At 33.7% G+C, this 60948-nt stretch overlaps 3 protein-coding genes, 3 long non-coding RNA genes, 1 other non-coding gene and 1 pseudogene across 28 annotated transcripts in view; 2 read left to right on the forward strand and 6 right to left on the reverse strand.

Moving 5' to 3' along the window:
• LOC114183462 (inosine-5'-monophosphate dehydrogenase) overlaps positions 1-3306 on the forward strand; it is a 3864-nt gene extending 558 nt beyond the window's left edge. The window contains exons 1-4 of the mRNA XM_028070490.1: positions 1-604; positions 1416-1595; positions 1949-2206; positions 2845-3306. The exon at positions 1-604 is cut by the window's left edge and continues 558 nt beyond it. Coding sequence (XP_027926291.1) covers positions 1-604; positions 1416-1595; positions 1949-2206; positions 2845-2916 — 1114 coding nt within the window. The 3' untranslated portion in view covers positions 2917-3306. The remainder of the gene's footprint in view (positions 605-1415; positions 1596-1948; positions 2207-2844) is intronic.
• Positions 3307-12762: 9456 nt separating this feature from the next.
• LOC114190617 lies at positions 12763-13827 on the reverse strand. The gene is made up of 3 exons (XR_003605836.1): positions 13809-13827; positions 13204-13256; positions 12763-12782 (listed from the first exon to the last, which is right to left on the reverse strand). It is a non-coding gene; the product is annotated as an uncharacterized LOC114190617 (long non-coding RNA).
• A 3898-nt stretch (positions 13828-17725) lies between these two features.
• On the reverse strand, positions 17726-23133 carry LOC114192044 (annotated as a pseudogene). The gene is made up of 14 exons (XR_003606056.1): positions 23083-23133; positions 22478-22530; positions 21771-22056; positions 21521-21699; positions 21223-21440; positions 21018-21138; positions 20653-20750; positions 20339-20562; positions 20124-20236; positions 19925-20023; positions 19138-19353; positions 18893-19034; positions 18433-18678; positions 17726-18350 (listed from the first exon to the last, which is right to left on the reverse strand). The product of XR_003606056.1 is annotated as an ent-kaur-16-ene synthase, chloroplastic-like (transcript).
• Positions 23134-25711: 2578 nt separating this feature from the next.
• LOC114188106 (ent-kaur-16-ene synthase, chloroplastic-like) lies at positions 25712-27819 on the reverse strand. The gene is made up of 6 exons (XM_028076635.1): positions 27757-27819; positions 27459-27676; positions 27254-27374; positions 26887-26984; positions 26573-26796; positions 25712-25816 (listed from the first exon to the last, which is right to left on the reverse strand). Exons 1-6 carry the CDS (start codon positions 27786-27788, stop codon positions 25712-25714), a joined length of 798 nt encoding a protein of 265 aa, XP_027932436.1. The 5' UTR covers positions 27789-27819.
• Positions 27820-28272: 453 nt separating this feature from the next.
• LOC114192052 lies at positions 28273-29375 on the reverse strand. Its single transcript, XR_003606057.1, has 3 exons — positions 29319-29375; positions 28714-28766; positions 28273-28292 (listed from the first exon to the last, which is right to left on the reverse strand). It is a non-coding gene; the product is annotated as an uncharacterized LOC114192052 (long non-coding RNA).
• Positions 29376-34444: 5069 nt separating this feature from the next.
• LOC114165636 lies at positions 34445-34551 on the reverse strand. The gene has a single exon (XR_003599745.1). It is a non-coding gene; the product is annotated as a small nucleolar RNA R71 (small nucleolar RNA).
• An 8524-nt stretch (positions 34552-43075) lies between these two features.
• LOC114192037 (ent-kaur-16-ene synthase, chloroplastic-like) lies at positions 43076-46747 on the reverse strand. Its single transcript, XM_028081590.1, has 3 exons — positions 46534-46747; positions 46367-46460; positions 43076-43181 (listed from the first exon to the last, which is right to left on the reverse strand). The coding sequence occupies exons 1-3, from the start codon at positions 46730-46732 to the stop codon at positions 43091-43093; spliced, it is 384 nt and encodes a 127-aa protein (XP_027937391.1). The 5' UTR covers positions 46733-46747; the 3' UTR covers positions 43076-43090.
• A 4035-nt stretch (positions 46748-50782) lies between these two features.
• LOC114185903 lies at positions 50783-60662 on the forward strand. 21 transcript variants are annotated; one of them, XR_003604942.1, is made up of 16 exons: positions 50783-51072; positions 51779-51872; positions 52549-52705; positions 52824-52880; positions 53931-53983; positions 54080-54406; positions 54836-55091; positions 55198-55415; positions 55676-56022; positions 56113-56255; positions 56921-57362; positions 57497-57562; positions 58394-59206; positions 59355-59734; positions 59837-60011; positions 60128-60662. It is a non-coding gene; the product is annotated as an uncharacterized LOC114185903 (long non-coding RNA). The 21 variants fall into 21 exon arrangements; XR_003604919.1 differs by having other exon boundaries at positions 50784-51072; positions 56113-56271; positions 56988-57362; positions 59837-60027; positions 60128-60646; XR_003604915.1 differs by having other exon boundaries at positions 50784-51072; positions 59837-60027; positions 60128-60646.
• Positions 60663-60948: the final 286 nt, after the last annotated feature.

Genomic DNA, 60948 nt, shown 5'->3' on the forward strand with positions numbered 1-60948 from the left:
TCTCCTCGTCACAGACATAGGCGCCGCCGGCGGGAAGCTCCTCGGCTATGTCGCGAAGCGGGACTGGACTAATCAAAAAGACAAGAGCTTAAGGGTGGGCGACTACATGGCGCCTCCGCCCCGGCGCGCGCCATGGAACGCAGACCTGAACAAAATTCATGAGATCATGGAGAATGAGAAGAGTGGTGCAGTGGCTTTGGAGAGGGACGGTGAGGTGGTGGATTTGGTGGTCAGAGAGGAGGTGGAGAGGGTGAAGGGGTACCCCAAATTGGCGGCTCCGGCGACGGTGGGGCCAGATGGGGAGTTTATGGTGGGGGCGGCGATGGGGACGAGGGAGGATGATAAGGAGAGGCTGAAGCATTTGGTGAAGGCTGGGGTGAATGTTGTTGTGTTGGATAGTTCTCAAGGGAACTCAATTTATCAGTTGGAGATGGTGAAGTATGTGAAGAGTGTCTACCCTGAGCTTGATGTGATTGGTGGTAATGTTGTGACCATGTACCAGGCTGAGAATTTGATTCAGGCTGGGGTTGATGGGTTGAGGGTTGGAATGGGGTCTGGGTCCATTTGTACCACCCAGGAGGTTTGCGCTGTGGGACGTGGTCAGGTATATTTAATTCCTTAATCGATCACTGATTGATTGATTATTGGTTGATTATTGATTGATTTGTTATTCATTGAATGGTTGTTGATTTCTGATTGATCCTGTTTACCCTTAGCGTCAAATATATTTTTTGGTTCATGGACATGATCCATAAGTATTAAAAGGCTTCTCCTTAAAATCAATTCTGAGGTAAGTGAAGTCTGAACAAATACTGCTTTTTTCCAAGGAACAAATCCGGCAAGTGCTCTAACAGTTTAACTTTGGGTTCAGTATATTAACCACTTGAAACCAACTCATTAGTTCCCTTAACATCAAATTTAAGTGTGTGATTTGCTTTTAGGCTTTAAATTGTTGTGGATGTTGTTTAGCTGCTTAGAGACTCCGAGTCCTTGATTTTGTAGACAGAATTGTGTCATGGATGGGTTTCTAGAACCTTGGTCTGCTATGTTTGGCTTTGAGTTGTGATAAGAATTTGTGTTGGCTGGATTCGAGGATCAATGAATCTTTTTGAGGATTGGGTCAACTTTTGGGATTGATAATGTTTGATAATTGGCGATGGTCTTTTGTCAGGAGTTTAGGGTGTCTACAGACTACAGTTAGCGACTTGACTCTTGAGGGCTTTCTCTGTGCTGCTTTTTAAAATGTGTTTCATGTATTGAATATTTGCGAAACTACTTTTACTGTTTCTTGAAAAGTGTATGAAAACAGGAAATGGGGTAAAAGTAGGTTAGCGCTATGTTTTACTATTTGATAACAAATATTAAAATAAGGTATCAAATTCTTAATATTGACTATTTGAGTATATGCATTTCAGGCAACTGCTGTTTACAAGGTCTCGTCCATTGCATATAAAAGTGGTGTTCCTGTCATTGCCGATGGTGGCATCTCAAACTCTGGTCATATTGTTAAGGCTTTATCATTGGGAGCGTCAACTGCTATGATGGGAAGCTTCTTGGCTGGTAGCCATGAGGCTCCGGGTGCTTATGTATATCAGGTATTTATGAAGGCCTGATGCAATATTGGGAAGTCTTTGATTTCCTTTTTGTCTGTTTATTCCTTAAATATATTCTCAGCACATGTGTAAGTATAGTGTTATAAGGAAAATCTCTTTAGAAATAGAGAACAGGGCAAGACTGTATTTTCTGTTCTTCTGTTAGGGACTGTATGTTAGATTTTTATAGTTCTGAAAATGTGTATATCTTTCTCTCACACTGACTCTCTCTGTGATTCCTTTTCTTTCCCATCTCTTAGTTTCTATAAATTGTCCATTCCTCTTTCTTTTGCTGATGACTTGTTACATGCTAATTTGGTATTTATATCTTTTACTAATTACCATTTCTGCACCAGAATGGTCAACGTGTCAAAAAGTATAGAGGTATGGGTTCCCTAGAAGCTATGACTAAAGGGAGTGATGCAAGGTACTTGGGTGATACAGCAAAGCTAAAAATTGCTCAGGGGGTTGTTGGAGCTGTCAAGGATAAGGGTTCTGTCTTGAATTTCATACCATACACCTTGCAAGCAGTCAGGCAAGGGTTCCAGGATATCGGCGCCTCTTCCCTACAGTCTGCTCATGACCTTCTAAGGTCCAGGGTGTTAAGACTGGAGGTATGTTTAAGCCACTTTTAATTATTTATTTCTTGCTCTGGCTATTAACATTAGATTATCAAAGAAGTTTCTTTATTTGCACTATAAAAAAGGTGATGCTATTTGTTGACTGATTCCCCATTTCCTATTGAACCCATTTATTTGACTTTGTGGAAAGCTAGGATACTGTAGTTCTAAAAGGAAAACCCTTTTGTCCGTTGTATTCTTAAACTAATAACGCAAGATAAGTAGTAATAGAAATTGCGGCAATTTGTTAGGATGGATTAGAAAGGAATAGATTAATCTGATGGAATTCATAGGTCCATTTTCTTGGTTCTAAATACACCTTGAATTTAACAAACAATAATTGTTTTCTTAAAATTTTAGGTTACCTGAATAGATTCCATTGATTTAAAAACAAAATATAAACAAATGTTTTGCTAAGTGTAAGACTGTGTACAATGAGCCTTTCTCAACCGGGGTATGTTAGTTAATTGTTGTTTGTCTAGGGGGAGACTTTTGTATTTGTTTTGAGTCTGTAATTTGCTGTATTTAGAGGCCACAAGTGTTTTGCATCAACAGAACTTTGTTCATTGATCGCCGTAACTATAACCTTGATGTTCATGTTCTGTTCTTAATATCTGGTCTGTTCTTCCCAGGTCCGGACTGGAGCAGCACAGGTTGAAGGTGGAGTTCATGGGCTGGTTTCTTATGAAAAGAAATACTATTGATGTGTGAAACCATCCATCCCAAATCATAAGCGGTGCTATAATCCCTTGTTGCAGTAGACCATAAAAGAAGGGAACACAATGTCATTGGGTTAGCGGCAACATGTTGCTGCTGTGTCAAGCGAATTGAAGTCTATACCTCCAATAGAACATCGTGGAAATTTTTTCCTGAGGTTCTGAAGGAAGAACACTGATTTCGTGGGAGTTTTATGTCCATTAGGTTTTGTTTTTGTCAAATTTGTCATGGACTTACCTAAATATATTTTGCATGTTTTCATGTTAAGTAAACATTATTGTTATCCGTAGTACCGCAAAAACTTTTGGTTTGGAATAATATAATGTGCCTGTGGCCTGTAGTGCCCTAACCAGTGGCAATACAAGTCTATTTAAATACTTGTTTACATTTATTGCTACCAAAATTAAGGTGATACACCCAGACCTTAAAAGCTTAGAAGAAAAAGAAAGGAATGAAATGAACAAAATGTATGTATTATTTTCAACAAAATGAAATAGAAGGATAACAAGTCTCACCCAACCCTCCTCAACTCTTAGCAAAACTGAATACAAATAGAACTTTTCTATTCTCCTCTACAATCTCTCTCTCCCCTAAGTGTTTGTCATCGTAGCCCTTTGGTTTGTCTAGTGTATATTTTGTCTCAATGTGTCCTGGTACTTTTGTGGGTTATTGGTTGAGGAAGCTCATTCATTCTTTGGGCCTCATCAATATCCTCCTCTTGAAGAATTGTCTTGTCCTCAATACTCGGTTAAGGATATTGAATCCTAATTGAAACTTCATCTCCTCATGTAGCCTCCTTTGTTGTCTTCTCTTTCCAATGGATGAGCCAATGATTCATTTGTTCTTCATTTATCATAACACTGTAGGAAGCTAGGATAGGGACAGGTTCAAATAATGGTTCTCTTCGAGTCACTCCTTTAAACATTTTGGTTCCTTGAGATGTTTCTACCTTCATGATTTGTTTTTCTCCTGTCAACAACCATTTCGACTAGAGAAACTAGCGATGACATGTCCAAAATCATATCAATGTGCTCTAAGTCAAACAAATAAGCATCCACCATAAAGTCTCAATCTTCTATTTCAATTTTAATTTTATGACACAATCCAAATGTTTGTCTTTGTCCATCAATATTTGCATACTCTTGGTGTCTCCCACTATTAACCTATTGCTTCAACCAACCCATTGCCTCAACCAAACCAATGTTCTAGAAATAAAGTTATAGAATGATGCACATATGACCATAATAAATAGAGACAATTCACGTATCTTTCTCTTAAATTTAAGAGTTCAAGGTGATTATGTTTTCTCAGGTCCTAAGTTGAGTAAACTCAAGGCGTTTCACTCATCATCAGCATCTCCCTCTTCAATCGCACATACATTTCCTGACACATTTTCTTCATTATCGCATTCCATTTGGATTTCATCACCCACTAATATGACCTGTACTTATTTCACGGGGCATTGGTGCATGAGATTATACGGTCTGTTAGAATTGCACAGCGGAATGTTTGTGTGTAGACAAAATCCAAGCGAGAGGGTGAATTTGGTTCCTAATAAAAATTGTGATTTTGAAATTTTCCCTTTTAATATCAAAGTTTAATTAAAACTCTTTCTTTTATTTTAATAGTCACAATAAAATATAGAAAGTAGGAAAGATAAAATTGTACAAGGTATCTTATACTGGTTCGGATCAAAAGATCCTACGTCCAATTGTTAATCTTTCTAAAGAGGGATTAACTCAAACACTAAAAGTAATAGATTACAAATAGAAATAAGAATAGTTAGAAAAGAAAGCACCTCTTTTGAAGCTACAAGAGATGAAAGACACCTCCCTTGAAATTCACAAGGGATGAACACCTCCTTTGAGTTCGACAAAAAATGAAGACACCTCTCTTGGATCACACAAGAGATGAAGAAACACCTTCCTTGAATTCACAAGGAATGGACACCTCCTTTGGATCACACAAAGGATGAACATCTTCTCCCAACAACAATAACAACACTCAATCACACAAGAACCCACTTGGTGAAAGTTATCGCTCTATCTACACTAGGTTTTTCAATGTCTTTCCATAGAGAGTACTCAAGTACTCAGACTTCGCTAACTTATATATCTTGTAAAGAGGACTCTCACCTTCATTTATAGAAGCCACTTTCGAACTTAGGTTAAGAATATGAAAAGTCAAGTTACAACTCCCATTGATAATCGATTATCACAGTGGCTTTTCTTGAAAAAACATTTATTGAGATAATTGATTATATTATGAGATAATCGATTATTCTAGCCAGTTTTGCAAAAATTAAAACTCTCTTAGTGCTCTACTACTTGGGTTCTACCTTTTGACTCCTAACCTACTAATTTAACTATTTTAAAGAAGATACACAAATTACAAGACTTCAACAACTAAACTACTAAAATCTTAAGTCTTCAATGTATCTCTTGAATCCAAACATTTTTTAAGTCTTCAATTATTTCTCCATGAATCATCATTAAGTTTTCACACTTCTCCATAATAAATTATCATCAAAACTCTTTATTGAAACAAGATGTCTATCTTCTTCTTTTGTAAACAATCTCCCCTTTTTTTATGATCAAAATTTATTAAAGACTTATGATATGTTTTGTTCTTAATCAACAACTTAAGAGAAAAGAATAGTTAATATATAAGATAGATAAATTACTTTTCTCCCCCTTTCTAAAACAAAAGGTATTATAAGACATCAACATAAACACATATCTCCCCCTCAAAGAGATACAAGTTATCACAAGATATCAACACAAATATATTTGTATTAGAGCCTATCAAACATTTAAAACACCATCCTCTCTTTCACCTATCCAAAAATTCTTGATAAGCTAAATGAACTATTCCCTTATCTTTAGGCCCACTTTTATTATTTTTAATGAGTTCTTTTGTTGTGTTTGGTCCAGACCAATTAATCCCTCCACCAGTCCCTTGGTTTTTGGGAATGATGTGCCTTGAAATATTTGAACTAGTCTTGTAACCTGGATAACCTTCCGATTGTGTTTCTTTTTTCCCATGTCATTCTTTGTGCTTATTCGAGAACTTCATATCAATGGCTCTTGCTATGTTCATTCTTCTTCTTCTCGTAAGTGGACTTACAACATGCAAACTTCAGATTCGGGTCCTAATTTCTTCACGCAACCCGTGAATAAAGTAAGCAACGTATTGTTCATCATGTAATTTGGGCACCTCATCCATTAAACAGTCAAATCTTTGTATGTATTCTTCTATACTCCCTATTTACCGCAGTGATGTCAATTGCTCAAATACACATCCCTCCTCCAAACCTCCATATCTTTCAATTAATTCTTTCTTCAAATACTCCCAAGTTATTTATCATAATCATTTAACATTGCATTGAAGAAATGGATTGTGGCCCCCTCTATGCACAATTGAGCAAGATTCATCCTCACTGCCGAGCTAGTTTCTTGGACTCTAAAATAGATTTAAGCTCTAGTGATCAAACCAATAGGATCTTCTCCATCGGACATAGGTAGTTCAATCTTTTTCACTGATATTCTGAATTCATCTAGCATATCTCCTTCTAAGGACTTCAAGCACCACTAGAGGACTCTTATTCTTAGGCCCAATAAAGATCTCTCCCTCCACGTGAGATATTTTCTCCCAGCTACGAGTTATCAATTCCACTAACTTCGATTAGTTTACCACAACTTCCTTAGGCATCGTCTCTATCACTGATTGGTTTTGAACAACTTGGAGTCGTATCTCTTCCATGATAGTTGTCATTCGTTCTAATTCTCCCTCTACAATCTTAATCCTAACATTCATGACTATTGTATTTTCTGGTTCCCATGTTTTCACCTCACTTCCTTTTTTCTTTGGTAGCATTCACTGACACAAAGGGATCCAACAAGTCGGAACAAATAATATAGATCCACACTTTAAAAGCTCAAAAGAAAAAGAATGGAATGAAATGAACACTCATGTGTTTATTATACTCTTAACAAAAACATGAAATAGAAGGATAACAAATCTCACCTAGAGTTACGCTCCTCTCTTGTGCAACACAAACAATTCTTCTCTTCTCTCATCCAAAAATCCATCTCCCACTACTCTTAACAAGATTGAATATAAATAGAATCTCTCTATTCTCCTCCGCAATTTATCTCCCTTGAGTTCTTCTTTCTTATGTATACTTTTTCCCACCATGTCTTGGTACCTTCGTGGACTATTGGTTGCAGAAGCCCACTTCGAGCCTCATCATATGACCTAAAAGTAATTATTTTATGGTTCTTGACAGTAACTTTCGTGGGGGCTTCTCCCTGCACCTCCAAACACTTCTTTTGTACCTCCAAAAATCTTTTAAATTCTCATTTTGCCTTTTAGTTAAAAGTAACAACTTTTTTTCTCTCTCTAACCTCACCCCCAAGTTTTTTTCTCCTCTGAATGTCGACATCTGGTACCTTGGTTTGTTCTATGCATGTCGATATCTAGTACTTTATTATTTTTTAATTTTTTGTCGTTATGGATGTCGACATACGCTATTATATATTTTTTTCATCTATGAATGTGAGCATCCGGTGTTTGATTTTGTTCTACGAATATCGACATCCGATAATTCATCTATTTTTATTTTAATTTTTTAACTGTTACAATTGTGAACATCCAAGATTAATTTTTTTCATTTACGAATAACATATGATGTGATTTTTTTTTTCATGGATGTTGACATCCAGTTTCTAATTTGTAAGGCCCAGTTTTCTGCCCTAATGTTTTAAGGGTTGCCTTTTGTCTAATGGGCCTAAGGGTTGGCCCAAAGAGGAAAATCAGACCTTAATCTGCCCTAACGTTTCCATTTCCCCTCACTTTCAGAAAAAAATAGTCACCTCTTGCCTCTTTGAGCAGTTGCGAAGCTCTGCTAGGGTTCAGCCATTGTTTCTCGTCAAGTGAGCTCAGACCAGTTTTCTACCCTTTGTAAGTCAGCTCCCAACTCATACTCTTGCTCCATTCTATTCATTTTTCATAGTTCCAACTAGGGTTATCTTGATGAACTCATTTTAAGCTCGTTCCGCTATTTTTCAGCTCTCGAAGTTATTGTTTGAGCTACCGTTCATCATAGTTCGGGTGTCAAAGTCCTCTGCTAATCCCTTTCCAGGTAAGGGAAGCTAGGGTTTCAAATTTTAAGTTATGTTTGGCCTGTTCTTGAGTATGCTTAGTGTTTGTGTGGATTGTATGTTGTTATGGATGTGTGGGATACCTATATGATTGTTTGGATGTGAAAATACAACTATTGCAGGTGAGAACAAGGGCGAGAGCTGATAACCTCGCCCAGGCGAGTCAGGCTCGCCTAAGTGAGACTGGCAGAGGCTCGCCTAAGCCTTCTGCGCGAGCTGCCGCTCAGGCGGGTGGTCCTGGTTTTGAGCGAAAGAATGCCTCGCTCAGGCGAGGAGAGCTCGCCTAAGCGAGCTAGTGCGTTTGGTCCTTATTCCAGATTGTCAAGCTCTTAGTGTATTGATTGGAAGGTCATAACATGCTTGGATGATGTGTGTATATTGGACTGTGAAAGTATATCTGATTGCATGATAAAAATCTTTTGGCTCTAGCTTACCCTTTGCTTGTTTGATTGCTTTGTATGTGGTTCTTCTATCTTTGCGATGATCATCAATTTATTGATGGGAGCAGATGCGAGAGGTACACGTGGTCAACAAGAGAGATGATTCCGCTACTTAGCCATCTGAGTTGGATTTTACTACTTTGGGCTTTCTCTTTGGGGCTATGGCCCATGTGCTAGTATATCGTTTAATTTCCTATTTTGATTCTGTAGCACTTCGTATCTCGTTTAGTTTTGGCATCGTGGATAGTTGTAAGGATAGTTGTAAGGATTTAAGTTTAAACTTCAGGATTGCGCTGTTATATTATATTGTGTGACGCTTCATTTAATTATGGTTATTAATTAAATGGGGTGTTACACAATTCACTGAAAAACATTTAAAAAAAACATTAACTGCATTTCCATATACAATTAACATATGTTAAATTATATAAATTTTTTATTTTATAGTAATTTAAATATTTATTATATTTTCTTTAAAGATTCATTAAATTAAAATTTAAACGAATTAAAATATATTTTATTTTATATTAATTTATATAAATTTGTAAAAAAAAATTATATTAATATTTATTATTTTAAAATTATAAAAAAATAATTTTTAAAAAATTTTTAACCGGATTTCCACAATCCGATTAACATGTGAAAATTTTATTAATTTAAATATTTAATAATTTTAATAAATTACAATTTAAACAAATAAAATATCTTTTATTTTATATTTATTTATATAAAATTTATAAAATATTATATTAATATTTATTACTTTTTATCTAAAAAATATTTTTTTTAAAAGTGTTAACCGAATTTCCATTAACATTTGTTAAATTATTTTAATTTAATTTATCTCAAAATATTATTTATTTTTAATATATTAATTTTAAAATATATATTAAACAAATTAAAAAATTAAATTATAATTAAATTTAATAAGAAAATAACAGTAAAAAAGTAAAAACTAAATAAGAAAACAAATATTAAAAATAAAATAAAATAAAAATAATATATATATATATATATATTTTTTTTTTTCTTTTTTTTTATATTAATTATTTGGATGTCGATATTTATAATTAAAAAAATACAATAATAATGTCGACATTTGTAATGATTTTTCTTTTAAAATAAAGTATGAAATGTCGACATTAAAAAAAAGTAAATAAATATTAAATGTTGACATTCATCGATGAAAAAAAAGATATAATATTAGATGTCAAAAGTTCAACCTTGTTGAACAATTTCTTGATTCTGTCTTTTGACTCCCCAAGGCACTGCATGCAATAAAACATACATTTTATTCCCTCAAAGTCTCAAAAATCGTCTACTACTACAAGTGTGGTTACAATGTCAAGATTTTTGCTGTCTTTTCAACTGTATCATGACCACTATTGCAACTGCAATTTTATTTTTTGGCAATATTATTCATCACAATGAAATCTAAAATTGCAGAACAAGTTATTCCAAAAGTAATTCTTCCATAGTCAATCCATGAGTAACTCCTTTACACTACACTTTTCATTTCTTTTAATCTAACAGATAAAGATAAGTTACTCAATAGAACTATTTGATTGAAAGAAATCAAAGGTGAGGATAAGGAGTGATTCTTTTGAAATTACTCTTAGATTAACCTTATGTGTCCTCTCTTTCTCTCTCTATCTGTAAATATATAACATAAGTACATGCATATCATACCCAAGATGTATTCTCCATTTTCTCCTTCACATATGATGAAGTCACCAAAGAATCTGTTGAAAAGGAAATAAAAATTAGAGAGAGGAGATGCGCATAGTTCCGTATGCACATAAGACAGGAGCCATCCAACGTTGAAACAAATAAAAAAAAAGAGAGGAGAAAAACATCAAGTCAAATATTTAATTTGCAACTCGTTATAAGCAGAAAGGAAACATATAAAGTCAAATCCTTTAGGTTTTGTCATATCATTTCCCAATTTCCATTTGAGTATGTATACAGAAAACAAAGAAATTCACTTTTCTATCTATGCCTTTTCTTTAATTCAACAGCTTCATATAACTATTTTCCTCTTCATACTGAAGAAAACAAACAAAGAATCAACCAAGCAAGCAATAAACTTCCCAGTTCCAGCCAGCAATTTACAGACCCAAATCACATTTGAGAAAGTTTGCCACTACAATTCCAAAACTTGAGAAATATTTATTCAATGCAGCAGCTTCAATTCACCGAACTCACGAAATTAAACCACGAAAAAAGAAAACAAAATGGTTCCATCAAAAAAGAGAAAGTTTGCATGGCTCTGTTGGAAGAAAAGAGAGAGGAACCTGAAGTTGAAGAACTGCAGTAGAGAGGATTGATGAGGCGTGAGAGAGACATGGCATATAGTGAGTGAAAGGAATGGTGTGTTGTTGCAAACACCAAAGTGGGGGCATATATATATATATATATATATATATATATATATATATATATATATATATATATATATATATATATATATATATATAACTCTTCGAACAAAGCGAAGTGCATGTGTTGGGTTGTGTTCTGTTGTTTTCTCTTATATAATTAACTACGTAATTAATTATAGAGGATAGAAGGTGTTTAAGATACACTTAGTCAAACATTTTCTAAACTCATTTACTCTTACAGATTTCATTAATAATAGATTTAATTACATCTTTTATCATTCAACTTGTTTTGTTTCTACAACTTCGCACAACACTGATAACTGTGTAAAATAATATTGGGCACATTTTCACAAACAGTGCAGAAAAAGGAAAACATTGGTGAACAAGAGGACAAAGATCATTTACTATTGTTGATAAAGAAAAAGAAAAATCAAATTGATGCCACTGGTTGATGACATGCATTGGTGCAGTAATCAACCACGCTTTTCAAGATAGTTTCTAGGAGCATTGGTATGTTCAATTTATATTCTTCTTTACCCTTCCCCTATACTTAAATAAATTAATATTTTATTATAATATAATATTTTATTAGAAATAATTGATGTAAGATGTATCTTATTTGTAGAAGTGTCAAAAAACACTTTTTCCATTTCTTGAAATGAATCTTTGTTCGAAATATAATAGTTTGGGACACTTAAAACATTTTAGTTCAGTATAACTCAATTAAATCCAAATATAAACTGATACTTTATCTCTAGATGTTAGATGTGCTTAAAAAAGTTACTTCTAAGCCAAACTACTTCAGAAGTAAACAGAATTAGTATATAAAATTAGTTATAATTCAATTAATGATTTTTTTCAAAATCAAAGTTATCACTTAAATGATAATTTTAAAATTTTAGAATGGTCACGTAATTGAAAAATTTGTTTATTTTGATGACTAGCACTTACATGATAATTTTAGTTTTATTTTGTTTTTTATAATATGAATAAATGTAACATTCCATTTTAGTAGTACAAAACTAATAACATCAAACATTTTATACTACAATATAAAGTAGAGCACGCGACTGATGTATATGACAATCAACCTTCTATAGTTATCCAAAATATACTAAACTAGTAGTACTATAGACATAGAACAATGTCATAAGCAGAACTTAAATATGACATAGTTTGTCAAAATAATTGCTTAACAGAGAAAAGAATTATAATTAAAATTGTTCTTCAAAAGGGTGCTCTAAAGAGCAAAAACTACCACTAGTATAAACAACGGCATCTCCTCCCTTGGAAAGATCTCACACCAAAATTTAGTGATCATTGCAAAAAAGAAAAACCATACAGGAAACAGACACAAAGAGAAAAGGGTAAGCTAATTGCAAAAAAAAAAATGAAATACACAAATATACAATACATACATACAGACATACATACATACATACATACATACATACATACATATGTATGTATGTATGTATGTATGTATGTATGTATGTATGTATGTATGTATGTATGTATGTATGTATGTATGCTTATCAATATACTAGATTGTGGCATATTCCATCTGCAGTTCTGAAATTCTCACAAGATTAATTTGATCTTCTCCGACACCCCATTGCTTTAGAGCAAGGATGGATGCTAAGGTAGATAAGAGAGCATCATTCATCAATAATGGATGGCGATCAGGAAGACCCCAAGAACCATCTAAGTGTTGATTATCCAACAACCAATTTAAGCACTGAGGGAAAAGTGGGGTCTGATGAGAAGCTGGAGAGGTTATCATTGCCACCCAAGTTGTATCATATGAAGAAATCGAAAGTTCAACCTTGTTGAACAATTTCCTGATTCTGTCTTTTGACTCCCCAAGGCACTGCATGCAATAAAACATACATTTTATTCCCTCAAAGTCTCAAAAATCGTCTACTACTACAAGTGTGGTTACAATGTCAAGATTTTTGCTGTCTTTTCAACTGTATCATGACCACTATTGCAACTGCAATTTTATTTTTTGGCAATATTATTCATCACAATGAAATCTACAATTGCAGAACAAGTTATTCCAAAAGTAATTCTTCCATAGTCAATCCATGAGTAACTCCTTTACATTACACTTTTCATTTCTTTTAATCTAACAGATAAAGATAAGTTACTCAATAGAACTATTTGATTGAAAGAAATCAAAGGTGAGGATAAGGAGTGATTCTTTTGAAATTACTCTTAGATTAACCTTATGTGTCCTCTCTTTCTCTCTCTATCTGTAAATATATAACATAAGTACATGCATGTCATACCCAGGATGTATTCTCCATTTTCTCCTTCACATATGATGAAGTCACCAAAGAATCTGTTGAAAAGGAAATAAAAATTAGAGAGAGGAGATGCGCATAGTTCCGTATGCACATAAGACAGGAGCCATCCAACGTTGAAACAAATAAAAAAAAAGAGAGGAGAAAAACATCAAGTCAAATATTTAATTTGCAACTCGTTATAAGTAGAAAGGAAACATATAAAGTCAAATCCTTTAGGTTTTGTCATATCATTTCCCAATTTCCATTTGAGTATGTATACAGAAAACAAAGAAATTCACTTTTCTATCTATGCCTTTTCTTTAATTCAACAGCTTCATATAACTATTTTCCTCTTCATACTGAAGAAAACAAACAAAGAATCAACCAAGCAAGCAATAAACTTCCCATTTCCAGCCAGCAATTTATAGACCCAAATCACATTTGAGAAAGTTTGCCACTACAATTCCAAAACTTGAGAAATATTTATTCAATGCAGCAGCATCAATTCACCGAACTCACGAAATTAAACCACGAAAAAAGAAAACAAAATGGTTCCATCAAAAAAGAGAAAGTTTGCATGGCTTTATTTGAAGAAAAGAGAGAGGAACCTGAAGTTGAAGAACTGCAACTGATGAGGCATGAGAGAGACATGGCATATAGTGAGTGAAAGGAATGGTGTGCTGTTGCAAACACCAAAGTGGGGGCATATATATATATATATATATATATATATATATATATATATATATATATATTATTTTAATTTAATTTATCTCAAAATATTATTTATTTTTAATATATTAATTTTAAAATATATATTAAACAAATTAAAAAATTAAATTATAATTAAATTTAATAAGAAAATAACAGTAAAAAAGTAAAAACTAAATAAGAAAACAAATATTAAAAATAAAATAAAATAAAAATAGTATATGTATATATATATATATATATATATATTTTTTTTTTCTTTTTTTTATATTAATTATTTGGATGTCGATATTTATAATTAAAAAAATACAATAATGGATGTCGACATTTGTAATGATTTTTCTTTTAAAATAAAGTATGAAATGTCAACATTAAAAAAAAGTAAATAAATATTAAATGTTGACATTCATCGATGAAAAAAAAGATATAATATTAGATGTCAAACATTCATAACGTATAAAAAAAAAATAATCAGATATCAATATTTGTAGAACAAGATACGGCACGTAATGTCCACATTCGTCGAAACAAAAGCTTGCGGGTGAGTTAGTTACATAGAGTACAGATTTTGGAGTAAAGAAGAAGTGTTTAGAGGTTCCTGGAGACCCCACATTCTTTTTTTAATCTCTTATGTTGATATGTTAATAGTAAATTTGGGTAAAATTTAACAATGAACTAATTTAAAAATCTTTAAAAATTGAATTGTTTCGTGTACCTGTTTGAAGAAGTTAAACGTTGAGCTTGGTTCGATATGTTCATTTGTAGAATATTGATGATTTAAATGTTTTAATCTTTGAAGTTGTTTTCTTTATATTAGTTTTAAATTATAAAAACATTACGTGTTAATAAGAAGGGTTTGATATTTGATAGATTCAATTTGATTTATAAAAAAATAGATTTATTGGCTGTAATCTACTATGGGCTTGGATCAATTATACAATTGTATACTTTGGTTTACAGACATCCATTCGGGTGAATTAAAATTTTCTGTTCAGAAGCTATTTTGATTTTTCTTTGCTAAGAGATTCTATTGTAATAGATGAGACCAGAACATTACAAACAAAAATAAAGGGTAGGGAAAAGCCAAAATAGCCATAGATATATATTGAAGTGGAAGGAACAAAAATGGGAGATCTTTAGTATTTTTGAAGATGCCATTGGAGAGAATCCTTAAACCTTGAAAGCATCTCTTCTGTTATATCTGGTTGTTTAGAGAAGCAGACAGATTTATTTATTTTTATATAACTAGGTGTCAAATTTCGGGTTTCATTTATTTTTATATGAAACTAATAATACAATGTTTAAGATGCAATTATGTATACAGATGATCAGTGAGGTAACATCTTTTTGATAATTTTTTTCTGTTTTGTTGACGCTAGTTTTGGAGATAAAACATTTAGAAAAATAGCTGAATTAATTCGATTAAATTTTTTTGGTATACATACGAGATATTGACCGTCCAAAGAGAGACTACCACGTGGCAACTTCCTCTTTCTCCAAAACTAGGGTTCCACGAGGGTTGTGTGCGCGTCTTCCGACGTTATTTCAATAAACTGCGATAGTGGTTGGTGCACGGACGCCAAAGGTAGCGATGGTCTTCAAAATGATGGCGAGGTGTAGAGAGCATGATGATGTGCAAACCTAGTTCGTTCTGGTGAAGTTCTGATGTTGAGGTGCTCCACTCACGTGGAGGATGTTGCTTCTGGAGAGGTCCGACAACTTTGCATGGTTCAAATGAGTGTGTTAGGATCACCACGTGGCATCATCTGAATGGATAGATTTTAAAGTAGTGGATCAGGACACGTGGCAACATTTGAAATGGGCTGATTTTGAGTGGTAGGAAGGTGAAAATAGATAGATGGGTGACACATATAAAAAAGGGAAGTGTAGAAGTAATGTAAGGGTTACACAACAGAATTTCATCAAACTTGTTGATTTAGCCTTATATGAATGTATTTTGTAACTTTAATCAATTTTTTTCACATCTTAAATGAGTTTAATCTTAACATAAATTACATCAATAAATGTTAAAATATCTAAAAATATTTTATGCAATTAAAAAGAACTTTTTAAGACATTTTTATCTCATAAGCTAACAACTTTTTACAAGACTATAAACTAAGGCTAACTCCACTAATAATGTATTTAACACTTAGCTCCAAAGTTAATTCCTTAAAATTTAAAAACAGTTCATCATTACATTCAATAATAAGAAAGTGAAACGGTGTTAATTGGATAAGCTCTTTTATCTAAAGCTTTGTGTGTAATTAATTTGTTTACGGAAGTATATAAAACTTATGAAGTAGCTCCTTTATTTGTTTATAAGAATTTTTTAGGTTAAAATACCTTTTTGGTTCCAATTATTATCAAATTTTTTCAAATAAGTCCTAATTTTGGTATTGTGTTCAAATAGGTCCTAATTTTCGTCAATTTTGTTCAATTGGGTCCTTTTTTGCTAACACCGTTTAAATCATTAACAACCATGAACAGTGACTGCCACGTGTCACTTCGTGGTTTTTTTGAATTTTTTTTGAATTTTTTTTGAATTTTTTTTTAAATTTTTTTTAAATGTCCACGTGTCAACCCAATAGTGTGTCACGTGTCAAAGTCAATGTTCTATATTCAATTTGGTCCCTATATTTGTTATTTTTGTTCAATTTAGTCCCAATTTTTGTTAACATTAACCAATTTGGTCCCTATAAAAAATGTGATCAAATTTAATTTTTATATCAAAGTTATAATGATGTGAATTTTAATATATTATATAAAAATATTTAATAAAAAATGTGAATTTTAATATAAAAATTGAATTTGGTTTCAATTTGGAGAGGGACCAAATTGGTTAATTTTAACAAAAACTGGGACTCAATTGAACAAAAATAACAAATATAGGGACCAAATTGAATATATAACATTGACTTTGACACGTGACACGCTATTGGGTTGACACGTGGACATTTAAAAAAATTTTAAAAAAAATTCAAAAAAAATCACGAAGTGACACGTGGCACGCTATTGAGTTGACACGTGTACATTTAAAAAAAATTAAAAAAAATTTAAAAAAATTTAAAAAAATTCAAAAAAACTACAAAATGACACGTGACAGTCACTGTTCATGGCCTTTAATGATTTAAACGGTGTTAACAAAAAAGACCCAATTGAACAAAATTGACGAAAATTGGAACCTATTTGAACACGAAACTAAAATTAGGACTTATTTGAAAAAACTTGACGAAAATTGTGATCAAAAAGGTATTTCAACCTATTTTTTAAATGTGGGACATGTTGGACAAATTTTTAAATGTGGGACATGTTGGACAAATAAGTTTGTCGATTCTCACAAATCCATCTTCCATGACTCACAACTCAAGTCAAATTCTGGTCTATCCACATAAATTTTTTTTTTAATCTTGTATTCTTATACAAAACTCTGTCCAAATAATTTTTTTAATCTTGTATTATTGTACAGAACTGTTCATGTATTAAATATAACTATTTTTATTTAATCCTTCATTAATATAATATATTTATAGATATAAACCTAGTTTTTATTTCAAGATTTATTTTAATATTATTTTATAATATGTTTTGATGTCTACTTGTAGTATATAATACATTATGAATATAAATTTAAATTTCATTTTATGGTTTACTTTAATATTTTTCTATAATATGCTTCATTGTCTACATGTAACTAACTAATAAATAATTAATATTATGTTTTACTTATACTAAATCCTTATTTTTATAAGTTACTCAAATTAGGAATTAGAAATTGAAGAATTATAAAAACACATACAATAATTTTTCTTAATTTTTTTTTTCAAATTTATACTTTTCCGAACCACCCCAACTTTAATCACTATGCAGCTTCAAATCAAGGAGGTCAATACAAAGCAATCATAACATGATATTAAAGGGATTAAACCTAAAGACAAAAAGAATTGACCATCATAAACAAGATTAGAAGAAAGGAAAAACAAGGAAAACGAATCAGCAACAGTTGGGAAAGACTGGGGCTCTTTTTACTCAGCAGTTCTTGGTTGCATGTGTAGGTACTAAGTGGAATGGGGCATCACATTAGTAGAGCTTCAATGCTTTGACAGAACTAAGGTTCTACCGAAAATGTTCTAATAATTCATCAAAGAGATGACAGGATCATTAATCACTGCCTTTACACTAGAGTACATCTCATGTGAAGTAAATCCATCATCCTTCATGTAAAATAGATGTAAAACTTTTGTCATTTTCCAAAACAAATCCTTGCAATCTCTGGGAACTAAGCTTCCTTTTTCATGCAAAATTAACCTCAGCAGTTCTATTCTCTTTTCCTCAGCATCACCCTTCAGTTTTTCGATAGCATCTTCGGCAGTAGAAGCTCCATTGCCTTGAGTAATATGCAAAGACAGTACATTCAATTTCCCTTCCTCAGATTCTCTCTACAACAGAGATGAAAACATTAGTTGCCATAACTCATTAGTAAAAACATTAGTAAACAAGGAGCACATATGTATTATGTACCTTAAAACTGTGAATGTCATTAAAAAGACGACCACATGTACTCATGAGCTTATACAGATGATTCAATTCGTGAGTCTCAGCATCTTCATTTGAAAGCTTAGGTCCTACAAGATAGAGGGCAGGAAGTACAATTGGACCTAAGGCAAATGATATGTATGCATTTTCCATATAATCATCAATTGTTGGCACCGTCTTCGTTCGCTGCCACTCAGCTTCTTTATACATTGATTGAATCAGATCCAACCACTGTAAAAAGTAAACAAATTCAACCTATTGGTTAAGAAGTCATCTTTACTTGCAGAACTCCATGTAAATTTCATGTCATTTAAGTAACTTTTTCTTAGACAAGAGCCAAACTAATATTATTAACATAAAGAACAAGTCACTGTTAAGGTTTTTCAAGGACCATATTTCAAATGACTGCATAAAATGAAGGCACAAACAAGAAGAAATGTCTCACAATCTTGATAACATTGTTTTTCACATTACGTCCTTGTCGCTTGACTGATTTCTCTCCAATCTCACAAACTGTGCTGTGAATTGCGGAAAATATAATCTTAACTGTCTCAGAACAACAAGCAGTGTTGATATCTACATCCCACCTGCAGTTTAATTGTAATAATATCACTGTGTGTGCAGGAAATTTGTGATAGAAGTCATTTAGAAATCAAGTGATGGCCGTTTCAAATAATAATAGGAATATACTTCTCAACTAGTTGAATAAGGTCCACTAGTTCTTCTTCAGAACCTCCAACATCAAAGAAATCATCAACAACTGTTGTGAGCACCCCATTTTTTGCCCAGGATATGCGAGCATCAGAAAGTTCAGGTGTGAAAAGTGTAGCAGCACCAGAGAAGTAACAGTAGGCCAGTTTCTGCCTCGCAAATTATAGTTGGTCTAGTCTGTACTCAACAACCCATCTGCATATGGTATTGTAGCACATTTAAATCAAACTTGAAAAAATGTGATATGACAGTTAAGGGATGTGATGTGTAGTATGGAAGTAAGGTGTGTGTTTCTTAAGTAGGTATGACAGTTTTCTGATTCACAAGGTTAATGTACTGAAGTTTTTCTGAAGGAGGAGACTCCTTGTTTGGGATCAGACGTGACTCAGTATTCGTTCTACAAATTCTGATTCAAATCATGAATTATTTCAATAAAATATTACAGTTTGTGTTCAAACATTTGAATTTAACAAAATGAATGTTCCTAAGTCGAAATGTGAGTGGATACTATCTTTATGATGCATATTTGAATAAAATTTCTTCACAATTAAGCATGAGTAGTAGCATCGACAAAAGAACCCAGATTCCTCAATGACAACAAGCCAGAAGAGAAACACTAATGAGGGAGGAAGATATACTTAAAACTCTCTGTGGTTAGCACTACCAAACCTTAAGCTATAGTGAATTGATTATGGTATTTATCTATGGATCTATGGCTAAATGCATATCTTTGAAAAATTGAGAGAAAAAGAAAAGAAAGACATGCCTGGAAAGCTGTTTCAACTCTTCAATGTGTATTGATTGACAGATATTGAAGTCTTCTACTGCTAGCTTTAGAATTTCTTGGCTTGCAAGATTGCATGATCTGGATCATACTAACAATCAATAATTTGATCTCTAAAAATAGAAAGGAACAAAACAGAGATTGAGACAATTGAAACAAACTAGCAGAGAACCATCTATACCTATAGGATGATTTTGAAATTCTTGTTTCTTCTACATTGTAATACTCCATTGATCTCCTGTTTAACAATCGCTCCAAATTTGCATACAAAGGAAAATTAAGAACATCCTTGACCTAAAATACGAAAAAAACAAAAAAACTCACCATTAGAAAACATTATAAGATTGTATAAAACGAAGGAAGTAAAGTTTCTGAAAGACTAAAACAAGAAACTACCTCTTGGTCGACATAACGACGAAGCTTATCAGCATATAATCTGTAAGGGCAGGATTCCTGCTTCAGAAGCTATTTCGTCCACAAACTCTGTCTCACCAAAATTGATTCATCAGGATGTATAATGGCTTGTGAAGCCCTATAAAGCTCTATCACAGCACCAACATCCTTCAAGTACCCTTTCAAGGACTCAGCAAATTTATCTTCAGAATATTGATAAAATGGATCTGCGACGACACAACATACAGATTAGTTTACTTGGTATTGATCCAAAAGGTAAAAACTTTGAACAGCGTGAATGTTACAAATGATCAAACCTGAAGATACATCATAGCCATTGAGACGCAAGATTCGAAATGCCATTGCACAGGTGGTGGGATCTAAGAATATATCTTCCACTCCTTGCACCCAAAATCTGTTTATTTTTTCACAAATTATATATATATACAGAGGGATTCAAGGGATTTAAATGAGAAGTTATATGCTGAATATTTTGAATAGAATGGTATCTGAACGAATGCTTTGAGTGTTTTCAAACTTACTATCAAAGGATGTTGAATATCTTGAATAGAATGTTATCTCTATATTTTCATCACATCACATGCTTATAATTTTTTTCCCACCTCTCAAGTAACTGACATGATGTTAATAACGGATGCATGCGCACTAAATGGAGTATTACCTGTATGTATCATCCAATACACTACGAATTTCCTCTATGAAATGATGATTAATACCCAACCTTTCAAGACTATCAATCATACAGAGTCGAGCATATATATCCAGAGGGTGAATTGTCGGAACTGATTTGACAAAAAAAAAAGAAATTACCCTATGAAAAATAGTAAATAGACTTAAATTAAGAGAAATACAATTTGGAAACACACCTGCATTTCCAAATTTTTCTAGTACAGATTGGAGGTAACCAAGACATTCAGCATTCTTAAGGCGCTGAAAAACACCTGCTGTTGTAGCAGGTGAATTGAACAAAGATCCATTCTTTCTTTGATATTTCATGATTGTTTTCCAATCTTGTGAATCTTGCATTCCTTCTGAAACATATGCTTGATATTCTCTCCACCCTTCTGAATTTCTTTGTTTACCTCTGGACAATTACGCCAGAAAGAGGTCAGTTTGGGGAAGTTAAGCAAAAGGAAAAAACAAGATGTCTCTACTAAATTCTACCTTTGGAGTTCTATTTCTCTCTTTTGGATCATTGTATTCGATCGTAGCTTCAATTGGAAGATTAATGCCCAAATTTTGTGCATATTCTATCAAAGAAGGAAAATTGATACCAAATCCTATGGGAAGGTGCTGCTTCTCATCCTGGATTGAGGCAATGTTTGATTTAATAAAGTGAAGACCTGGAGGAATATCAGGAAACATGATTTATACAGCAGCAGAGAAAGAAAGGGTTAGGAGAAGAGTAAAGTACCCCTATTAATTTGATCTTCTCCGACACCCCATTGCTTTAGAGCAAGGATGGATGCTAAGGTAGATAAGAGAGCATCATTCATCAGTAATGGATGGCGATCAGGAAGACCCCAAGAACCATCTAAGTGTTGATTAGCCAACAACCAATTTAAGCACTGAGGGAAAAGTGGAGTTTGATGAGAAGCTGGAGAGGTTATCATTGCCACCCAAGCTGTATCATATGAAGAAATCGAAAGTTCAACCTTGTTGAACAATTTCCTGATTCTGTCTTTTGACTCCCCAAGGCACTGCATGCAATAAAACATACATTTCATTCCCTCAAAGTCTCAAAAATCGTCTACTACTACAAGTGTGGTTACAATGTCAAGATTTTCGCTGTCTTTTCAACTGTATCATGACCACTATTGCAACTGCAATTTTATTTTTTGGCAATATTATTCATCACAATGAAATCTACAATTGCAGAACAAGTTATTCCAAAAGTAATTCTTCCATAGTCAATCGATGAGTAACTCCTTTACACTACACTTTTCATTTCTTTTAATCTAACAGATAAAGATAAGTTACTCAATAGAACTATTTGATTGAAAGAAATCAAAGGTGAGGATAAGGAGTGATTCTTTTGAAATTACTCTTAGATTAACCTTATGTGTCCTCTCTTTCTCTCTCTATCTGTAAATATATAACATAAGTACATGCATATCATACCCAGGATGTATTCTCCATTTTCTCCTTCACATATGATGAAGTCACCAAAGAATCTGTTGAAAAGGAAATAAAAATTAGAGAGAGGAGATGCGCATAGTTTCGTATGCACATAAGACAGGAGCCATCCAACGTTGAAACAAATAAAAAAAAAGAGAGGAGAAAAACATCAAGTCAAATATTTAATTTGCAACTCGTTATAAGCAGAAAGGAAACATATAAAGTCAAATCCTTTAGGTTTTTTCATATCATTTCCCAATTTCCATTTGAGTATGTATACAGAAAACAAAGAAATTCACTTTTCTATCTATGCCTTTTCTTTAATTCAACAGCTTCATATAACTATTTTCCTCTTCATACTGAAGAAAACAAACAAAGAATCAACCAAGCAAGCAATAAACTTCCCAGTTCCAGCCAGCAATTTACAGACCCAAATCACATTTGAGAAAGTTTGCCACTACAATTCCAAAACTTGAGAAATATTTATTCAATGCAGCAGCTTCAATTCACCGAACTCACGAAATTAAACCACGAAAAAAGAAAACAAAATGGTTCCATAAAAAAAGAGAAAGTTTGCATGGCTCTATTGGAAGAAAAGAGAGAGGAACCTGAAGTTGAAGAACTGCAGCAGAGAGGATTGATGAGGCGTGAGAGAGACATGGCATTGGCATATAGTGAGTGAAAGGAATGGTGTCGCTGTTGCAAACACCAAAGTGGGGGCATATATATATATATATATATATATATATATATATATATATAACTCTTGGAACAAAGCGAAGTGCATGTGTTGGGTTGTGTTATGTTGTTTTCTCTTATATAATTAACTACGTAATTAATTATAGAGGATAGAAGGTGTTTAAGATACACTTAGTCAAACATTTTGTAAACTCATTTACTCTTACGAATTTCATTAATAATAGATTTAATTACATCTTTTATCATTCAACTTGTTTTGTTTCTACAACTTCCCACAACACTGATAACTGTGTAAAATAATATTGGGCACATTTTCACAAACAGTGCAGAAAAAGGAAAACATTGGTGAACAAGAGGACAAAGATCATTTACTATTGTTGATAAAGAAAAAGAAAAATCAAATTGATGCCACTAGTTGATGACATGCATTGGTGCAGTAATCAACCACGCTTTTCAAGATAGTTTCTAGGAGCATTGGTATGTTCAATTTATATTCTTCTTTACCCTTCCCCTATACTTAAATAAATTAATATTTTATTATAATATAATATTTTATTAGAAATAATTGATGTAAGATGTATCTTATTTGTAGAAGTGTCAAAAAACACTTTTTCCATTTCTTGAAATGAATCTTTGTTCGAAATATAATAGTTTGGGACACTTAAAACATTTTAGTTCAATATAACTCAATTAAATCCAAATATAAACTGATACTTTATCTCTAGATGTTAGATGTGCTTAAAAAAGTTACTTCTAAGCCAAACTACTTCAGAAGTAAACAGAATTAGTATATAAAATTAGTTATAATTCAATTAATGATTTTTTTCAAAATCAAAGTTATCACTTAAATGATAATTTTAAAATTTTAGAATGGTCACGTAATTGAAAAATTTGTTTATTTTGATGACTAGCACTTACGTGATAATTTTAGTTTTATTTTGTTTTTTATAATATGAATAAATGTAACATTCCATTTTAGTAGTACAAAACTAATAACATCAAACATTTTATACTACAATATAAAGTAGAGCACGCGACTGATGTATATGACAATCAACCTTCTATAGTTATCCAAAATATACTAAACTAGTAGTACTATAGACATAGAACAATGTCATAAGCAGAACTTAAATATGACATAGTTTGTCAAAATAATTGCTTAACAGAGAAAAGAATTATAATTAAAATTGTTCTTCAAAAGGGTGCTCTAAAGAGCAAAAACTACCACTAGTATAAATAACGGCATCTCCACCCTTGGAAAGATCTCACACCAAAATTTAGTGATCATTGCAAAAAAGAAAAACCATACAGGAAACAGACACAAAGAGAAAAGGATAAGCTAATTGCAAAAAAGAAAATGAAATACACAAATATACAATACATACATACATACATACATACATACATACATATATAGATATATATATATATATATATATATATATATGTATGTATGTATGTATGTATGTATGTATGTATGCTTATCAATATACTAGATTGTGGCATATTCCATCTGCAGTTCTGAAATTCTCACAAGATTTCCTTGGAAGAATCTACTCTTCAAATCTGCCCATATTTTTTCAGCCTTGTCCATCCATAAGATGCGTTGCCTAATGGAAGGAGATACAAAATGCATTATCCAAGAAACAACCATATTATTGCATCATTTCCAAGCTTGGTACAATGCATCTTCTTTTGATGGTTCAGATTTAGTGCCATCGATGAATTATGACTTGTTCTTGGCACTTAAAATTGTAACAAAGGACCTGCTCCAAGAATGGTAATTGGTGGTATCCAGAAGGGGTGAAACAAGAGGAACAACATGGTTATTTCCAAGGTGAAGATAAAGATGACTTTGCAAAGAAATGGTTTGCACATATTGAGTGGTATTAGACTGCACCAATTCTATACTTATGTTGAACAAAAAGAAACGAAAAGAGGGAAGAAACCAAGAGAGCAATAATAAGAAAGAAACGGGAAATAGCAGCAGATGCGTAGCAGAGCTTTTCAAAAGAAGAGCTTTGATACCATCTTAACATTCTTTGGACCATTTAGCATGACCTTGTTGAATTTTGTATGCATGACGCTACTAATCTCAATGTAATCAATGAGAAACATGAAGAAAAAAGGAGCGACAGAGAAAAAGTGAAATAGGAAGAAAAAGGGTATCTTATTGATATGAATAAGAGTACACATGATCTCCTTTTATAAAATAAGAAGATATATACATAGGGAAAATAACCGGTTAGGAAAAGAAACTACCACTTGTCAGGAAAAGAAACAAACACCTAGGGACCACACTAACACATAAAATGGCTAAGCACCACTAATGAGTCATTATTTTCCTCCATTCTACTAGCCTTTATGTACCCATTTAATTGTTTTTCAGTGCTTAATTGTTTATCTTTAGTGTGTTTTCATCTGTTGGGCTTTATTGGGCCATTATTCCGAATTTGGGTTAATTTCACATTATTTGGCCTAATTTTCGTTTTTAATTATTTTTAGGTCCTTGGGTGAAGCAATTTTTTAGCTTAGAAATTAATCTTTAGATGAAGAGAATTGCCACATCATTTCCACGTCATTTCCACGCCATCTAAGTGAATAACCCAACATTTCAGGCCCAATAGTGGCATTTTTGTAATTCTGCACCAAGTACTGGCATTTTTATAAATAGTAGTGGCATAACTGATTTGACCACTAGATTTTCAGGTCTTTTATATGGCTAGCCACACTTATCTTCTCCAACCTCCATTTTCACGTTTTGAAGCTTTGGTGGGTGTCCAGAAAGGTGCTCCTTTTGTTTTTCACGTTTTTGCACTAGTTTTTACCATTTTTATGCACATTTGACAACCCCCACGTTGGGGTTTTCGATTTTTTATATCACAGTAGCGTTTCATTACATTGAAGCTTTAAATTCAATTTTGCTCTTGAATTTGCGTTTAAATACCCAAGTTAGGGTTTGATGTTCTGTTTTTGTGAACCCCGTTTTGAAGTGCTTGTATGCTCCATTTTCATGTCTAGCTAAGCTTTTTACATTGATTCCTTGACGAAATTGAAATGAAACCATGAGATTGTTGGTCGTTTTTAGGTTCTACGTAGAATTGCATGTTTCAGGTTGCGTTTTCATGATAAAATGCGTTTTCATGCTTAATGGCTCGTTTTCATGCTTAATCTCAAATTCGAGCTTTGTGCACATTAATGGCTCGTATTCATGCTTAATGTTTATAGGTTGTGTCACAACTTGCTTCAATCTGTGGGTGTTAACTGCTTGAAACTTGTTATGCTTAATGACATAATGAATCCATGGTAATTTTTGCTTAGTTGATTACTTAGGGTTCATGAGAGCAAAATCGAATATAACAAGTAATTTGGTAATCTGTGTTTGGTGCAAGAAACTACCTCTTGGTCGACATAACAACGAAGCTTATCAGCGTATAATCTGTAAGGGGAGGATTCCTGCTTCAGAAGCTGTTTCGTCCACAAACTCTGTCTCACCAAAATTGATTCATCAGGATGTATAATGGCTTGTGAACCCTTATAAAGCTCTATCACAGCACCAACATCCTTCAAGTACCCTTTCAAGGACTCAGCAAATTTATCTTCAGAATATTGATAAAATGGATCTGCGACGACACAACATACATATTAGTTTACTTGGTATTGATCCAAAAGGTAAAAACTTTGAACAGCGTGAATGTTACAAATGATCAAACTTGAAGATACATCATAGCCATTGAGACGCAAGATTCGAAATGCCATTGCACAGGTGGTGGGATCTAAGAATATATCTTCCGCTCCTTGCACCCAAAATCTGTTTATTTTTTCACAAATTATATATATATATACAGAGGGAGTCAAGGGATTTAAATGAGAAGTTATATGCTGAATATTTTGAATAGAATGGTATCTGAACGAATGCTTTGAGTGTTTTCAAACTTACTATCAAAGGATGTTGAATATCTTGAATAGAATGTTATCTCTATATTTTCATCACATCACATGCTTATAATTTTTTTCCCACCTCTCAAGTAACTGACATGATGTTAATAACGGATGCATGCGCACTAAATGGAGTATTACCTGTATGTATCATCCAATACACTACGAATTTCCTCTTTGAAATGATGATTAATACCCAACCTTTCAAGACTATCAATCATACAGAGTCGAGCATATATATCCAGAGGGTGAATTTTCGGAACTGATTTGACAAAAAAAAAAGAAATTACCCTATGAAAAATAGTAAATAGACTTAAATTAAGAGAAATACAATTTGGAAACACACCTGCATTTCCAAATTTTTCTAGTACAGATTGGAGGTAACCAAGACATTCAGCATTCTTAAGGCGCTGAAAAACACCTGCTGTTGTAGCAGGTGAATTGAACAAAGATCCATTCTTTCTTTGATATTTCATGATTGTTTTCCAATCTTGTGAATCTTGCATTCCTTCTGAAACATATGCTTGATATTCTCTCCACCCTTCTGAATTTCTTTGTTTACCTCTGGACAATTACGCCAGAAAGAGGTCAGTTTGGGGAAGTTAAGCAAAAGGAAAAAACAAGATGTCTCTACTAAATTCTACCTTTGGAGTTCTATTTCTCTCTTTTGGATCATTGTATTCGATCGTAGCTTCAATTGGAAGATTAATGCCCAAATTTTGTGCATATTCTATCAAAGAAGGAAAATTGATACCAAATCCTATGGGAAGGTGCTGCTTCTCATCCTGGATTGAGGCAATGTTTGATTTAATAAAGTGAAGACCTGGAGGAATATCAGGAAACATGATTTATACAGTAGCAGAGAAAGAAAGGGTTAGGAGAAGAGTAAAGTACCCCTATTAATTTGATCTTCTCCGACACCCCATTGCTTTAGAGCAAGGATGGATGCTAAGGTAGATAAGAGAGCATCATTCATCAGTAATGGATGGCGATCAGGAAGACCCCAAGAACCATCTAAGTGTTGATTAGCCAACAACCAATTTAAGCACTGAGGGAAAAGTGGAGTCTGATGAGAAGCTGGAGAGGTTATCATTGCCACCCAAGCTGTATCATATGAAGAAATCGAAAGTTCAACCTTGTTGAACAATTTCCTGATTCTGTCTTTTGACTCCCCAAGGCACTGCATGCAATAAAACATACATTTCATTCCCTCAAAGTCTCAAAAATCGTCTACTACTACAAGTGTGGTTACAATGTCAAGATTTTCGCTGTCTTTTCAACTGTATCATGACCACTATTGCAACTGCAATTTTATTTTTTGGCAATATTATTCATCACAATGAAATCTACAATTGCAGAACAAGTTATTCCAAAAGTAATTCTTCCATAGTCAATCGATGAGTAACTCCTTTACACTACACTTTTCATTTCTTTTAATCTAACAGATAAAGATAAGTTACTCAATAGAACTATTTGATTGAAAGAAATCAAAGGTGAGGATAAGGAGTGATTCTTTTGAAATTACTCTTAGATTAACCTTATGTGTCCTCTCTTTCTCTCTCTATCTGTAAATATATAACATAAGTACATGCATATCATACCCAGGATGTATTCTCCATTTTCTCCTTCACATATGATGAAGTCACCAAAGAATCTGTTGAAAAGGAAATAAAAATTAGAGAGAGGAGATGCGCATAGTTCCGTATGCACATAAGACAGGAGCCATCCAACGTTGAAACAAATAAAAAAAAAGAGAGGAGAAAAACATCAAGTCAAATATTTAATTTGCAACTCGTTATAAGCAGAAAGGAAACATATAAAGTCAAATCCTTTAGGTTTTTTCATATCATTTCCCAATTTCCATTTGAGTATGTATACAGAAAACAAAGAAATTCACTTTTCTATCTATGCCTTTTCTTTAATTCAACAGCTTCATATAACTATTTTCCTCTTCATACTGAAGAAAACAAACAAAGAATCAACCAAGCAAGCAATAAACTTCCCAGTTCCAGCCAGCAATTTACAGACCCAAATCACATTTGAGAAAGTTTGCCACTACAATTCCAAAACTTGAGAAATATTTATTCAATGCAGCAGCTTCAATTCACCGAACTCACGAAATTAAACCACGAAAAAAGAAAACAAAATGGTTCCATAAAAAAAGAGAAAGTTTGCATGGCTCTATTGGAAGAAAAGAGAGAGGAACCTGAAGTTGAAGAACTGCAGCAGAGAGGATTGATGAGGCGTGAGAGAGACATGGCATTGGCATATAGTGAGTGAAAGGAATGGTGTCGCTGTTGCAAACACCAAAGTGGGGGCATATATATATATATATATATATATATATATATATATATATATATATATATATATATATATATATATATATATATATATATATATATATATATATATATATAACTCTTGGAACAAAGCGAAGTGCATGTGTTGGGTTGTGTTATGTTGTTTTCTCTTATATAATTAACTACGTAATTAATTATAGAGGATAGAAGGTGTTTAAGATACACTTAGTCAAACATTTTGTAAACTCATTTACTCTTACGAATTTCATTAATAATAGATTTAATTACATCTTTTATCATTCAACTTGTTTTGTTTCTACAACTTCCCACAACACTGATAACTGTGTAAAATAATATTGGGCACATTTTCACAAACAGTGCAGAAAAAGGAAAACATTGGTGAACAAGAGGACAAAGATCATTTACTATTGTTGATAAAGAAAAGGAAAAATCAAATTGATGCCACTAGTTGATGACATGCATTGGTGCAGTAATCAACCACGCTTTTCAAGATAGTTTCTAGGAGCATTGGTATGTTCAATTTATATTCTTCTTTACCCTTCCCCTATACTTAAATAAATTAATATTTTATTATAATATAATATTTTATTAGAAATAATTGATGTAAGATGTATCTTATTTGTAGAAGTGTCAAAAAAAACTTTTTCCATTTCTTGAAATGAATCTTTGTTCGAAATATAATAGTTGGGGACACTTAAAACATTTTAGTTCAGTATAACTCAATTAAATCCAAATATAAACTGATACTTTATCTTTAGATGTTAGATGTGCTTAAAAAAGTTACTTCTAAGCCAAACTACTTCAGAAGTAAACAAAATTAGTATATAAAATTAGTTATAATTCAATTAATGATTTTTTTCAAAATTAAAGTTATCACTTAAATGATAATTTTAAAATTTTAGAATGGTCACGTAATTGAAAAATTTGTTTATTTTGATGACTAGCACTTACGTGATAATTTTAGTTTTATTTTGTTTTTTATAATATGAATAAATGTAACATTCCATTTTAGTAGTACAAAACTAATAACATCAAACATTTTATACTACAATATAAAGTAGAGCACGCGACTGATGTATATGACAATCAACCTTCTATAGTTATCCAAAATATACTAAACTAGTAGTACTATAGACATAGAACAATGTCATAAGCAGAACTTAAATATGACATAGTTTGTCAAAATAATTGCTTAACAGAGAAAAGAATTATAATTAAAATTGTTCTTCAAAAGGGTGCTCTAAAGAGCAAAAACTACCACTAGTATAAATAACGGCATCTCCACCCTTGGAAAGATCTCACACCAAAATTTAGTGATCATTGCAAAAAAGAAAAACCATACAGGAAACAGACACAAAGAGAAAAGGATAAGCTAATTGCAAAAAAGAAAATGAAATACACAAATATACAATACATACATACATACATACATACATACATATATATAAATATATATATATATATATATATATATATATATATGTATGTATGTATGTATGTATGTATGCTTATCAATATACTAGATTGTGGCATATTCCATCTGCAGTTCTGAAATTCTCACAAGATTTCCTTGGAAGAATCTACTCTTCAAATCTGCCCATATTTTTTCAGCCTTGTCCATCCATAAGATGTGTTGCCTAATGGAAGGAGATACAAAATGCATTATCCAAGAAACAACCATATTATTGCATCATTTCCAAGCTTGGTACAATGCATCTTCTTTTGATGGTTCAGATTTAGTGCCATCGATGAATTATGACTTGTTCTTGGCACTTAAAATTGTAACAAAGGACCTGCTCCAAGAATGGTAATTGGTGGTATCCAGAAGGGGTGAAACAAGAGGAACAACATGGTTATTTCCAAGGTGAAGATAAAGATGACTTTGCAAAGAAAATGTTTGCACATATTGAGTGGTATTAGACTGCACCAATTCTATACTTATGTTGAACAAAAAGAAACGAAAAGAGGGAAGAAACCAAGAGAGCAATAATAAGAAAGAAACGGGAAAGAGCAGCAGATGCGTAGCAGAGCTCTTCAAAAGAAGAGCTTTGGTACCATCTTAACATTCTTTGGACCATTTAGCATGACCTTGTTGAATTTTGTATGCATGACGCTACTAATCTCAATGTAATCAATGAGAAACATGAAGAAAAAAGGAGCGACAGAGAAAAAGTGAAATAGGAAGAAAAAGGGTATCTTATTGATATGAATAAGAGTACACATGATATCCTTTTATAAAATAAGAAGATATATACATAGGGAAAATAACCGGTTAGGAAAAGAAACTACCACTTGTCAGAAAAGAAACAAACACCTAGGGACCACACTAACACATAAAATGGCTAAGCACCACTAATGAGTCATTATTTTCCTCCATTCCACTAGCCTTTATGTACCCATTTAATTGTTTTTCAGTGCTTAATTGTTTATCTTTAGTGTGTTTTCATCTGTTGGGCTTTATTGGGCCATTATTCCGAATTTGGGTTAATTTCACATTATTTGGCCTAATTTTCGTTTTTAATTATTTTTAGGTCCTTGGGTGAAGCAATTTTTTAGCTTAGAAATTAATCTTTAGATGAAGAGAATTGCCACATCATTTCCACGTCATTTCCACGCCATCTAAGTGAATAGCCCAACATTTCAGGCCCAATAGTGGCATTTTTGTAATTCTGCACCAAGTACTGGCATTTTTATAAATAGTAGTGGCATAACTGATTTGACCACTAGATTTTCAGGTCTTTTATATGGCTAGCCACACTTATCTTCTCCAACCTCCATTTTCACGTTTTGAAGCTTTGGTGGGTGTCCAGAAAGGTGCTCCTTTTGTTTTTCACGTTTTTGCACTAGTTTTTACCATTTTTGTGCACATTTGACAACCCCCACGTTGGGGTTTTCGATTTTTTATATCACAGCAGCGTTTCATTGCATTGAAGCTTTAAATTCAATTTTGCTCTTGAATTTGCGTTTGAATACCCAAGTTAGGGTTTGATGTTCTGTTTTTGTGAACCCCGTTTTGAAGTGCTTGTATGCTCCATTTTCATGTCTAGCTAAGCTTTTTACATTGATTCCTTGACGAAATTGAAATGAAACCATGAGATTGTTGGTCGTTTTTGGGTTCTACGTAGAATTGCATGTTTCAGGTTGCGTTTTCATGATAAAATACATTTTCATGCTTAATGGCTCGTTTTCATGCTTAATCTCAAATTCGAGCTTTGTGCACATTAATGGCTCGTATTCATGCTTAATGTTTATAGGTTGTGTCACAACTTGCTTCAATCTGTGGGTGTTAACTGCTTGAAACTTGTTATGCTTAATGACATAATGAATCCATGGTAATTTTTGCTTAGTTGATTACTTAGGGTTCATGAGAGCAAAATCGAATATAACAAGTAATTTGGTAATCTGTGTTTGGTGGACTTTCAATATTTTTATACAACTGTTAAATTTCTCTGCATTGCGAATTAAGTTTTATGTTGAAACAGAATCTGCCAATCCCCCCTATGTTATAGTGTTGTGTTCGTTTGGAAAATTGAATCTTTGAACAAGAACATTGGTCGTTGGGAGATGATTCTGGTTGGTTACCATAAATTGCATTTATCTGTTTTAATTTGGTGGGGTACGACCTCTATCAAATTTGGTGTCGTTGTTGGGGACCAATAGTTTTGTTCAAAGTAAAATTTTCAGTGTGTTTGTGGTCAGTGTATTGATGTGTGTGTCGTTCAAGTGTGGTTGAGTTGGTATATATGTTCATTGTGATAGTGTTTTTGTGTAGTGTGCATGTTGTTTGTGTAGTTGAGTGAGTAGTGTCGCGGCGCATGAATAGTGTCATTTAGAGTAGTGAATAGTGCATGAATAGTGTCAGATTCTGGCCCAGTAGTGGAATTTTGTTCTGGTAGCTGAGGTGTTTGTTTTGACTTGAAATTTTTTCTCCCCACTTCTAAGACCTTGAACTTGATGGAAAAAATAGTTGGAGTAGTTGGTATGGTGTGATTTGAGAGATTCAAAAAAATTTTGGACTGATTTTCAGTCAAACGTCAAAGGACCATAACTTTTGCTCTAGTTACCAGAATCAGTATTACTTTTTATGCATTTGGGGTGGATATTAATTTCCTACCTTGGCAAAACCCGCCCTGCTGATTATCAAACTCAGATTCTCCAGAAAATGTCGTTTTCTATCTTTCATCAATGTTTTTTGTGATTTTTCTTCATTTTTTCCACTTTTGAAAGCATTTTAAAAATACTTACACTTTGAGTTTCTAGCTGATATTTTTTTTTTGTGGTACTATTTTATCACTTAAGGGACAATCCTACTAATTTTCAAGTCATTTGGAGTTCGTTTGAGTATACTTGTAGTTTTACCCTTTGTTATGCCAATACCACTAAAATTAATGTATTTTGGTGCATGACTAGGGGAAATCCAAGTGACTTACAACCATTTGACCATGAGATTGATAGGACCTTCCACATAAGAGTTAGGCATAATAGGAATCCATTTGTGCATCCTGCATATTATGTGACTTTTCCTGATTCTTCTGATTCTCCTCATACTCCTGACACACCTCATTCTGTGCATTCTTTGCATTCTGAGCATATTGTGTATTCTGATCATTCTGATTTTCATACTGATAATATGGCTCAACCTCCTCCACCTCATGAGAGGACAATGAGTGAGCTCACTGCACCAGAGTTCACTTATGACAGTTTATGCATTCAATATCCTGAGGAGGAAGTTTCGTATATTTTAAAAATTGGATTAATACACTTGTTGCTAGAGTTTCATGGACTTGCAAGTGAGGACCCGTGCAAACACTTGAAGTAGTTCCATGTTGTGTGTTTCACCATGAAACCTGCAGATGTCCAAGAAGACCATGTCTACTTGAAAGCTTTTCCTCATTCCTTGGAGGGCAATGCAAAAGACTGGCTGTACCTTGCACCCAGGTCCATCACGAGCTGGGATGACTTGAAGAGATTGTTCCTAGCCAAATTCTTCCCTACTTCCAGGACAACAACCATAAGGAAGGAAATTTCTGGCATCAAGCAATAGTCTGGGAAGAGCCTCTACGAATATTGGGAAAGGTTCAAGAATCTTTGTTCAAGTTGCCCCCACCATCAAATCTCTGAACATCTCCTTCTACAATATTTTTATGAAGGCCTGCACCATATGGATAGAAACATGATTGATGTCGCAAGTAGTGGCGCTCTTGGTAACATGACCCTAGTTGCAGCTAGACAACTAATTGAGAACATGGCTTCTAATTCTCAATAATTTGGCACAAGGAATGATGCCATAGTCGTTAGAGGAGTTCATGATGTAGAAGCAACCGAATACACCAAGAAGTTGGAGACTAAGATTGATGCTTTACCACATTGGTCAACCAACTTGCTTCCAATTAGATAACTTCAGCAGCAAGAGTTTGTGACCTTCGTACATCCGTTGATCATTTAACAAACTCTTGCCCAGCATTGCAGCAACAGGCTACTTCTTCTACACTTGTGGATACTCCTTAGGCGTATTCAACTAATATTTTCAACAATAATAGGCCCCAACACCAACAACAAAACCATGATTTGTCAACAAATAGATAAATCCAGGATGGAGGAATCACCTTAATCTGAGATCGAGAAACCAGGGCAACCCACAACAACAAAACAATAGTTTCAAAACGTGCGACCACCTCCTCAACAAAGAGTTATGCTTACACAAGCTGCTCATATTCCACATGTACCTACATTAGCTCCTACTGCACATGCACCTTCATCTTCTACTTCATTAGAGGAGTTGGTCAGAATGATGACACTTTAGAATATGCAATTCCAGCAGGAGATTGGAGCTTCAATCCAGACTTTGACAAATCAAATGGGGCAGATTGTTATGCAACTTAATCAAGCATAGGCTCAAAATTTTGATAAGTTGTCATCACAAATGGTGGAAAATTCGAGAAATAAGAGTGTCATCACATTGAGATCTAGGAAGAACATTGAAGTTTCCATTGCTCAGCCTACACCTGAAAAGGAAGTCGACCCTACCACACTTCAAAGAAAGCGTGATACTCATGCAGTCGGTCCTTCCACATCTAGTGTAACTCCTACGCCTTCCACCTCTACTGTTGCACCTTCCATCCCTCTCCCTTTCCCTCTAAGAGCCATTCCAAGCAAAAAGATGGAAGAGGTTGACATGGAGATCTTAGAAACATTCAGGAAGGTTGAGGTAAACATACCTCTGTTGGATGCCATTAAACATATCCCCAGATATGCAAAGTTCTTGAAGGAGTTATTCACACATAAGAGGAGGCTAAAGGGAAACGAGAAGATCATCATGGGGAGAAATGTGTCAGCATTGATAGGAAAATTTGTTCCATAGATTCTTGAGAAGTGCAAGGACCCAGGTACATTTTGTGTACCTTGCATCATAGGTAACAATAATGTAATGCCTCTGTCTGTTTTTAAATCTCTTTCTCTTGGACCCCTACAACCTACAGGTGTGGTGATTCAATTGGCAAATAGAAGTGTTGCCCACCCTGCAGGTTTAGTTGATGATGTTTTGGTTCGTGTTGGTGAATTGATTTTCCTTGCTGATTTTTACATTCTTGATATGGAAGAGGGATTTTCACATGGTTTTGCGCCAATCATTTTAGGTAGACCATTTTTGAAAATTGCATGAACGAAGATTAATGTTCATGCAGTTACTTTGTCCATGGAGTTTGATGATATTGTGGTGCTTTGATATTATTGATGATGTTGTTGATTGACATATTTCTGATTTTCACCCTTTGCATTGCATGAAATATGCATCTGTGTCTAAATTGTCTGAATTTGCATGCATTGATGTTGACTCTGATTCATGTTATGATTCTGATTCTGATTTCGATGTTGATTTCGAGCTTTACTCTCTGTGTGATGTACCATATGATTTTGATGTTACACGGTCAGTATGCACTAACCATGTTGCAGGAAGTACATATGCATCTGATTGTTATGTTGAGGAACATGTTGTGGAATCCATTTCTCCCTCCCCTTTGGTTCTTGATATTCAGCTAGCATCCAACACTCTAGAGTTGAAACCCCTACTAGACAACCTCAAGTATGTCTACTTGGAGGAGGAGGAGAAACTGCCCGTCATCATTTCCACCTCCCTCACTACTGAACAAGAGCAAAGGTTATTGCATGTTCTTAAAAAGCACAAGAAGACAACTAGATGGACATTGGCTGACATTCTTGGTATTAGCCCATCAACATGAATGCATAAGATATTGTTGGAAGATAGAGCAAAGCTAGTGAGACAGCCACAAGAGCGACTCAACACTGTGATCTCAGATGTTACCAAGAAGGAGGTGACCAAGCTTCTACAAGCTGGGATCATCTACCCCATTTTAAACAGTCAGTGGGTCAGTCTCATCCATGTTGTTCCTAAAAAGACAAGCCTCATTGTAGTCAAGAATGAAAAAAAGGAGTTGATTCCAATCAGGGTGATAGAGGTCGTACCCCACCAAATTAAAACATATTAAATGTAGTATATGAAAGTGAACCAAGTCGTCTCCCAACGACCAATATTTTCATTCAAAGCTTCAATTTCCAAATGAACACAACAATAACACAGGGGGATTTGGCAGAAAAATTTGGAATGCTAATCACAGATTAAATTGAATGCAAAGAGTGATTAAAACCGTATTGACATCCTTGATTCAAACACAATTTCACTTATCATAGGACACCAAATTAACACCTCTGCCTTCTCTCAGTCCACTAGATAATAATCCACTAAGCGAAAATTACAATCTAGCTTCATTATGCAATTAAGCAATGCACATATCCTTAAATTCCTGACAGCCAAGTTACATAAATTAAGCATGAACATAACTTAACCCAAACACATGCAATTACTCTGTAAATTAAGCACAAACAGATTCATCACAATGCATTCCCGAATTAGACTAAAGAGACATGGTAGATTTCACAATCAAACACAACCCCAAAGCTTCATTGCATTTTTCATCAAGGAGTCAATACACGAATTTAGCTAGACATGGAAATGAGCAATTAGACACCACAATTCTGGAATCACAAAAACAGAACCAAAATCCCTAACTTTTGAATTCTGAAAATGCAAATTAAGAGCAAAAAGAGAGATTTCAAAGCTCCAATGGAATGTAGAACGGTGCTATGATATATAAATGCGAAAACCCCATGAATGGGTATTGTTCCAAGTCAATGAAATCACAAAACGAGCTGTCCAAGCAAGAAAATGAATTCAAAACGTAAAACCCTCAATGGGTGCTGTCAAATGTGCATAAAAATGGTAAAAATGAGCCAAAAACGTGAAAAATCGCAAAAGGCACCTCCATGGAAGCTTGGAGAGAGAAAATGGAGTTTTAAAGAGAGGTTGAAGATGAAGTAGCGGCTCCTCCCTCCATGCAGACCTAATTTCGTAGTCATTTCACCCCTGCCACTCATATTTACAAAACTGTCATTATGAGCTATAGAATTACAAAAATGCCACTCTGGGCCTCAAATGTTGGCCCATTCACTCTGCTGACGTGGAAATTACATGGAAATGATGTGGAAATGATGTGGCGACTCTCTTGAACTGAATATTGATGTCCAAGCTCCAAAATTGTTTCACCCAAATACCTAAAAATAATTAAAAACAAAAATTAGGCCAAATAATGTGAAATTAGTCCAAATTCGGAACAGTGGCCCAATAATGCCCAACAGATGAAAAACACTCTAAAGATGAACAATTAAGCACTAATCAACTGTCTAATAGGTACACAAAGGCCAGTGGAATGGAAGAAAATAATGACTCATCACAAGGTGCAAAACAGTTGGAGAGTTTGCATCAACTATAGAAGGCTAAATCAAGAAATTAGGAAAGACCACTTCCCCTGCCTTTTATTGATCAGATGCTTGAGTGCTTGGCAGGTAAGTCCCACTATTGCTTTCTTGATGGTTTTTCTGGTTACTTTCAAATCCATATTGCACCTGAGGACCAAGAGAAAACCACATTCACCTGCTCCTTTGACACTTTTGCCTATAGAAGGATGCCTTTTGGCCTATGCAATGCCCTTGGCAATGGCGGACCTTTATTGGAGCAGGGGTGGGCCATGGCCCCCTCTTAATTTTTTAATTTTGTTTATATTATTATTATATATATATATATATATATATATATATAAATTTTTTTAATTTTTTTAAAATTTTCAAATTATATGTAATATATAATGAAATAGAAGTTTAATTTAGTATTTTTTTATTTATTTTAAATATAAAATTTAATATTAATAAATAATAAAATATAAAATCAAATGTAATAAAGAATAAAAATATTTATTAACATATTTTTTATTTTTTCATTGTATTTTTAAGTTTTTCACAACTTATTATGATCTCACACTCTCACATCTTTTGTTTTTATTTTGAAAAAAAAACAGTTAAATACAAATTTGTTATTTTTGTTCTCATTTCTCATTTGTTTTTTTTTCATTCGTGAAAAAAAAAAGTAAATTTTTGATATCATCACTTGATAATGAAATATTTGTTTAATAGTTAACATTATTTTTTACCATATGAGTCTTATATTCATTTTTTTTATGATTATGAGAGAAAAAAATGATTGTTCTATGTGTTTTTTTATAACTATCTTTTATTTGAAACTTGATTGTCATTGATTTTTCTTTTAGTGACTCTTAATTTTTCATTTTTTAATTAAATTATGATAAATTATTTTTTAATCTTAAACTTAAAAAAGAAATAGATATATTGATGAAGAATAAAAGAATGAATTTATTTGTTAAAAGTGGTAAAAAGAAAGTTATCTGTGGCGAGGAAAATAATTCAAATTCAATATTTTATCTTAACGTATCCTAAATTATGATACAAATGATATTGTTCAATTAGAGGAACATGTTTTATATTAATTATTTGGAACGTGTTTATATTTACATTGAAAAATAAATAGTTGACAATTTTAGTTTTAATTCAATTATTGATGAGTTCAAAAATCTGAAAGAACGAAGGACAATCCATTACATATGTGTGATTTCTTTTGTATGTACAATTATAGTAAATTATTTATTCATTTTTATTTTTATTGTATTAGTGAGACTAATTAAATATATAAATTTTGAATTCTGAATATATTATTTTGGCTCCCCCAAAATTATTGGTCAAGATCCGCCACTGGCCCTTGGCACATCCCAGCGATGCATGCTTAGCATTTTTAGTGAATTTCTTGAAAACTGCATAAAGGTGTTTATGGACGATTTTATTGTGTATGGATCCTCCTTTAATGCATGTTTAGACAGTCTAAACAAAGTTTAGAATAGGTGCATCCAATCTAACCTTGTTCTCAATTTTGAGAAATACCATTTCATGGTAGAACAAGGCATAGTTTTGGGGCACATCATTTCGAGTAAGGGCATTAAAGTTGACCCTACCAAGATTTCAGTTATTTCACAATTGCCTTACCCCTCTTCTGTGTGAGAGGTTCGTTCTTTTCTTGGCCATGCAAGGTTTTACAAGCGTTTTATTCAGGATTTCAGCAAGAAGGCCCTTCCACTATCCAAGTTGTTGCAAAAGGATGTTGACTTCATCTTTGATGGAGGATGCAAAGAGACTTTTGATTGCCTCAAGAAGGCCCTGACCACCACTCTGATCATTCAGGCACCCGATTGGACGGTCCCGTTCGAGCTTATGTGCGATGCATTCAATTATGCATTGGAGGTTGTTCTGGCTCAAAAGATTGAGCAACAGCCGAGGGTAATCTGCTACGCCTCCCAGACATTGGATGTTGCCCAAGCAAACTACACCACAACAGAGAAGGAGCTTCTTGCGGTTGTTTTTGCACTTGAAAAGTTTAGATCTTATATGCTTGGTTCTCTTGTTGTTGTGTTTACTGACCATGCAACTCTTAAGTTGATTAGATGGATGCTCTGGCTCCAAGAATTTGATTTGGAGATCCGTGATAGGAGCGGAGCACAAAACTTGGTTGTAGACCACCTAAGCAGGATTAAGAGGTCTACTGATGATGCTTCATCGATCTGGGATAATTTTCCCGATGAGAGTTTGTTGACACTTTCTTCTTTTCCCTCACCTTGGTTTGGTAATATTGTGAATTATCTTACTGCTTCTCTTTTTCCTCCCCTAGCATCCAAAGCTCAATGTGATAAACTCAAGAGCGATGCTAGGTATTATATTTGGGATGACCCTTATTTGTGGAAGATGTGTAGTGATCAAGTTACCAGGAGATGCATTCTGGACCATGAGATTGACTCGGTCCTCAAATTTTGTCATTCATTTGCACCTGGTGGTCATCTAGGCACACAAAGGACAACTCGCAAGGTGCTAGATTGTGGATTTTATTGGCCCACCATCTTCAAGGATGCATGGAGGATTTATAGCACGTGTGAGCATGCCAACGAGCAGGAGGAGCCATTTCTTGGAGACAACAGATGCCTCAACAACCCATGTTATTTCATGAGGTCTTCGATGTTTGGGGTATAGATTTCATGGGTCAACAACCCCTTGTCTCTTTTGGTTTCACTTATATCTTGCTTCTATCGATTATGTTTCAAAATGGGTGGAAGCTAAAGCCACCAAAACTAATGATGCTCGGGTTGTTATGTAATTTGTTAGGTCTCACATATTTTGCAAGTTTGGAATTCCCAGAGCCATTTTTGCAATATGATGAGTGCATATTTTTGCCCTCATTTAATGTTTAATTCTGGGTATTTAATTGAATTTGTGTGCTTAAAGATTGATTTAATTGGGATTTTCTATAATTGGGTTTATTGAGCATGAGATACAAAAACATGTTAAAAATAGCTTTTTAGTTGCATAAATGTTCTTTGGATATTTTGAGGTGTGTTAGTGCAGCTGCAGCTAAGTTGAGCTCATGGAGGTGTGGAAATAAATTGATTAAAGCTTCATGACACCTTAAAGATAAATCCAAGAATAAGAAATTATCAAAAGCACAAAAATCCAAGCCAAGTATTGCATGAAGACGACAAGAAAAGCTTGAAAAAGTGAAGAAGTTTGGCTAAACCAAGAAGAGAGGAACAAAAAAATTGGACCTTGCAGTTCTCTTTATCTTTATGATAAAAGATAATTTGGGAAAAATATATCTTTAGATATTTTATTTGATATTTTTAAATAATACTTATCTATAACAAATTTGATAACGCTGTCGTCAAGCGATCAAATTAATACTACTTATCTATTTCATCAGTAGACATATTACTATGAGCATCATTATATCTATCAGTAAATATATCAGTGTGATGTGATTCTGGTGTTGGTTGATCTAACATTTGAATCGTGTACTCATTCACATCAGTGCCCAATTGTTCCATCCTTTGATTCATGCTCCTTAACATTATCATTTCATCCCTTTGCTCAACTATCGTCTTCATAAGTTTTTCTAAGGTGGCCTCCATAGCTTTGTCTTTCATTAGCTGACTTAAATCTTCTGACATTTGTTCAGCTCTAATGGCCAACTTTAGAAGCATAACTCTGTCTCACCAAAATTGATTCATCAGGATGTATAATGGCTTGTGAAGCCCTATAAAGCTCTATCACAGCACCAGCATCCTTCAAGTACCATTTCAAGGACTCAGCAAATTTATCTTCAGAATATTGATAAAATGGATCTGCGAAGACTACAGATTAGTTTACTTGGTCTTGATCCAAAAGCTAAAAACTTTGAACAGCGTCAATGTTACAAATGATCAAACCTGAAGATACATCATAGTCATTGAGACGCAAGATACGAAATGCCATTGCACAGGTGGTGGGAAATATATCTTCCGCTCCTTGCACCCAAAATCTGTTTATTTTGTCACAATATATATATATATATATATATATATATATATATATATATATATATATATATATATATATATATATACACACACACACAGAGAGGGATTCAAGGGATTTAAATGAGAAGTTATATGCTTCAACAAATGCTTTTGAGTGTTTTTCAAACTTTCAAAGGATGCTAAATACTTTGAGTAGAATGGTATCTCTCTATTTTCATCACATAACATCACATGCATATAATTGTTTTTCCTATCTCTCTAGTAACTGACATAATGTTAATAACAGATGCATGCACCTCAAATGGAGTATTACCTGTATGTATCATCCAATACACTATGAATTTCCTCTTTGAAATGATGATTAATACCCAACCTTTCAAGGCTATCAACCATACAGAGACGAGCATAAATATCTAGAGGGTGAATTGTCGGAACTGATTTGAAAAAAAATAAATAAAGAAATTACCCTACGAAAAATAGTAAATAGACTTAAATTAAGAGAAATACAATTTGGAAACATACCTGCATTTCCAAATTTTCTAGTACAGATTGGAGGTAACCAAGACATTCAGCATTCTTAAGGCGCTGAAAAACAGCTGCTGTAGTAGCAGGTGAAATGAACAAAGATCCATTCTTTCTTTGATATTTCATGGTTGTTTTCCAATCTTGTGAATCTTGCATTCCTTCTGAAACATATGCTCTCCACCCTTCTAAATTGCTTTGTTTACCTCTGTGGACAATCTAAATTCTTGGCCTCAAAAAGTTGGGTAAAGGATCTCAAAAATGAGAAATAGTTCTTAGACAGGAAAAAAAAATCTTGAAAGACATCCAAAATTCTACCTTTGCAGTTCTATTTCTCTCTTGTGGATCATTGTATTCAAGATCGTAGCTTCAATTGGAAGATTAATGCCCAAATTTTGTGCATATTTGTCAACACCCAATTTCGTCCGACAACAAAAAATTAGTCAATTAACTCCAAAAAAAAATTAAAAAAATATACTATTAATTTGATAGTGAATATATTTATATATTTTATTTTATTTTTGTTTTATTTTATTTTATTTTTTATTTTGTTTTTACTTTCTTTCTTTTTTTGACTTTTATCTTTACTTTGTTTTATTTTATTTTTCTCTTTTTCGTTTTGTTATTTATTTTTATTTTCCTTTATTTTCTTTCTTTTTTACTTTTCCTCTCGTTCTCAAACAGTTTTTTTAAAGGAAAGAAAAAAAAAAGACAAAACAAGAAGGAGAAATAAAGGTCGTAGAGTTTGTAGTGATTGGACTTAAGTAGACTAGCTTTTCCTTATTTAGGTGAGGATCAGGCGTGCAAAGTCTGGATTGCAGTGAGTTTTATACGCAAAAATGGAAATTGCACTGTGTGGAATGGTAGGATGGCTGAGATGCAAGAAGCAACCGCCCTCTAGCACACGGCTCAAGAATGCTAGAACAGGAGAGAGCAGTTGAAAGGAGACAGAATTTTCAAACAGAGGGAGGATTTTTATCACTTCCAAAAAAAAAAATAGGGTGGAGAACAGAGAATGGAGAGAAAAAAACGGGAGAATAACATTTGGAGAGTAGAGGAGATACAAGCGAGCCAAGGAGGGAGAAAAGAAGGTGGGACGTGAAATCACCAACTGATAGAGACCGCAAGCTGCAAGGTAGGTACTTCATCTGAATACTTGAGTGCTTGAATGTTTAAGATGAACCTGGTGCCGTTGTGTGTTTGAGGATGTGGTCGTATATTGATGGTTGCGTGTCTTTTATTTGGCTCATTGAATCTCTTGTGTGCATTTCTACATTACTGTTACTTGAATCCTCCATTATCACCCTCGTCATCCTCACACCCTCATAGTACCTCCGGTCCTTAACGATGTCATTTCCCTTCATTCATTCACCTTCGACGAAACCAGTCACCTCCATATTACTTCATATTACTTCTCCTGCAGCCTGCACTTTGAATAGAACCTTTCACCATCATCCACCCACCCCCTTCACTACTCCATTCTCCTTCACATGTGCTTCACCGTAATCAACCAAAGCCCAACGCAAACCAGTTTCATCCCTCACCTCATTATCCTCTTTGCTTCACCATTGTTCCCAATCAACCGATACTTTCACCGTTGAACTAGTAACACATACCCCGCATACAGAACCAACCTCATCCTCAATTTCACAAACCTGCAACCCACACCCAAACAAGCCGAAACCCATCTCTACTTTGGTCTTCAAGCCCAAGTCTACACTTTTATTCACGTCACATACTTTCATTAGCACCCTCACACAGATTTCCAGCTCTAAAATCACTTTCACCGTCACGCACTCTTCCACCATCGATTCATCTTTTTTCCTCATCTTTATCATTCACCTGCGCAAAATCAAAGAAAAGATCCCCAATTGCAGTGCGAAACAACCACTTCCAATCGAAACAGTAAAATAGAGAAGAGAGGATATCGCCGGCAGCAATGCCGCCGGCAAGTCGGAGCTTCGAACTGTAGAGTATGGTCACGTGACGTTTGCGAATCTAGTCGCGGTGTGGCTGGCGCGGTGTGGCTGGCGCGGTGGTGGCGAATCACAGAGGCTATGACAGTCATCTCGCGCGCGGGAGAAGAAACGAGAAAGGAGACGATTCGCGGAGTTGGGTTCTCGCCGGCGATGCTCCCGTTGGTGGCTGGTGTCGACGGCGGCGTGCCTCGCCGGCCGTGGGACTTGCGGCAGCGGCATCGGCTCCTGGAATCATGGTGGCTCGAGGCAATGGAGAAAGGGTCTCGCGCATAGGAGAAGAAAAAAAAATAGGTGTGTCGCCGGCGTCGATGGGTGTCGCCGGCGAGCTCCGTGCGGTGGTGCGGCGAGGCAGAGACGGAAGTGGTGTGCTGATGGTCGGTGGCCAGTGGCAGCGTCTTGGTGTCGAGAGAGATGGAGAGGAGGCTTTCTTTGAGCAATTAGGTTTAGGTGTCTCATATGCCACATCTCCTTTACTTCGTGCACCCCATTCTTAATTCTACACCCCTTCTTTATATTTTATATTTTAATTGGATCTGTTTCACTTTTCTTCATACACCCCGGTTTTACTTACCCGCACCCCTATATCTCATTTTTGTTGAGTTTGTTTACTTTCTTCGCGCACCTCCATAATTACTGACCCCACTCCCCCTGCATGCTTCATTGTCTTCTTGGGCCTGTTCTATATTTACTTGTTGCATTCTCATTTTTATTGTACACACCTGATTAACTTCATGCACCTCCCGAGTTATTCATGCACCATCCTTTTTAAATAATTTCATCCTTTTATTTATCTATCTCCTTTTTATTTATTTATTTTTTTTTTTTAAAAAAATATTTGAAAATTATAAAAAAATTGCGAAAATAGAAAATCAAAAAAATAAAAACGTTCTCTTTCACTTCATTGTGTCTGTCCGGTCACTCGCACCGTGTGACACTTATTTTCTAAAAAAAACCAAAAATAGTTTTCTTTCTCTTTTAGTGTCTGTCCGGCCACTCGCGTCGTGTGACACATATTTTCAAATAATTCAAAAATACCAAAAAAATATAAATTTTCAAAATATAAAAACATCACCATTTTTAAACAAAGTTTTTTTTAGAACTACGTGATCCTTGATTCTCCACCGTGAGATACGTAGGAACAAGGCCAGTCCTTGTCAGGTTCACTTCCAAAAAATTAAATCATTTTCTCAATTGTTTTTTTTTAAGTATCTTTTAAAGAACTACGTAACCCTGATTTCTCACTTTAAATGAGAATACGTAGGACCAAGGTCAATCCTTGTCGGGCCCAAAAATAAAAAAAAAAATATTTTTGTTTCTTTTTAGTATTATTTGTGTCATTATTTTTGGGAAAATTAATATTTTGAAAATCACATCAACTTTGCATTTTTAATTAAAGGTACCGCCCTCGGGCGGGCGCGATAGGGTGCTAACACATTCCTTACGCGTAACCGATTCCCGGATCCAAAATCTGGTTTTTTCGCAGACTTGTTTTATTTTTATGGTTTTCCATAGTTTTCCAGAATAACTATGGTGGCGACTCCAAATCTCTTTTTTCAAACCCGTTTTCTTTTTTGGTTCGTCGTCCCGTCGCGATCCCGGTTGCGACAATATTCTATCAAAGAAGGAAAATTGATACCAAATCCTATGGGAAGGTGCTGCTTCTCATCCTGGATTGAGGCAATGTTTGACTGAATAAAGTGAAGACCTGGAGGATTATCAGGAAACATGATTTATATAGCAGCACAGAGAAAGAAAGGGTTAGGAGAAGAGTAAAGTACCCCTGTTAATTTGATCTTCTCCGACACCCCATTGCTTTAGAGCAAGGATGCATGCTAAGGTAGATAAGAGAGCATCATTCATCAGTAATGGATGGCGATCAGGAAGACCCCAAGAACCATCTAAGTGTTGATTAGCCAACAACCAATTTAAGCACTGAGGGAAAAGTGGGGTCTGATGAGAAGCTAGAGAGGTTATCATTGCCACCCAAGTTGTATCATATGAAGAAATCGAAAGTTCGACCTTGTTGAACAATTTCCTGATTCTGTCTTTTGACTCCCCAAGGCACTGCATGCAAATAAAACATACATTTTATTCCCTCAAAGTCTCAAAAATCGTCTACTACTACAAGTGTGGTTACAATGTCAAGATTTTTTATTTTCAATATTAAGCATTGCAATGAAACCTATAATTGCAGAAGTTATTCCAAAAGTAATTCTTCCATAGTCAATCCGTGAGTAACTCCTTTACACTACACTTTTCATTTCTTTTAATCTAACAGGGAAAGATAACTTACTCAATAGAATATAACTATTTGATTGAAAAAAAAAATCAAAGGTGAGGGTAAGGAGTGATTCTTTTAAAGTTGCTCTAAGATTAGCCTTATTTCTCCTCTCTTTCTCTCTATCTATAAATATATAATATCAGCGTGTGCATGCCATACCCTGGATTTATTCTCCTTTTCCTCCCTCACATATGATGCAGTCACCAAAGAATCTGTTGAAAAGAAAATAAAAATTAGAGAGAGGAGATGCGCAGAGTTTCGTATCCACATAAGACAGGAGCTATCCAAGGTTGAAAAAAAAAAGAGCTAGAAGAAAAACAAGTCAAATATTTAATTTGGATTTACATTTTCCTAAGAGACTATATGGACACGGCAACTCGTTATAAGCACAAATTGAAATATATAGTATTTTTAGATTTGGGCCAAAGATTTCAATAATTTAAAAAAAAATTGAAATATATAGTATATGGATTATTTATAATTGAATTTCATTTATTCCTTACATAGTTTGTTTGAAGTAATTATAATATTTTAGATTTTGATTTTTTTATTGGGATAAAGGAATTTAATTTTTATTTTAAGTCAAATTCAACTTTATTCTTGAGTCCAAGTTGGGTTAGTTCAACTTTCTCTTCAGGATGACTCATCCCGAATTTTGGTCTAGGTTGACTATTGAAAATTCAACCTCGGTTGACTAGGCTCGACTTTTAGTTTGGATTGACTCGTCTTGACCTTTAACTAGGATCATTAATTTTGACCTTCAGCCTAGGTCAACTCAGCTCAACCTTCAATGGAGGCAACTCTGTTTGAACTTTGACACAAGCCAACTTGGCTCGTCATTCGGTGGGATGACCCAACTCAACCTTCAACGACAACTGACTCGACTTGCCCATTGACCCGAGCCAACTAAGCTCGACCTTTGGCATAGACAAACTCAACACAACCTTCGACCTGCACCGAATGAGTTTGACCTTCAGATCGGGTCAACTCGGCTTGACCTTTGAGCTGGGTTGACTCGGCTCGACCTTCGACACAAGCTGACTCGATTCAAACTTCGATTCGAGCCAACTCACCTAAACCTTCATCCTAGGCTAGCTTAGCTCAACCTTCATCCTGAGTCAACTTGACTTGACCTTTTGTCCAGGTCGACTTTAGTAGATCTTCGGCCTAGACTGACTCAGCTTGACCTTTGTCACGGGCCGACTCAACTGAATCGTCGTCTCGGGCCGACTCGGCTCAACCTGATGTTGGGCTTACTCAACTCGACCTTCGGCTCAACCTGATGTTGTGCTTACTCGACTCGACCTTCAGCCCGTGTCGATTAGACTCGACCTTCGACCCATGCCGACTAGACTCAACCTTCGGCCCGAACCGACTCAAATCAACCATCATCCCAAGTCAGTTGGGCTCAAACTTCGGTTGGACCGACTCAATTGGACCTTTGTCCCAATTTGTCTCTATTCGACCTTCGTCAATATAATGAAATAAAAATGAGTGAAATTTTAAATTTCTTATGCTTTTTGAGAATATTTGCAAATTTTCTATATTATTCATTTAAAATACCTTTTAAAATTCTTTAAATTTAAATTTCGTTCAATTCACTTTATCCATAACAAGTATGTTAGTATAAACAATTTTAAATTCTTCAAATAAATATATTACTTTCTAACTTACCTCACCAAGACACAACTTTGGGATTTGTCATATCATTTCCCAATTTTCATTTGAGTATGTATATAGAAAACAAAGAAAATCATTTTTCTATTTATCCCTTTTGTATAATTCAACAACGTCATGTAACCATTTTCCTCTTCTTGCTGATGAAAACAAACAAAGAATCAACCAAGCAACTAATAAACATCGCAATTCCAGCCAGCAATTCACCCACCCAAAATCACATTTGAGAAAGTTTGCCACTACAATTCCAAAACTTGAGAAATACTTGTTCAATGCAGCAGCTTCAATTCACCGAATACTTGAAATTAAATTAAACCATGAAAACAGAGAAAGTTTGCATGGCTCTATTTGAAGAAAAGAGAGAGGAACCTGAAGTTGAAGAACTGCAGCAGAGAGGATTGATGAGGCATGAGAGAGACATGGCATATAGTGATCGAAAGGAATGGTGTAGCTGTTGCAAACACCAAAGTGGGGGCATATATATAACTCAAGAACAAAGTGAAGTGCATGGGTTGTGTTGTTTTTTGTGATATAATTAACTACGTGATTAATTATGGAGAACGGTGTTTTAGATACAGTATTTTGCTTTTAAGGAAGGATTTAAGGATGCGTCACTTGATGCATGGATCAAAAGGGGTATAAAAGGAAAGAAAAAGTGATGTTTGTTTGAAAGATGGAAGAGATGAAAATGAAAATATTTAAAAGTAAAGTTTCTGAACAATTTAACTATGAATAAAAAAAATATTTTAATAGATAAAATTGTTATATTATACTTTGATAAAAGATATAATTGTTTTTATCATTATAATTATTATTATTAGTAATATTATTATTATAACTATTATCATTATTATTAATATTGTTATAATAATAATAATAACTATTATTATTATTAATGTTATTTATATAATTATTATTATTATTATTATTAATTGTTCACAAGTTATTATTAATTATTCCCAATGTTTAGTAATAATTAATAATTAGTCATTATTATGTTTGAAGTGTGTGATAAATGTGGAAACTTCCAATTGAGTGCAATTTTTTTTATGTATTGAGTACTCAATAAATTAATTTTTTCAAATTAAGTACATGTGTTGTGGTAGCTAAGTAGCAAATGTGTTAAGTAGCTGACATATGATTATTATTTTGTGATGTCACCTTATTTAGTTAATGCTACATGTCATTTTGTTATTTTATAAATTTTTTATTTGCATACTTTTATATTTTATAATTTTAATATTTTAATATTTTAATTTAAAATTGTATAATTATAAAATTATGATTTTATGAAATATAAAATTATGATATATTGTCAATTTTTATTCAAATCATGAAATATTAATTTATAATTTTAAATTAAAATAATAAAATTATGTAATTATAAAATTAAAAATCTATAAAATTATAAATTATAAATTCAAAAATTATAAAATTATAAAACATATGGTGACCATTAAGAAGGTGGCTTAACAAAATACTAACTACGTCACTCTCTTAACCTGCACATCACCCAATTATTAACAGAAAAAATTAAATTTATTCACGGTCAGGAACTCGATTGAAAGTTTTCAAATTTATTAGAAACTTAAAACATAATTAGATCTAATAATTATTACTATACATTCTTTTCAATAGTTTTAATTTCATAATTAGCATTATTAATGTCATTGATGATGTTATTATTATTATTTATATAATAATTTTTATTATTAGGATTACTATCATCATCATTATTAATTATTATTATTATTATTAGTTATTAATATTGGTTCTTATTATGATTGAACAACATGTGATATTTAAATAACAATACTTTTATAATTAAATACATTTTGGTATAAGTACACATGATATTAAAAAATAATTTAAATAACATTAGTTTAAAGTACCTTGATAGAATAGAAAGTAAATTAATTCAAAGTACATCATGTGAAGTGGATTGATTGAAATAACAATAGAAATAACAATAATTGAATATAAGCATGTATTAAATTGTCCCGGTCAAAACTTTCAATCACTCTTACTCATCATGTATATCAAATGAAACACTTGTATTATACATTATATGTTTTTGAGTTAAACTATCATTTTTCAAAGAGAACATTATGTTTTATATTTAAATGGCCTGAATCTTGCATTCGTTTGACTCACATGGTTATGTTTATTTTCAGGTGCGTTTTCCATATTTGTGGTGCGTTTGACAGTAGTTTCTTAGAGGATTTAGTATGCATGGTGTATGTGTTGCGAATTCACGACGACTGCTTCGATGGTTAGAGCTTCCTTCACGTTAGCAACTGCTTCGAAGGTTCATGATTGCTTCAATTTCGCGATTGTGCCTTTCCCTTTCAGAATCATGGTACGTATCTATTTTTTTTCTCTCTAATGTAATTGTAAGTGTTTTGTTTTAGTATAGTAGTAAAATGAGAATTTTCGAATATGACTTAGGAATGAGTTATTTATGTTGTCTTCGTCACTGAAATATTGCAAGTGAAGCTAATCAATTTTGTTGATAGTGTCTTGGTCAAAATCTAAAAACTATTCAAAGCAGAATCTGCACTTAATTGCAATTATACTGTTATTCAGATTCGGTAAGGTGTTCTCTACGAAGCTTTCCACCACAATTTATTATATGATCAAACGAAAAAAAACTCATTCCTGGTAATTTGTTTTAGATATTATTTAAAATGTACTTCGAGTACTTCTTTTGTACTATCGTCCAATTGTAATGGTAAAGTTTAATTGTATAGTAATTGGTTTAAAAATCATGTATGACTCTTTATATTAGATTGTTGTTGTAGCTGTACCTAGTTTTTGGTACATATGTGTTGGAATGGTATGTTTAAAAGCTGACATAGTTTATCGGTTGAAACAAAAGAACAAGGAGAACTTGTCTGGTCAATGTGCTAGACGCTACCTTATTCACTTTTCCCTATAATGTGCCTTGAGTTCATTATAAATATCGGCTTGTTTAGGAGATATGTGCTTATTAGTTTTTTTGGTTTGGTTTCCTCTGAATTTATAGATCTCTTATGGTTGGAAAATGACCCCAATGCAATATTCAGGTAAAAAGACTGCATTGATGGATTCCTTAGGTCAATTGAGAAAGATGGTTCTGATGTTTTCATTGATTGGTTGAAAACTAATGAGATAAAACAAGTAAGCATTTCCTTTGAAATTGATTATTCGTTACTGTATATATTTTAAACAGAAAAGTGCCAAGTTATTAAAGTAACTAATGTTGCACAAGAGGCTTTTCCCTTTTGAAACAGGTGGTCTAAGACTTGTTTCGATCTTAGGGTTGATTATCGTGTTATAAATTTTACTTTCTAATTATGATTTTATTAGTTATATATTTATTTTCTTCACGGGTCAAATCCTTGTACTTTTATATTAGTAACAAATATCTTACTAAGTTAAAATACTTGAACCGATTTTTAATAATACAGAAAGAAAATTATAGGATTAAAAGTCACATTATGAAAATCTACAAATTAATACTTACTGATAGAGGGATCGTAGCTAAATAGATAAAACTATAGGGACAAAACCCCCAAAATTTATCGTTGGGGTCAAAACTCAAATGAAAAATTGAAAGGATTAAACTTTGCTCTAAATCAACATATTAAAATCTCTTACACCATTAGAATAAGGCTTCATCCATGGTTGTGCTTCAGTCAAGGTTAGACCAACTGGAGTTGGCACGCTAGGCATAATTGAATGCACAACATACACAGTCTCTCACTGACATAACGTGACATAGTGGTTTTCATTATGTGTATTTTTCTGGTTTAGAACAAATGACAATGTATTGACTTACTAATTGTTTTCAAAGTTCTATCTTGCAATTAGGACCAATGACATAACTACATTTTCAAGTCTAGTTAAAGAGAATTAAGAAATGCTCCAACAGAGAACAGCAGACGAGTCAATCCCTCTTTCTTAGGTTAAAGTTGGTTAAGAGTACGGTATAGTGGTTATAACTTTTACTGGTAATTATTCATTCACTCATTCTTCTATTCTACAAGACTCTTCCACCTACACACTAATTTCTTTTCGGAATCGTATGCATTGTTTATGCGTCTTCAAGGTGCTTTCGTTTCCTCGCAGGAGCGATTTCGGCGTTGCTTATGACGCATGGAGGTGAAGACGCAGTTGATGACGTAGGTGCGCGACAATTTCTATCTACTTTGCTTTTTATTTCCTTTTGTTAACTCTGATACATCATGGAGTTCCAATTTTTGACAGCGCACTTATGGAAGCTAAAATTCTTTTAGACGTTAGGAAAGAAGTTAATCATAACTTATGACCGCATTGCTACATTGCTAAGAGAGGGAAATACAAGAATATTGCAGGAAGAGAAAAGTGAATTCATAGTTGTATTTTTCTTAAAATTCTCCTCAATCTAATGTGTAATAGTGGATTTTTCTCTGTTTTACTGATTTACATAACTTTTTCAAAGAGCACTTTCTGAATGTGAGAGTGTATGGTCTCTGGATCACAATATGCTCTGTAGTAGAAGCCCCTGGCCATTGTGAGGAATGAATCTGAAGAATTTTGGAGCACCAATTGCACAAGTTCTAGCATGTCTGATTCTATTTGAGGGGTAGTCATGCATGTTATCCTCTTGTCTCTACCACTATCATGTGCCTGACAATGATTACAGAAGTAGGATAATTCAGGGTCTGGAATCTAATCTAAGCATAAAGATTATTCTTAATTTAAAGATACTCAAGCAGATCTTATGTACCAAGGAGGCAAGAATTTTAATTTTTTGGTTTGAATATGTTTTTATTCTTAAAAATATGTTTATGTTAGAATTCATTTATTAAGAATAGCATTTTAATTCATCATGAAAGGAAGTATAATCTTAATCGTTGAAAAATGTTTAGATCTGAATTTTATGTAATGGTATTATTTTCTTAATTAAACATCTTAAAATATTATTCAGTGTTAAATGGTAGGCTGGTGCTAACATATATTCATCCATGATTTGGTAAATGCATATTGTTTGCTATTTTGTTGTTACAGAACAGAACAAACTATTATTTTTTGCTATTATCTTTTAATGCTTTTTAGACTAGACTAACCACAACAACCAGATTAATTTATTCTCCAATTCTAATAATGTAATTAAAGAAATTATCTTATGTGTTACTTGAAGATTGTTGATTTTGAAATTAGTACTACAACTGATGAATGTATGTTGGAAAACAGGATGAGGAAGGATGAGGAATGTAGCAATTGTAGCTCTCTGGCCAACGCTTTAAGTGATGACAGTTCATATATTATTTGTTTCTATCAGAGAATTACTTTTTTCTATCATTTATTTCTAATTTCATTTGTACTTAATTTTTGTGTACAAGGTTTCTAAGGAAGCTGGTTTTGGGAGGAGCTTATTTGAAAGATTGAGTTCGTTAGGTTACCAAAAGTCTCTCCTAAACGTGCAGCACAGGATGCACCCAGAAATAAGTTCTTTCCCAATTTCGCATTTCTATTGCAACAAAATTCAGGATGCACCAAATGTGGAAAGACATGATTATGGGAAGACATACCTCCAGGACCAATGTTTGGTCCTTATTCCTTTATAAATGTAGTTGGAGGTAAAGAACAATTTGATGATGAAGGAAGGAGCTACAAAAATTTAGCAGAGGTCGCAGTTGTCATGACAATACTAAAAAATATGCACAAGGGTTTGTCTTCTATTAATATCTTCGACAGTAATTTCTAAGATCTTTTTATTGCCTTTTTATTATTCTTTCTGTCTTTGGTGCTAGACCTTAGATGGCAATGCAATAACACGTCCTTTTAGAAAAAACATCTGCTATATTTTAGTCTGCATTTCTTTATTTGACAGAAGTTCTGAATAAAGGATTTAGATCGTTTATTCCATCGTTATATTTGATTACCGGTTTTTAACTACGAAATTCTACTTGTCCTGGTAGTATTAACTAAAATTAATAATTTGATTCACTTTAGTGTGAAAAGATTAACTTTATTATTTTCACTTGTATATTCACTGATTCAAGTAGACAGAAACAGAAAAAGAAAATAGAAAGACAGTGCTTTTACAATCCATGCTGTCTGAATTTGAATAAAGGGCTACCTTTTCTTTGAAGCAGCATGGCTGACATCAAAACATGAATTCAACATCGGTATTGTGACTCCCTATGCTGGCCAAGTTGCTGCAATTCAAGAGAAACTTGGAAAGATTTATGAAAGTGATGATAGATTTAATGTCGTTGTGAGTTCTGTTGATGGTTTTCAAGGAGGGGAGAAGGATATTATCATGTTATCAACTGTAAGAACAAGCAGTAGATCATCTCTTGAGTTCATTTCCTCTCCGCAGAGGACTAATGTTGCTCTTACAAGGGCTAGGTACATCTTCTGCTATTGACTTTTCTATTTATTGCGGTCTAAATTACTTGTTTCTTATAGGGTATCTTATTAACTGAAAAACTGCATTTGGTTTGATATCTTGCAGGCACTGCTTGTGGATTTTGGGGGAATGAATGGGCGATTATAAACAATGAAAATGTTTGAAAGGCTATAGTGCTTGATGCCAAGAACCGTAAGTGCTTCTTTAACGTCGACCAAGACGAGGAAATGGCGAAAGCTATATTAGATTCCAAGAAAAAGGCATATCAGTTTGATGATTTGCTTGATACAAATAGTGTCCTGTTCAGGAGCAAATTATGGAAGGTATATTATACTCGTTCTTTTATTAACTTCTGATTGTTCACTGATACTTCTACAGTTCTCACATTTTTCTTCTTGGATTGCACTGGTAATGAGTTGTTAGCAACTTATCCAATGTTTATTTTCATAATTATATCTTATTGCACAAAAGCATTTCCTGAAGTAATCGATGTTTGATATTTGATAACTCATTAAAAGATTATTGAAATAAATCCCTGTTATTTGGTCCAAGTTTACATTGATGCCAATGTACGTATGTGCAGGTTTATTTTAGTGATTCCTGAGGTCATTCAAATGGCTAAAATCTGAAGTGACCAAGAATAGGGTTATCAACCTTCTTGAAAGGCTTTCCAGTGGATGGAGGCCTAAATGGATTAATGTGGATTTGTGTTGTGAAACATCAACTCAGATTTTGAAGAAGTTTAAGGTTGAAAATAACTATGTTATTTGTTCAAGAGAAATAGTCAAAGGTTCAAGATATATTCAAGATATGGGACATACTACGTTTAGAAGATATCCAACAGTGGGCCCAACACTTGGACAAAGTGTTCAGAAGATACACTGATGAATATATTAGGATGTGCAAAAAGAAAGGAACAAATAATCTTGTGTGAGTTCTTTCATTTACATTTATTTAAAAACGTTTAAGTTCTTATTTTATTAACTGATAAGGAATTTGGTCTTTTCCCATTGTGAACAGGAACATAGAATTTCCATTGAATTGGCCACTTTCAGCCAATATCCAAAAATTTGAGAATGTTAATAATGATGAAAATGATCGAGATGAAAATGGCAATGATGATACAAATGAAGCCGAAAAAACAAGGGTTGAGCAGCAAGAGTGTACGTTGTTGATTAAGTATTGTTCAATGTTTTCATTTACATTTGGATCTTCCACACTTCATTGGTGGTTTTGGATTATGAATATGATTAAATTATAAGATATAAATAGGTACAAAAATTATATCTTATCATATGGTTACTACATGATTTTCTGCCCTATTTTGTATAATGATGTAGTGATGTAGTCAAATGATGTTAGGTGTTTTATGACTTATATAGTAATTCATTTTGGAGTAGTATTATATTTCATATAAACATTATATTCTATTTCATGTAAATATTTGATTGAATGAGATTTGTTTTCTAGATGTTTTGGGTAATTATATACAGGTTTGGTATGTGGTAGGAAGCATAAACGAATTTTTCATAAAAAAATAATAATCACTTTTTATACCGGTTGAGGTCATACTTGGTGTAAAATGTGTAATTTTTTATACCGGTTGGAACTAAAATCGGTATAGTAAGTCATTTTTTCTTTACATAACTTTCCATTTCCAAGAGGGCTTTCTATACTGGTTTTAGAAAATGGTATAAAAAATACCTTTTTATACCTGTCATGGAACCCATGTAGAAAGATCAAATCTTCTATACCGCCTACATCTATGCCGATAATAGAACCGGTATAAAAAGCCTTTTTTAACCGGTATAAAAAGCTTATTTTACAGATGGTTGCTTGGTGTTTCCTAAGCTAAGGGAATTATATGCATGTGTTTGTGGTGTATGGACTTGAAGGACTAAGTCCTTAGGATCTGGGATGTGCTTGACTTGAGTCGCGAGCAAGTAGTTCGTGATGTGTGGACCGCATGCGGAACGTGAACAATTTAGTTCACCGGAGGTACTCTCGTTGGGATGAGTGAGCGAGGGAGTTCATCTCATGCTCAACTTGAGAATGCTATGAGTGAGGGAGTTCATAGTAGGAAAGGCGGGTATGCGTGTCCGGGTCCAAGCGAGGAGTTCGGATGACGGGCGAGGGAGTCCGTGAAGCAGGACTACAAGCGGGACAAGCTTGTAGGTTGGACCACGAGCGAGGAGGGTCGTGGAAGCACAGGAAGTCCCAAGATTTAGAGTACATGCATGAACTCATAATGGTTGAGTATGGGAAAATGGGTAATTTTGTGAAATGATAAATATTTATAATTTTGCCGGGTGGGATTATTTCATATTTATTTTTGTCCTTGTACATAGTTCACCCTATCTGTTTGTGTGTGGCAATGATCGGGTAACTTGTTATCCGGGAGCAGATGATGTTGCAGGGAAGCGAGGAGATGCTTAGTTACGGGGAGTGAGAGCAGAATACAGGGGATTTTGTATGAAGACTTTTATTTAATTTTTATGTATTGATTACGGTTTTCATTACTTTGGTTTTTTTCTTATTTGTAAAAGTGAATTATGAGAATTTTAGTGAATATTAACTTTAAAGGTTTTAAATTTCATGCATTTTTAGGAAAATAAATTGATAATAAATGAGGTATTATTTATATCAATTGTTATTTTATTTATTGTTTTAATCAATATCCTACGGGGATGTTACACATCTCATTTAAAAATAAGACATATTTTAACATGTAAAATTCACACACATTTGGAGTAGTTGTTCATTGTTTTTTCATTAACTTTCCAAGTAAATGATAGTGACATTTTTTAATCCAAAGAAAAAATGGAATCAACTTATAGTTTAACTTTTATGAGTACAAATTATAGTTAATGATAGCAATAGCAATCAACTTTAACTTGCTGATGCTAATGATAGTGTTTGGAGAAATAAAATTATATTGCAAGTTTTAACTTCATCTCCTGGTGTATTTTGTTTCAAGAAGTGCTAACATTACTTTTGTTAACTAAGGAGCAGAAGGAATGGCAATATATGTAATTAATCTTAGAGAAATTAAATACACGTGGAACCAGACAGATGTTAACCAAGACTCTCTGTAAATTACTTCTTTTGTTTGATATTTTCCAATTGCCCACCTATTATGAATTGATTAAATCTTTGGTCACTGGGGCATCCTCATTTTCTTCAATTATAACTTATAATACTTTGTCAGTTTTGATTAATCTTGCCGCCTCTTGAAATGCCTGATGAATTCTTGAATTTAATTACTACTGTCTATACTGACATACATTTTTACTGTTACAAGGGAGGAAATGGCCTACTTATGCGGCTGTGAAGCTTAATGTGGTTCTGTCAGGAGCAACATGGCTAGAGCCTAACCCTTTGCTGATTCGGTCTTTATCATGAGGCAACTAACTACACTTTATTTCGCTTCAGATAAGTCGTGCACATGCATTAAATGATTTGCTTGTGTTATTTTGTTTCATTCAAGACCAATGATTTGGTTTTGTACCACACCTAACCAAACTCGACCAAATAAGTAAACGATACATATATGTTAAGGCGTTCAAGTAATCAGTCTAGGCCGAGTTGGTCTAAGCCTTACCAGATTAAACCGATAGCATAGACCGTCGAAGAAAGTAGTCGACCTAGGCCAACTACTCCAATCTACTTAGTAAAATTGAAACCCCACGTGTTCAATAGGTTATAAGGGCCTGAGCCAAGGCTCAGGTCCACTTACAGCCCAAACTAGAGCCCAAGCCAGGGCCCGGCCCATGACATAACCAGACATAATTAATGTTCTATAAATACACGTGGACCCCAGTAATTAAAGATAAGCATTCATTAATCACTGATTTGACCTTTCGAGAGTTTTGACTCACTTGAGCTTCAGACTCCCTTTTGCCGGTAATCCCTTTTGGGTCCAAACCGACATGTACCAACCGAAAAGATGTCAACTGAGGAGATAACGGACTACATGGGTAAGGTGACGCTTGTGCCTAATTTATCTTGTTTGTTCTCTGCAGGAACAATTTTACATCACAGATTGTCAACATGTTCGTACACCGGTGGCATTGGCTGGGTACAGTAACCATACATATGCACTACTCCAATAAAGGTAGTTAAATGCAACCCTACATGGTTAACTTGCAGATTTACAAACACTTTAACAATGGGGAGTTTCTCATGTCATTTTTTTTTATACCGTGAGATTTCTTTACATCAGGTAACATACAGGTTGAATTTACATACATTTTTTACACCAGGTAACACTCCAGTTCGATGACTATATTGTGCTTCATGGACACAAAGTTGATCATTCACATGGAAACTTTTTGATGCCACCACCACTATCAACTCAATATGAGAGTCCCCGTTCTAGAGAATTGTTACCAAAACCAATATTAAGAAAACCTTCTAAGGTATCAAAAGCGAAGGACAATGACTGTAAGCTATTTGGGATCCACTTCATACTACACATCAACAACGCACATATGAAAATGACCCAAAGTCTGAGAATTCAAGAGGATTGAAACCAGTTGATGTGTTGATTGACGACCATGAAAAGCCTACGCAAACTTCTCACCCACATCTAAAAGATGTTCAACCCAAATCTAGTAGTGGTTCTGCTAGAAGCTGCACTAAAGTAAGTCCCCCTTTCTTATTTCTGATTTTATCTTGTGAGCATCTATAAATTTTGCAGGAAAACTTTAATCAAATGCTTATTTTATTTTACTTTTTATTTTAGGTTGACAAGAAAGGGATTGCACTTGGTAGGTCGGTGGACTTCACAAAGTTCAGTGCATATGATGAATTAATTGCTAAATCGGATGAGCTATTTGAATTCGAAGGTGAATTAACCTTTCCTCAAGATGTTTGGCTTATTGTCTACACTGATAATGAGGGCGATATGATGCTTGTTGGTAATGATCCCTGACAGTAAGAATCTCTAATTGCACTCCTTTGGTTTATTCTATACTTTTTATTTTTTATTTTCTTGAAAATGACGTGTCATGCTGCATAATTCTATTTAATTCAGGGATTTTATTGCTATGGTACGAAAAGTTTATATCTATCCCAAAGAGGAGATTCAGAAAATGAGCCCGGGTACCTTAAGTTCAAAGAACGAAAACAATCAATCGGCTAGTGAAGGTGTAGACGATCAAGAAGAAAATAAATGTCAGCTGAATAATTCAGCTTCAGAGGCTTGATAGTTCGTATAACTTTTGATTTCCATAGCTTCCAGGAAAGTTCATAATTCATCATGTTCCCCCATATATGGATTTTGAATCTAGTTTACTAGAAGAATCATACCAAATGAAATGTGTTGTCTTGTGATACAGATTCCCAACTCGAGTGTTACCTGATGTAAAAAAAAATGTATGTAAATCTAATCTTTAACAATGGTGAATTTCTTAGGTACACATATAGGTTGGAACATATGTTACCTGATGGCACTTATATATTTATGTACGGGGTAAGAAGTAGTCATTTAAGGAATCCCCGTATTAGTTTGAAGAAGCTTCAATGCTAAATGGAATGATGCAATGAAGGATGACCTCGTTATTATTAAATTCATAAACTAGACACACCCGCGGTTACAACAATCTACTAACTTTTTTAAAATTTGGTTAACATAATTTTTTGGTCTCAATTTTTGTCAAGTTTTGTTAAATAAGTTCTAATTTTGGTTGTGTTCAAATAGGTCCCAATTTTCGTCAATTTTGTTTAATTGGTTCTTTTTTTTTTTAAATGTCCACGTGTCAACCCAATAATGTGTCACGTGTCAAAGTCAAAGTTATATATTCAATTTGATCTTTATATTTGTTATTTTTGTTCAATTTAGTCTCAATTTTGTTT

This window comes from Vigna unguiculata, chromosome 1 (assembly GCF_004118075.2).
Source record: "Vigna unguiculata cultivar IT97K-499-35 chromosome 1, ASM411807v1, whole genome shotgun sequence".
Classification (NCBI taxonomy): domain Eukaryota; kingdom Viridiplantae; phylum Streptophyta; class Magnoliopsida; order Fabales; family Fabaceae; genus Vigna; species Vigna unguiculata.

Coding starts and splice junctions, on each gene's coding strand:
- LOC114188106 (XM_028076635.1), bottom strand. CDS start 27,788: ATGATCCAAAAGAGAGAAATAGAACTCCAAAG. Junction 27,375..27,458: donor AGAAAAATTTGGAAATGCAG/GTGTGTTTCCAA, acceptor TTGTCAAATCAG/TTCCGAAAATTCACCCTCTG. Junction 25,817..26,572: donor GTTGTTATGTCGACCAAGAG/GTAGTTTCTTGC, acceptor TACTTGGTGCAG/AATTACAAAAATGCCACTAT.
- LOC114192037 (XM_028081590.1), bottom strand. CDS start 46,732: ATGATAACCTCTCTAGCTTCTCATCAGACCCCACTTTTCCCTCAGTGC. Junction 46,461..46,533: donor AGAAGATCAAATTAACAGGG/GTACTTTACTCT, acceptor ATAATCCTCCAG/GTCTTCACTTTATTCAGTCA. Junction 43,182..46,366: donor AATTTTCCTTCTTTGATAGA/ATATTGTCGCAA, acceptor GGGTGTTGACAA/ATATGCACAAAATTTGGGCA.